General features: G+C 43.5%; 3 protein-coding genes and 1 pseudogene across 5 annotated transcripts; 1 reads left to right on the top strand and 3 right to left on the bottom strand.

Annotated features, from left to right (window-relative positions):
* Positions 1 to 1,848: 1,848 nt before the first annotated feature.
* On the bottom strand, positions 1,849 to 2,286 carry LOC133923163 (uncharacterized). The gene has a single exon (XM_062368597.1). The coding sequence runs from the start codon at positions 2,284 to 2,286 to the stop codon at positions 1,849 to 1,851; it is 438 nt and encodes a 145-aa protein (XP_062224581.1).
* Positions 2,287 to 22,608: 20,322 nt separating this feature from the next.
* LOC133920600 (galactoside 2-alpha-L-fucosyltransferase-like) lies at positions 22,609 to 26,493 on the bottom strand (annotated as a pseudogene).
* Positions 26,494 to 42,983: 16,490 nt separating this feature from the next.
* Positions 42,984 to 46,392, top strand: LOC133922288 (cytochrome c-type biogenesis CcmH-like mitochondrial protein). 2 transcript variants are annotated; one of them, XM_062367551.1, is made up of 4 exons: positions 42,984 to 43,178; positions 43,952 to 44,149; positions 45,666 to 45,797; positions 46,011 to 46,392. In XM_062367551.1, the coding sequence occupies exons 2-4, from the start codon at positions 44,009 to 44,011 to the stop codon at positions 46,194 to 46,196; spliced, it is 459 nt and encodes a 152-aa protein (XP_062223535.1). In that variant the 5' UTR covers positions 42,984 to 43,178; positions 43,952 to 44,008; the 3' UTR covers positions 46,197 to 46,392. The 2 variants fall into 2 exon arrangements, with proteins under 2 accessions (XP_062223535.1, XP_062223536.1); XM_062367552.1 differs by lacking the exon at positions 42,984 to 43,178 and adding an exon at positions 43,270 to 43,293.
* Positions 46,393 to 46,576: 184 nt separating this feature from the next.
* On the bottom strand, positions 46,577 to 54,615 carry LOC133922287 (galactoside 2-alpha-L-fucosyltransferase-like). Of its 2 annotated transcripts, none has more exons than XM_062367550.1 (2): positions 53,618 to 54,615; positions 46,577 to 48,204 (listed from the first exon to the last, which is right to left on the bottom strand). In XM_062367550.1, the coding sequence occupies exons 1-2, from the start codon at positions 53,625 to 53,627 to the stop codon at positions 46,724 to 46,726; spliced, it is 1,491 nt and encodes a 496-aa protein (XP_062223534.1). In that variant the 5' UTR covers positions 53,628 to 54,615; the 3' UTR covers positions 46,577 to 46,723. The 2 variants fall into 2 exon arrangements, with proteins under 2 accessions (XP_062223534.1, XP_062223533.1); XM_062367549.1 differs by lacking the exon at positions 53,618 to 54,615 and adding an exon at positions 49,947 to 50,219.
* Positions 54,616 to 72,089: the final 17,474 nt, after the last annotated feature.

The raw sequence follows: 72,089 nt of genomic DNA, 5'->3' as shown, positions 1-72,089 counted from the left end.
CCAAATAAGCCACCATGTTGTCGTCTAAGTACTAGTACTCTTTTTGCACTTGTTTTACGACTAGCTGTGAGTCCCATTTCATGAGAAGTTGCCTGATTTTGAGTGACACAGCTATGTAGAGTCTAATTACCAGTCATTCGTATTCTACAACATTATTGGAAGCTCTAAAACCTAATTGATTGACTTACCTGAGTTCGTCACCTGCTGGAGATATGAGTACAATGCTAGCCTCTGAACCTTGAAGCGTGAGCAATCCATCAAAGAAGAGTGTACAGTGGTCCTCGACTACATTCGATTTTGTCTCTTCAATATTTGTCCATTCGATGATGAATTCTGCCAGCACTCATGTCTTAACGCTTGTACGTGGTGCGTAGCTTATGTCAAACTCGTGGAACACGATCACCCATTGCGCGATTTGTCCGCTTGCCTCCCTATTGCATATAACATCCTTCAATGGATACATCATCACGACAGTGACCTTGTGCACTTGGACATAATATTGTAGCTTCTGGGAAGTCGTCAGGACTGCATACATCAACTTCTACACCTGCAGGTATTGTAGCTTAGCATCGTGTAGGAATTGGCTCATGTAGTAAACAAGCTTTTGGATTTTGGCCTTCTTATCGGGACATTCCTGCTCAACCACCAGAACCATGCTTACAACTTATGGGGTAGCTGCAATATACAAAAAGATCTCATCTTTTTCGTTAGGTGGGGTTAGAATTAACGAAGGTGATAAATACATTTTTAAGTTTTGGAAAGCCTTCTCTGCTTATTCCGTCCACTCGAACCAATCGTGTTTCTTTAGCAATTTGAAGAAAGGAATCCCTTGTTCGTGCATTATGGACATGAATCAACTAAGGTCCACCATGCATCCTATTAGTGTTCAAGGTGACCGCATCTGGTTAAGGGCCTCAATTTTGCCCGGATTGGCCTCATTGTCTCGACTTGAAACTAGGAAACCGAGAAGCTTGCCGGATGGAACGCTGAGCATGCACTTCTTGGGGTTGAGCATCATGCGATACTTCCTGAGGTTGTCGAATGTTTCCTTGAGATCGGCAATCAATATACTTTCGATTTTAGACTTGACTATGATATCATCGACCTAAGCTTCTACATTGCACCCGATCTAGGGTTGTAGATAGTTTTGAATACACTGTTGATAATTAGCTCCAGCGTTCTTCAAACCAAAAGGCATATTTACATAGCAAAATGCACCAAAAGGAGTAATAAAGTAGTTTTTTTTCTCATCCTTTACTCCCATGCTAATTTGGTAATACCTCGAATAGGCATCTAGAAAATATAGCAATGCACAACCCGCCATAGAGTCAGTAATCTAGTTAATGCGAGGAAGAGGGAAATGATCTTTGGGACAAGCATTGTTGAGGTTGGTAAAGTCGACACATATTCTTCACTTACTATTGGCCTTCTTGACAAGGACTAGATTCGCGAGCCATGTAGGATGACGAACCTCTCGAATGAAGCTCGTCTTTAGGAGTTTATCGACCTCCTTCTGGATGGCTTGCTTTATATCCTCCACAAATCTTCGCTGCTTCTGCACCATAGGTTTGGCATAGGGTTCCACAACTAGTCAATGCTCGATCACCTCCCTAGGGGCCCTAGGCATATCGGACGGTTGCTATGCAAGGATGTCTTGGTTTGCTAGGAGGAAATCGATGAGCTCAAGTTCCTATTTAGGGTTAAGGTTGTACCCTACCTTGACCGTCTTGGCTAGCTCAGACGGTTCGAGGGGTGCCGTCATGACACCACAATTAGTCTTGTTGTCCCTAGCGTTATCATTGGCTTCACCCTTGGTGGTGCCATCAGACTTGGAAGTACTGGCAAAGATCACGACTTGGAGTCTGTGGCACTGTCTTGGCCTTGGGTGGTGGTTTGACACCTATGACGCTTAGACTCCAAGTTTTTGGAGGTAGTCGTTGTCTGGAAGAAGTGCTCGACCATCTCTAGGCTCTGCTTGTCACACTTGATCGCCACGCATTGATCACCCTTGACGGTTATGACACCCTTAGGGCCAGGGATCTTGAGTGTTTGGTAAGCGTAGTGCACCCCGGCCATGAACTTGCCCAGCATTAGGCAACCTAGAATCACGTTGTACATCGTCTCAAAGTTTGCAACATCGAAGTTAAGCTTTTCTGTACGGAAGTTGTCTGGTGTGCCGAACGTGACCGGCAGCTCGATCCAACTAAGAGGTATGTTTGATGAATTTGGAGTTACCCCATAGAATGGCTTAGCTCCCTTCTTGAGCTCTATCCTTGAAATTCCCATCTTGTCCAACGTCTTAGCGAAAATGAGGTTAAGTGAACTACCCCCGTCGACCAATGTTCGATGGATCTTGATGTTGAGGATGGTAGGCTGAACCACGATCAGGTATCGACCAAGGTGTGGAACCACGGCTGGGTGGTTGGCTTGATCGAAGGTGATGGGGACCTTTGACCACTTGAGGTATCGAGTAGGCCCTGTCCGAGCCAAGTTGACTTCTTACTCGACTGCCTTGTACTGCCTTTTAGATTCGTACGTGGGGGATCCTCCGAAGATGTGCGCTAAGCTCTGATCGGCCCCATGGAACTCGGGCTTGTCATTATCAGTGTCAGGCTTGGTTTTTTGCTTTGGTATTCAGCAACTGTAGCCTTGAGCTTCTCGTCAAGCTTCTTTTTAGAAACCTTGCATTTGTCAAAGTCATGCTGGATGGACCGATGGATGGGACACAACTTCCCGCCACCACATCTCCGGCCCTTGTTGTCTCCAGTGTTGCGCAACTTGCTCCTCTCGACCATAGCTACTATCGTGTCTAGATCCTTGCACTTTTCACCAGACTTGCCCATCTTCCTCTCGTTCTTCGAAGACTCGGGTTTGTCCTTTCCAGATTGAGGGTTTTTGGCGTGAGCTTGAGCCTCAGCATGCTTTGCAAACTTGTTAGACAACTCGAAGAGCTCCTTGACCGTTTGGATCTTTCAGGTAGCTAGCTTCCCTACTAGATCTCTTTCCTTGATAACTCTCTTGAAGGCGATGATGACTGACCTATTAGAGATATCGGGGATCATGTTGCGCCTATCGCTAAACCTATGGATGAAGTCCCGAAGAGATTCGTCTTTGCCCTGGTTCAGCTGATGAAGATAATCTTCTATCCCCGGGCACTTGAAAGTGCCCTGGAAATTGGTGATGAACTCAACCTTCAACTCAGACCCTGATCAGATCGAATTGGGAGGAAGGTTCAATAACTAGGACCTTGCAGGTCCATTGAGGGTAGTTAGCTGGTAATTGGCCACTACCCTGTTGTCACCGCCAGCTGCTCGAATGACAGTGGTATAGATCTATGACCACTTGTTAGGGTTTAACTTCCTATCATATTTCTGGATTGGACCCACTTTGAACTTCTCAAGCCATCGTATTGACCGGACCTCATGTGCAAAGGCTTCGCAACCTTCATTGAATTCTTCAAGATGTGATGGTAGAGGACTATCACACCTGTTCCTCCGAATAGGGGAGTCACATCGATCGTATTGTCCTGGAGATTTGCAATCATTATAACAACGATCGTCTTCACGGCACTCTTCACGGTTGTTATTGATTACCTCCCATAAGTCGAGTCTATCAGGAGGGATGAGACTCCTTAGGTCTTCATGGTTTCTACGCCTATGGATGGGGCAATTGCAGTTCAACTTGTATGGTTGCGCTCGAGCTCGACCATTCGAGCTTCCTGCCTGTGACCCCTCAACTCGAGGGTGTTTGTGCCCGTGGCTCCTCAAACCTACACCCTGCGGGCCAGGACACCTAGAATCGCTTGGATTGTTTACTCTGAGCTGCATTGAGTAAAGTCTTCAGCTGGCTAACCATTGGCGTTAAGGGATTCATCAAATCCAACTCGAGTAAGGATCTTAGAATTAGATGAGCTCCCAGGACGTTGGCCTCTGGAGTACTAAAGACACCACTACCGAGGCTCGGCTGTGTCGACCAAATGTTGCCCGATGATGGCTATCTCAAGAGAGTTCGTCCCTCGATCTAGGAACTGTTGCTGGTGAGGGCATCACCTAACCATGAGGTGTCTGCTCAACAAATTATTGTCGAATATCAGGGTTCACTAGAATCTCTATGGCTCGACAATGATGAGTGGTATCAGGGGCACGCAAGGCTCCGGCTGTGGATGTTCCTGGTGGTAGTTCCACAGAGGCCCTGGTACCATGGGCAGTGGCTGCTACTGCGGGGTCCTTGGGGATTTCCCCACCATTATCCACCACAACATTTGGATCTACCGCATTCGAGTCAGTGGGTGTGGCCCTAACTCCTCCAGCCATAAACACGATTTGATCTGTTTGACTGCTCTGGCTGTCGATGGAGTTGTTGTCACCACTTTTGTGACTCTCGCCTTCGCTGTCAGTATCCATGAACTTAAGAACATTGGGCTCATGGGTATCCCAGTTGAGGTGTCCCACCCTCGCGATATGCATCCAATGAGCTGGATTCGATGATACCGGTGTGGATCAGTCCACCTTGAGCATCCCATCGGTATGCCATAGTTCTGAAGATGATCTCGGACCCGGCAGGAAGCGATGTGAAGATGGCCGACGTTGACTCAAAGTGCTTGTATAAGCCGTCGTCAGAGAATCCAACTCGGTTGTGTACTCAAGACATGATCAATCCTGAAAAGTAGATCAAGACCCCTGCTTGACATGCCAACTGTCGAAGATTTGTTCCCGATAATATGTTCGTAAATTGAACAAGGGGTATCTTCGAGATCAGGGATCAAGCATGAAACAAGGTACATAATGTAGACAGGTTCGGACCCCCCGGTTGGAGTAATAACCTACATTCTGTGTGGATTGTCTTGTATATTGGTATCTCAAGTACAAGTAATGTGACTAAACGTATTACAATAAAGTAAATTGGATCTAGACTAATCTAGAGTTGAAGTCGCCGAGTCTCTCAATTGCTAGGCCTTGGTGTCGCTTGCCTTGAGATGCATTGGATTTGCTCGGGGATCTGAGTCCCTGCCTTATATGGGGCTAAGATACTACCTTGGTTCCAGCCATAGTCGATAGGGAGTCCTTCAACTTGTCGGCCAAGGCAAAACAAATGCATTCGACCTGAATACTAGTTGTACTCGAGTCAGGTAACTATTTCAGGCATTCCTAGTATATGCCTTCTAGATTTCCGGGTGTATTAGGATCCATAGATTCGGTTACATAATATATGGAGTAGCTAAATGCGGGTGCAATGTATCTGATCCTAATACAGTGTACTCCTTATGCGTATATACCCTATAGTTATATATTCAACAAAACATGCATGAAGAAATTCCCCTCCTCTTGCGAGACGCGAGGATGGCAATCGGGTATGACAGGTACATGTAGTGATCACCCATATTTGTACCCGTAAGTTTTTTGCTCCACCCACGAGTATACCTACGAAGGGCGGGGACCAAACCCGTCACCCACGGGTATACCCATTTACTTGCCGGTGCGGGGTGGCACTGGGGCAGCGGTGGCGCAGCTCGGGGCGGGAAGAGACTGGGCAGTGGCAACAGCATTGGGTTGAACTCACAGCGATGACACGAGGTTGAGCAACAAAGGTGCTCGAACGGCAGCAGTCAGGCTGTGTTGGTGCACCTGATGGAGCGGATCAGGGCTGGGCGGCAGTGGCGACGCTCGGACGGCGGTAGACGAGCGACACCCGACAGAGTGGTTCGAGGTGGGGAGGCATAGGGCTGGGCGGCAACGAAGCTCAGACGGCAACATACCAGGACATTTTGGCACCCGTCAGTGGACGGGTGGCCTAGATCACAGACATGGGCGAGTATCATGGTGTGTTGTGTCCTCGTGTGTGAAAAGTGGCGGGGGTGAAGGGATCGGTGATGTCATAAGAGGGGAGAGGTGAATTAGAATACTTAGAACTATTTTAGCTCCAATAACAACACAAGATAAACCTATATCAATTTCTATATAAATGTGCTCTAGGTTTTTTTAGTGTGTATACTCTACCGATCAAAGCACTTGCAACCTATCTAAGAAGGTAAATTGTAAGAATGTAAATGCGGAAACATAAATAAGGTAGAGAGAGCAAACTCGTCACGAGGATTTTTTTCCCGTGGTATTGATACAAGTTAGAGCTCTACAAAGGATATACTCCCGATTGGCACCCGGTTACGGCTCTTGAGCCAGCAAGTAAAAAAGACAAGGCCTCCACCCGGATGAGCCACCAAGCCACCAAGGCAAGGTCCCACCACTGGCCTCTCTTCCGGTTCCTTGCCACCATGATCACTTCGGAGCTTGAGCCACCAAGGCAAGGGTCTCCGTGTCCCCGCACAATCGCATTGCCACCGTTTCACACCAAGTTAGAGGGTCAACAAGCTAGCCGGTGAGTCACCAAGACTCTAAGGTGCTGGTGTACCACTTGATACAAGGTTGGATCACTCTTTGATCCACTCTCTAAGTAGAAATCACCTAGTAATACTCTCTAGGCCTATAAGCACTAAACACTCTCTAATCTTGTGTTTAATCACCTTGGATAATCACTTTAAGCACTTTATTGGCTTGGATGTCTTTTCATGTGTACATGAACTTCTTTGGATTCCAGCACCTTCAAATGGCTGAGTGGGTGGGTATTTATAACCTCAAACTCGCGCACTAGCCGCTAACCCAAAGACTCTAAAAAGCTGTTAACACCAGATGACCCGATAAGAACAATAGTACCAACACCAGATCATCTGGTGAGTACACTCTCACAAACTAGCCGTTGGAACCCCACTCAAGACTCTATGAACACCGGACACACCAGTGTATACTTCAACTCCATCACCAGACTATCCGGTGAGTTATCATGAGTAATCTGAGCCTTTTCTTCTTCTCTGTAAAAATTGCTCCGGTGTATGCATCTGGTGCACATCACTTCATCACCGGACTATCTGGTGAGTTGACTTCAGCCAACTGAGCCAATGCAACCCTCTCTGGAAATAATGCTCCAATGTTACATAGCCTTCATTACCGGACCATCCGATGCCTTGAACTTCATTATACTTCTTTGCACTGTTCATTGTCCAGTGTATTATCTGGGGTTCATTCCATTCACATCGAACCATCTGATGGGTTGAACCTTCGATCTTCAGTAGCTGCATCCTTCTCTGTCAATAATGCTCTGGATCTTCGGTGCAACTCCCACTGATCACCGGACTATCCGATGAGGCTACACCATCATTATTTAGCACAACACTTTCTCTGAAAGAATTGCTCCGGTGAGCACTCTGCTTAAACACCGGACCTTGCGATGAGGTCTTCAGACCTCTCTCCCATTTGATAAATATACTTCGGTGCGTTCAAACACCCAGAGTACCGGACCATCCAGTGAGGCAAATCTTTCTAGGACTTCTCCAATTCAATCCAACTTTGTCCCGGTTACGGTGGCTTCTTCATGTATTGCATCCATGAGACCTACTAACATATACTCTTAACAAATATGTTAGTCCCATTGAGTATGTTGTCATTAATCATCAAAATCACAATCATAGTCTAATTGGGCCATTTTCGCTACAATCTCCCTGTTTTTAATGATTGATGACAACACAATCAAAGCAAGTTGCAAATAATAAATGATATCAAATATAAATATCATAAGCGAGCATAAAGTCTTACCACATTGCTTGGATGCATGTTCTTACCACTTAGTCCTCCTTTGTTGTGGCTCTGTTTTCTCTATTGCCACTATCTCCCTTGAACGACATATGCAAGAGATTATCTTTTGTTAATCTAGGTGCCTAGTATCTTTTGTTTCTCCCCTTTGTCAACTTCGATATTCCTAGATGTCTTGCTTGTTGCTACAATCTTCCCGTATTGTTCATCTTGCTTTCATCTTGTTTTGGTCATCAAACTTCTCCCCCTTTGTCAACAATCTCACAAAAATGACTATAAACATATGTTGAACTCAAGAGAAAAATATTAGAGCACATGGGAGACAGCTTCACAAATCATGACTAATAAAAGGATACCAATTGTATGGATGTCACTACAAATGAATGATTCCAATTGTAGGCTATGGAAGCACATGGATCATAATTTATGAAACTCACATAATATAGTCTAAACTTCCCATATATGTGTGCATACATATGATGAGAAATAAACATATGCACAACTAAATAATATATCAAGATAGAAAGTTTAAGCTATATTATGCATGGAGGTAACTTAAACAAATAAAAGATTTAACAATGATACCAATTGAAGCATTAAAGTATTGTATACCTCTGAAGACATGTTGATTGCTCTATTAGACTATAAAAGATGTCACTAGAAACATATGTTAGTCTCAAAATCACAACCTATAGGATATACTCCCCCTAAAATTGTGCATACAAGTGTTGAATACTTGTGAGATATATATATGCACTTGTTATTAATAACAATAGGGATTTATCCTATAGATTGGATCATGGCACATGAAAGATACCAAATGTAAAAACTAATACCATGAAATGAACCTACAACTAATAAACTATGTAGGTTTCTCATGGGTTAGAGAAAAACACAAGCAACTTACCATATGAAAACCTACACTAGGCATTTCAATAAATTGAAATAATCATATGCAATACTAGACAAGGCAAATAGGCTACAACAATTAAAAGATTTTGCATCTAGCTCCATTAGCTCTTTTACTTTTGGAAGGGGATTTGGGTATATGATGATCATGATCTTAATCAATGCACCTATCTTGTATACTTGGTTTCTTTGCATGAACCTTCACTTTATCTTGTGAGTCAAGTCTCTAAATCCTCATAGTCGCCTCAAGCTTCAAGTCTTCTTTAGAATTTAAACCGATTGGGGCTCCTTCATGTTGGTGATGACTTCCTTGGGTACCCAAATGAGTTGGTTCCACCTCCGGTCCTTTCTCCCAACCATGTGTGCAATTACCTTTCCATTGTCCTTCTTCTTGAGCTCGTAGTGGTTGCTTTTGGTTTTCATCTTGTAGTTGGTCTTGGTGTAGAGATTGGAGGTCTTGTTGGAGAGGTTCACCATCTTTTTCTTCTCCTTGGTCTTCTTCTTCACTTATTTTCATTTGAAGGACTTGTGGCCTTCTTGATGGCATTTGAAGCATGTCACGATGGACCCCTCCACAAGCTTCTTCACCATGATTGCACGATTATCTTGAGAAGGTTGTACATGATTCTTGCCCTTTAGTCTTGCCAAGTCCTTCTTGAGCTTTTCGACTTCTTGCTTGAGCTCATCATTTTCTTGAGGTCATTATATGGTTCTACAAAAACATTCTCAATGCATTTCTCTTTGCAAAGTGGTGAGCACGATATATCAATTAAATCATCACAAGAAGTAAAAGCATCTACCTTAGAATTGAAATTAAGTAGAGAGGTAGGTTGCTTCAAAGGGATCTTGGTTTGAGATTCAGTGCACTCAAATTTAGCTTTAAGCTCTTTATGCTCCTTGTTTAGCAAATTGAATTTGCACAATAATTATTCATAATTAGAAACAAAGGTAGCATGAATGTCATTAAGTGTATTGAATTAAGCTCTTTTGATTATTTCTTAAAGGTCCTTTGTTGCTCATTGATCAAATGAAGAAGTTCGTCAGAGAAAGAAGAATCATCATCGGATTCATCATCACTTACATCGCTATGCATACCTTTGGCTATAAGGCACTTGTGAGATAACTTGCGCGATGATGACTTGTGTGATAACGACCTTGATAAAGAGATTTTCTTGGATGGGGGGATGGAGAAGCTTTCATCACTTGAGCTTGACTCTTCATCAGCGCTCACCCATCTCCTTATGCCAGTAAGTGCCTTGGCTCTTACCCTTGTTTCCCTCTTCTTGGTATTGGTCTTCTTCTCCTTCTTGATGTGATCAATTGTGTTGACCAAGTCTTTAATGGAGATAGGATGACCAACCTTGGTATTGATCCTCTTCATGTTCTTCTCTAACTTTGAGAAGAGCTTAGTCATCTCAGGATCAACTTCTTCATCACTTGACGTGCTTTGATCATCCTCTTCATAGCTCTCTTTATCTTGATCATCATCATCTTCACTTCTTGCTCTTGTCTCCTCATCCTTGCCTTCATATGTTGGGATTGAGCTTGCTTACTTGTGAGAGTAAGGTTCTTGATGTCGGATGAGGAAAAAGCTTCCACCCCCATGTTCATTATCATTTCATGGGCAGTGATCTTGCCGAGCACTTGACTCGGAGTCATCTTCTTGATGTCATTGTTATCGTAGATGATGAAGACTATCAACTTGTACTTCAGAAGAAAAGCTTGATGTATTCTTCTCACCACTTGATCATCTTCAATTGGCATCGAACCTAACCCATTGATCTCATTGGCAAAAATATTCAAACGTGAATACATATCATTAGCACTTTCATGGGGTAATTGCTTGATGCCATTGAGCTTAGTAACAAGTACATGATATTTCTTATTGCGTACATTCTTTGTGGCTTCATGTATTTCAATGAGACTAATCCAAATATCATGTGCATTGGTGAGAGAATAAACACGATCAAATGTATCAACACATATAGATGATAAAGGATACTCTTGGCCAATGCATCTAATTGCCTCTCCTTGTTAGTGATGCGTTGTCTCATCCCTTCCTCAGTGACTCTCCAAACATCTAACACTCGGGCTTGCAAATAACAAGTTATTAGAATTTTCCACCGGGGGAAGATTGTGCTATCGAAAAGTGGAGCACTATAGGAATCCATCCCAACCCCGAACGTCACAACTCACTAGACGGTGAAGCCTAACCGATCACAATGAGACTAAGGCTTAAATGCCACTTGAATTGGCAAAACCTTGTGAAAGGTCTGAAGCTCTAACGCAAATTGTAGAGCTACATGTGAACCCTAGCTTTGATACCAATTGAAGGGATCGGTGACGCCCTAAGAGGGGGGTGAATTAGAACACTTAGAACTATTTTGACTCCAATAACAACACAAGATAAACCTATATCAATTTCTATCTAAATATACTCTAGGTTTTCTACTCTACTGATCAAAACACTTGCAACCTATCTAAGAAAGGTAAATTGCAAAAATGTAAATGCAAAAATGTAAATAAGGTAGAGAGAGCAAACTCGGCACAAGGATTTTTTTTTCCTATGGTATCAATGGCATGAATGCCACCCCCCAATCGGCACCTGATCACGGCTCTTGAGCTACCAAGTCACAAAGACAAGATCTCCACCCGGATGAGCCACCAAGTCACCAAGGCAAGATTTCACCACTAGCCTCTCTTCCGGTTCCTTACTGTCGTGATCACTTTGGAGCTTGAGCCACCAAGGCAAAGGTCTCCGTGTCCATGCACAATCGCCTTGCTATCATTCCATACCAAGTCAGAGGGTCAACAAGCTTGCTGGTGAGTCACCAAGACTCTAAGCTATTAGCATACCACTTGGCACAAGGTTGGATCACTCCTTGATCCACTCTCTAGGCAGCAATCATCTAGCAACACTCTCTCTAGGCCTATAAGCACTAAACACTCTCAAATCTTGTCCTTAATCGCCTTGGATAATCGCTTTAAGCACTTTGGTGGTTTGGATGTCTTCTGAGGTGTACATGAACTTCTCTGGACTCCAAAACCTTCAAATGGTTGAGTGGGTGGGTATTTATAGCCTCAAACTCGCGCACTAGCCGTTAACCTAACAGCTCTGAAAAACTGTTAACACCCGATAATCCGGTGAGAACAATAGTACCAACACGGGATCATCGGGTGAGTATACTCTCACAAACTAGCCATTCGAACCCCACTCAAGCCTTTATGAACACTGGACACAACGGTGTATACTTTATCTCCATCATCGGACTATTCAGTGAGTTATCATGAGCCATTTGAGCATTTACTTCTTTTCCGTAGTGTATGCATCCTGTGCACATCACTTCATCACTAGATTATCCGGTGAGTTGACTTCAGCCAAACGAGCCAATGCAACCCTCTCTAAAAATAATGCTCTGATGTTACACATCCTTCATCACTGGATCATCAGATGCCTTGAACTTCATTCTGCTTCTTTGCACTGTTCATTGTCCAGTGTATTGTCCGGTGTCATTCCCACCGGACCATCCGATGGGTTGAATCTTCGATCTTCAGCAGCTGCATCCTTCTCTGGTAATAATGCTCCGGTGCATTCATCATTCTCAACACTGGACCATCTGGTGGGTTGAGCATTCTCTTCTTTTCTCAGAAAATGCTCTGGTGCAACTCCCACTGATCACCGGACTATCTGGTGAGGCTACACGATCATTCTTTAGCACAACACCTTCTCTGGAAGAATTGCTCCAGTGATCACTCTGCTCAAACATCAGACCTTCCGGTGAGGTTTTCAGACCTCTCTCCCATTTGACAAATATACTTCAGTGAATTCAAACACCCAGAGCACCGAACCATCCGGTGAGGCAAATCTTCCTAGGACTTCTCCAATTCAGTCCAACTTTGTCCCGGCTGTGGTGGCTTCTTCATGTATTGCATCCATGAGACCTACTAACATATATTCTTGACAAACATGTTAGTCCTATTGACTATATTATCATTAATCATCAAAATCACCATCATGGCCTAATGGGACCATTTTCGCTACAGGGGGGTTGAGTTGGAGTGCTAGCGGGTTAGGGTAAGTTGGGTTCACCTGTCATATTGATTGACATGTATATAAGTTCCACGGGTATGGGTACGTGTTACCCATACCATACCCGTATACATGTTGGGTAGCGATTTGTGCCCACGAACATGCTCACGGGCAGCAAATAAGGAACAAATCCAACCCTATTAGGGTATTTACGGATGGGTAAGGTAAAACTGCCATCCCTAGTCGTGACTGCTCTTGCCTTGGCCTGGCTCACCATTGGTGCTGCCTCGTGCGCTGCTGATTTAGATAGCAAGCTAAGGCCCATGCCAGCGTACGTCGGTTCGGCATTGCAATCATTCATCTTACACTAGGGGGGGCTTGTTTGGAGGTTTTTCCATTTTCTCTATGTGTTCAGTTGTTCTTGCATGGGAGGGGGGGTTTTTTGAGAAAAGGGCAAAAGGTTTTTGAATGGTCACTTATTTGTTTGGCTAACATGGGAGGGCAAAAGGTTTTTGAATAGTCACATATCTACCCCGTTTAGCTAACAATTGCGCGCATGACGCCTTGGGGTTGGTTGCGCGCATGGGAGGATTCTTGTGTGGCAGATGCATATAAATTCAGGGAGAAGCATGTTTGGTTGTCCGCATGTACTGTTCTAGACTAATTCGATGGATGCAAATGTACGCCCCACAGCTTGGCCTAGCCTGCATCCGCTCATATAGCGGACCCACTTGTTAGTGTCACAAAGGCACCTTCATCTGAGTAACCAATCACAATCTTAACTATTGCATCCGCTCATGTAACCTCAGATTTGATCGACCAAACATGGCCTGATTTGTTGCCTGAATGGATGGATCCTGGCTCGGTGGATGCGTATAATTTCAGGGAGAAGTATGTTTGGTTGCACGCATGCACTGTTTTAGCCTGGTCTAATAGATGCAAATGTATGCCCGCAGCCTGTTTCGGTGTCGCTCATGTAGTCAGGTCCACTTGTCAGTGTCACAAAATCACCTTTATCTGAGCAACCAATCACAATCTCAACTCTTCAATCCACTCATATGACCTCAAATTTGATCAACCAAACAGAAACTCAGCTCAGCCCATCAAGACAGATACAACCAACTAAACACTCTTTTTTTCAACAAATATAACTCTGCTTAGCCAGCCTCTCCTTAGCCTGCATATATTGTCCATGCATGCAAGACCCATACATGCAACCAATCACACCCATAGAAACTCAGCTCAGCCTTTCCAGATAGATACAATCAACTAAGTACTCTTCTTTTCAACAATTATGACTTCGCTCAACCTACTTCCCCTCAGTCTGCATATATAGTCTATATGAGCAAGACCCATATGAGCAACCAATCACACATCTGGATATCGTAGGCTCCGACCCCCTAAATCTCAATCTCTTCAGCTTGCAAGGGAACACCTCACCTAGCCCAGCATCTATCCCACCCGCCTGTCCTTGATAGGACCACCAGAAGTAATACTCTGGTGCATGAGGAGGTGGTGCTTTCTGGTACAAACTTTGTGTTTCAGTGATTTAACAGAGGTTTTTCTTGTCCACAGAAAATTACAGGCATACATGTTTTTCAATTCTTACAAATAGTCCCTTTGGATTTCCTATATGTAGCGCGCTTAAAAAAGAGCTTACGGATGGTACACTTTGAGATCCATACTAGGTGGGAAATTAATGGTTGAGCAACACAGATTGTATGTAGGCGCGCATAGAAGGTTGGACAGGTGGATCACGTGTGTAGGATAAAGATGCCGAGAGGGGGTTGAATTGGGTTCTAAATTTTTTTCTAACCCTAAAACTATTACAAAGAAATGAAACAACCTTAACTTAGATGTGCACTAGTTTCTAAGTGAACCACAAGGAAACTCAATCAAGAACCAATTCTACTCTAGCAAGGCAACCATAATAAAAGAAATTGCAAGAATATAAATATGAAATTAAATGCTAAAAGTAAATTGCTCAAAGTAAAGAGAGAGACCGTGAGACTTGATTTTTTCTTGAGGTATCGAGAAGTTGACGCTCCCTTAGTCCTCGTTGGAGCACCCGCGCAAGGGTATAGCTCCCTCTTGACCCCGTGCAAGGGGCCAAGCGCTCTCTAGTGGTAGTCTTTCTCCACTCTGAATCGGTGAATTTCAAACCAACATATTTTCATCTTAGGGCTTCAACAATCACTTCACCATGAGGATCCTCAAGATCAAATTCGACCAAGCCATCTAGGTGATTCTAATTATCAGTAACAAGCTATGAACCTCACTTGACCTAATCTAAGCCAAAGGGATGAGTGGATGCACACTAGCTACTTTCTTAGAATAAATGATGTCCTTAATCTTGCAATTAAGGAGGTTGAAATCACTCTAGTGCTTCTTCTTCCTCCTTGACTCTCCAAGGATGTGAATGAGTTCAACCACTAGCCAAGGGAGAATTCATAGTGCTTAAGGGGGTGTATTTATAGCAAACCACAAAAAAACTAGGCGTTACCTCTCAGTTCAGAAAAATTGTATTCATCTTATGTTATAGTGATGTCCAATTTCTCCTCATCGAAACATATGGTGTGTAGAAGTCCCCGGTCTTTAGAAACTAGCGGTTACTATATGGTAACACTCACCGGTGAGGTTTGAATGCTAAAACTGAAACATCTTGTGTGTATGCCAACTTTGACCTTTACCAACAATGGCTCTGTGAGTTACTCCGATGAACCTTCCAATGGTTATTGGAAATTCCGATGTGCATTATCCAATGCACACACTGGAACATCTAATTTGTATAACTTCTACTAATCACTTAAAAATGCTCTCTGTATAAAAAAAATGATTTTGCATCTGAAGTTCAAATCTCAGTTTCAAACAGCAGATGGTTCAAAATTAAAGAAAAAGTCATTCTGGCCTGCATAACTGGCAAAACTGGTCTATGGTGAAAGGATCTAATGGCCCTAGAGGGGGGGGGGGTAAATAGGGCACTAAAAAAACTTAAACCAACTACCGCATTCTAGAACAAAGACCAACCTTAGTCTAGAATGAATAAAAGCAACTAGACGGCCTAGCAAGCTAGAATGATAAGAACAAACATGCAAGCATATAGAACATAAGAAAAGTGCGGAATTGAAACTTACATGAAGTAAATGCTAGAAGCAAAATGCAGAATGTAACAAGAGTAGGGAAAGAGGACACCGAGTTTTTCCCGAGGTTTCGAAGAGTTGGCACTCTCCACTAATCCTCGTTGGAGCATCCACACAAGGATGTCGCTCCCCCTTGAGTCACTAAGACTCAAGTGCTCACTAGTGATTGCCACTTCTCCAACTCCAAATTGGCGGGCATCAAACCAAATACACGAGCTTCCCGAGGCTCCTACAAGACCTCCAAGAGCTCACGGAGAACACCTCTAATCTCCACAACCGGCTAGGTGTTGCCGACCACCAAGAGTAATAAGTTAACTGGTTCACTTGACCCCTATCAAACCTAAAAAACAGCTAGATGCACACTCACTACTCTTGAAGCACTAATGAAGTCCTTAATCTTCAATTAAGAACTTGCAAATCACCTCAAGTGCTCTCCCTTACTTCTAAATGACACCAACTGTGTATGAATACTTATGGGTTCAAAAGAGAGACGTATGAAGTCAAATGAGGGGGTATATATAGGCTAGAGGTCCAAATCTAGCTGTTACCAAACCACTCACATTTTCTGTGAACACCAGATGGTCCGGTGCACACGCCTCTGTCATCACCGGACAATCCGGTGAGATTACTTTTCTTCACGTGTTGTCTGCCATCTGTCAGTAGCCGTTGCAAAATGGCCCGGTGTTCCTTCACATAGTATCACCAGACAATCCAGTGACATATAAATCATTTCCCCATAAATACAAAGTCACTATTAAATAGTTCGGTGACAACTTCCTTTACGTCACCGGACAATCCGGTCAGTTCAACTTAAATTTTCTTCAGAAAACCAATGCTTTTGTTAAATAGTCCGGTGTATGCGTCCTTCTGATCACGGATAATCCGGTCAATTCAACTCAGATTTTCTCTGAAAAATGACTCTTCTATTAAATGCTCCAGTGCAGAATTCCTCCAATCACCGGACAATCCGGTGAGGTCATTTGAACCCTTCACTGAGAGGAAAAATAGTCCAGTGAGTTTAAACCTTCTCACACCGGATAATCCGATGAGAACAAATTTTCTGGAACTCATCCAATTCAATCGACTTTGAGTTCTAACTTCTCAACTTCTCACCCATGAACTTCAATTAGCTACATAGTGCTAGATTTTTGCAAGTGTGCATTCAACTATGTCTAGACTCAACTAGGTCAAGCTATAACACTTAGCCCCCTTTATAGCACAGTCAAAAAGACGAAAAGAGACCTATGTCTACTCTAAGTGTCCTTCATCACCTTGTGACACTTAGAACTAGAAGATCCTTAGTCTTGATGCAAATATCCTTTTGATCAACCAATAGAATTCCATGAGGGACCAAGAAAATCCATTCAATCATTGTGAACTAAAAAAATTGATTCCCTTCAAAACAAACGCATTAGTCACAATGATACGGTTGTCATTAATCACCAAAACACTTACCACTTACCTAGGGGCCTAGATGCTACATATGGCATGTCAAAACATGCTGTAGCCCACGAAAAAAATGAACTTGGCTAATTGTGGCCTTTTTTCTCAGACTTTACTCAATGGTTAGTGGGCTAATACTGGCTCGACCTACAACTATTGAGTTGATGGGCCACGCTACTTATAAGAGTTTTGTACACTGAGATCCCTACCTCAGGGACATCCTATACACAAGGCACGCTACCCCTAGCTACAGAATAGAGCAGCCCACTGTCGGTGATACAGGAACCAGGGGTCCCCGAGTCCCGAGGCCAGATCAGCAGTTTGCCACATGGTGCCCTCCTGCGAGGATCATCTCCGCGAGGTATGAGAAGACTAAGTCCCGGGAGAGGGTGCTCGGGGCCATGAACAGTGGTCCCCGAGTACCCGAGTTCCCCGATGATCTGAGAAGACCAAGTGTCGGGAAGAGAGTGCTCGGGGCCATGAATAGTGGCCCCCGAGCACTCGAGTCCCCCGATGACCAGAAAAGCCGAGTACCAGGAAGGGTGTGCTCGGAGCTGCGAACAGTGGCCCCCGAGCACCCGAGTACCCCGAGGACCCAAGGAAGTTAGTTCCGGGAGAGAGTGCTCAGGGCCGTGAACAGCGGCCCCCGAGCACTCGGTTCCCCGAGGACCTGAACAGTCAATTCTGGGAGAGAGTGCTCGGGACCATGAACAGTGGCCCCCGAGCACTCGGTTCCTCGAGGACCAAGAAAGGGCATATCCGGGAGACAGTGCTCGGGGCAGTGAACAGTGACCCCCCGAGCACTCGGTTCCCCGACGGCCTAAGAAGTCCTTCGCCGGTGGCCCCCACAGAGGTCCAGCGATGAGGTGTCAACCAATGAAAGGCCCGATGCAGCATTTAAGAGGGCGTGTGGCCTGTCACTTCCAACTGCTCCTGCCACGCTCGGTGTCAGTCCCTGCCACGGCCTGGCAGGGAGGCGTGGGGACATTTAATGCACGGGTCCCATCCCGCGTTATCCGGTGCGCCTCAGGATAACATCATGAGGCCCAAGGCACCCCGCCTACCGCCCTGCTGTGTCAGGCGTACAAGACCGAGCGGGCACGCCGGGCCGTTTAGTGGCTGCCCGGTGGGCCCTCTCCACGGCGCCTATTGCAGAACGACACCATGACGAACGAGACCAGACGGGGGCGCGTTTTCAACCCCCCCCCCTCACTTCACGCAGCAGCCCATGATGGTTGCATTCCATTTATGGCACCTTGGAGCTCGTGCCCTCCCTTTCTGGGCATGCTACCGTTGGCGAAGTATTTAAGGAAGGGCTGGTCGACACAGAAAGAAGGACTCTGAGACAAGTAGCAGAGAGAACACTCTTGGATAGACTCTCGGACAAGGAGGAAGCCGAGGAAGAAGACAGGTCCAGTACAAGCACAGAAGCTGAGATCACCGAAGAACAAGGAGCCCGAAGCTCTAGGATAGACAAATATTCTTGTAACCAGCAACATCCCTGAGAGACATTCTCAGTGCATCTATAGCATCCACACAGGAGTAGGGTATTACGCTCAGTGCAGCCCAAACCTGTCTAAAAACCTCCAGTGCATTTACTGCATTCTGCATCCGATCATTCCATTCCACCTGCTATCGCATTTACGCCCATTTATTTCACCCGCAAAATAGATTCAGAATCATCCCACCGGCCGAATCTCAAAGGGGGTCCCTCCAGATCCCTGCTTTAGGAGTTCACCCTCCGACAGCTGGCGCGCCAGGTAGGGGGTTGCATCCCTGAATTTGTTTTGTTTTCCTGCAGAAAAAATGGCAGGTGGTCCTCGTCTCCGACGTACCGGCTCCAGCTCCAGTGAGGAAATGGAGCCCCTGGCGCAGGAGGCCCCAGTCGCTGCTGTTCCTCAGCAGCAGCCACAGTCCGCCCGCACGGCGCTCCCGTCTCATGGGGACCATGGCGCCGGGCCTAGTAGGGCCACCGCCGCCGTTGCAAGCACACCGCCTAACCCTCAGCAAGCGACAGAAACTCCTGCCGCGAGGTCCACGTCTGGACAGTGCTGGACACCGTTGCGGCACAGGCTCGCCTTCGGAGATGCCAATCCTAGGAGTGCGCTGCTTGCGGCGCAAGCTCTCCTCAGGCACCCGCCAATCCAGGCGGCGAGGGAAACCCCAGAAGGCCGCTGGCTCCAGGAGGTGGCCGCCTTGCTGGGCACGGCTCACCGCCAGGTGTTGGCCGAAAGCTCCCGGGCTACCTCCCACTGCGGCGCAACCAAGGCCGGTCCATCATCAGGTGGCGGCTGAACCGGCCGGGGGGCCTCCAAGCGGAGTGCCGCCCCCCCTGGCCACTACCGGAGCTCAGGACCTCCGCTTGCACCTTAACGAGCGGAGGGCCGTTGAAGACGCGCGTATTACCCTCAAGCGCCAACGGGAGTCCCGGCATGAGGCCGAAGCTGAGGACCAGGCCTCCTCCATGCCGACCCATGACCGCCAGGGCTCCCCGGCTCACCAGCGTTCACCGCCCAAGGGCGCTGTCAACGCAGCAGGGTACGGCACAGGATGCCGCGCCTTCACCAGCGAGCTCCGCCGGGTCAGATGGCCCACCAAGTTCCGGCCAGAACTGCTGGAGAAGTACGACAGGTCCATCGACCCCGTCGAGTTCCTCCAAATCTACACCACCGCTGTCCAAGCGGCTGGCGGTAGTGAAAAGGTGATGGCCAATTATTTCCATGCAGCCTTGAGGGGCTCTGCCCGTTCTTGGCTTATGAACTTACCCCCAGGATCCGCCGGCGAAGTATTTAAGGAAGGACTAGTCGACACAGAAAGAAGGACTCTGAGACAAGTAGCAGAGAGAACACTCTTGGATAGACTCTCGGACAAGGAGGAAGCCGAGGAAGAAGACAGGTCCAGTACAAGCACAGAAGCTGAGATCACCGAAGAACAAGGAGCCCGAAGCTCTAGGATAGATAAATATTCTTGTAACCAGTAACATCCCTGAGAGACATTCTCAGTGCATTTATAGCATCCACACAGGAGTAGGGTATTACGCTCAGTGCGGCCCAACCTGTCTAAAAACCTCCAGTGCATTTACTGCATTCTGCATCCGATCATTTCATCCCACCTGCCATCGCATTTACGCTTATTTATTTCACCCGCAAAACAGATTTAGAATCATCCCCCCGGCCGAATCTCAAAGGGGATCCCTCTGAATCCTTGCTTTAGGAGTTCACCCTCTGACACCCACCAAGGCCCACCAACCTTGGTCCGCCTAGTGCTTTGGGCCTAGCAACAAAAGGGTTACAAGAGGGTGGCCCGGTCATCGGTGGCTGCCTCGTAGATCACTAGGTAGTTTAGCTAGTTCTACTAGTTAGCTTACTAGGTTACTAGAGTAGGGTTTCTGGCGACGATGTGGTGTCCACTGACGTTTTTGGCCCTCCAAGGCAGAGCTGGTGAAGGAGACGACAGCATCACTAGCGTCTTCATCACTAGGTCGGCAGCTTAGAGGTTAGTTTACCTCCTTTTTGCGAAAGGGAGGGAGTTTCATTCATCCCCTTCTGTGGGTTTTCTTTCCTCTTTGTTAGTGGTGCTACTGATGATGGTGGATGAGTTCTCTAGGTGCTTTCACTCAAGTCCCGCTTGGTGTGGTGACACTGGTTTGCTTCCTTTGTTTCTATCGGTTGGGAGATGGCCAATTTGCTTTCATCGTTTTAGATGCATCTTGGATGGAGTGCTAGGGCGTTGGATGTTGCAGCTTTACCAAGGTTTGGAGTCCCCTATCGATGAAGCAAGAGGATTTGGTTTGGTTGCTTCTTTGCAACAGAAGGAATCCGAGAACAAAGAAGGTGAACAGAACCTTCAAGGGCTTCTTTGTAATTTTGCTTTTTGTTAAGGTCCTTTATGTAACTGGGGATGTACTGTGCTACTTTTAATATAATTCCCCTTTCGCAAAAAAGGTAAGTTTTTCTTTTTCAGTTTTTTCGTTTTGTTTTTTTTCTAAACTTTAGTGATTCATTATTTTCTGATTTCTAACTTCATGCTTCTCAACATTTTGGATTAGATTCAACATTTTGTAAAACCTACTTCAACATTTTAGAAAAACTAGTTCAATATTTTATTTAAAAAATCCAAAAAGAGAAATATTGTTATTAGATCTTATTTATATATATATAATCCTATAAAATACACGAATTATGGCAGAACTGAACGATCTCCACCATCTATTCAATTTGATCAAACGGTCATCGTGTAAAGATTTTTCCCATTTCTCCTTCCAAAAATACATTTAATATCATATTAATATTTCATATCTAGATATATAATATTTGTCTTCCATATATTCTAAAATACATTCAATCTCTTATTATTTACTTTTCATATCTAGACATCTAATATTTGATTTTTATACATTGATATATCTTAGATAGATTACACGTATATGAAACACATGTGTAGCTACTAATTATTCTAAACAACACGGTAGTTCAAATGGATTCAAAAACGTATTTACGGTTTGAGATCAAAGTGCGTTTAAAGCTTACATCTCAAATCCATTTTGCACCCACCCATCCCACCAGGCCAACCAGAGCTGGCCACATGTCCAAACATACATCATTATTGTCCACATATCTCTCACACTCGTGCAAATCTCCGCCGTTGGCTCAGTTTAAGCATAAATCTTAGAGATAATTTCCCGTGTATCACTAATATTAATGAAATTCTTAATTTGTCATAAAAAAATCATAATCCATTTCATGCTATCACTTGTTTTTTTCTTTCTCCTGTATGTCACCATGACAAGAGGGATGAAAAAACTTAATTTTTCATCTCCTATGTGCTACTGCCGTCACCACTGTTACGACGATAATGACACTTAAATTAGTAGCATAGAATGAATTATGATTTTTCTAAGTAGTAAGTCGAGAATTTCATTCGTATTCAGTGACATGGAATTATCTCTGCAGGTTAAGGCGCTACCTTGAGGCTAAACAAAAGAGGGACCTCAGCAGCCACGGTCGATCAGGCCAAGCCTGAAGCAGCCCACGGGCTTCTGTTGCCCGACCCCACTCTGCGCCTTCAATCGATCGATCCACTCAAGCGGCCATTCACGGGCGCCCACAAACCTAGCTCAGGCACCCCACTTCCTGCCGCTTGACGGGGCCGGCGCCTCGAACTCTCTCGGCGAACAACGTCGGCAGGCCGCGTCGTGGCGTCGCCCGGGCGTGGGCGGCCGGGCGAGGGATACCGCCGGCCGTGCTTGCGCCTGCCACCGTGCGTCCGCGCCAGGTGGGTTTGGTTTTTCCCGATTTGGGTGTTGTTTCCAACTGCGGATTCTTTTTCCCTCAGTATGGGGTTAGGTCTGAAGATAATCGTCGATTGGAATTTGTGATTGTAAAATTAGGTGCATAATTTCGATTTTTTTGTATGCACATTGCACATATGTGAACTTTTGATCACGAATTTTGGTTTAATGCCACATCCACGATGTCTCTGTACTGCATGGTACTAGCAGTTGGCAGCTGTGAAAACCATCTGGTGTTGATTTGTTGTTGCTTCTTAACTATGGAGCTCTCGTTGTTGAGTAGCTATTACGTGTGCCGATGAGCTAAGAAACAAGTGATCTCACTTCTGATCAGAAGAACAGAAGTAGTTCCAAATTAAGTTCAATAAACAAACAAAGTGAATACAGATCAGAATACAGTTCCAAATTAAGTTAAAACTTTATTGTATATGCTTCTACAGTTTTCCCCTGCCAACTGAAGCTATCTGGGTGTTTCTTCTACCCCTGGTTTCTTGTTTGCACGTCTCGTTGAGCCAAATTACATGTCAGTCTACTGCCATCCATATCAGGCAAATGTTACCACTGGCTGCTGCTTTCATTGACAAGCTTTATGCCCCAGCTGACGTCCAAGCAGCGCCGGATGTACGGCACCACCTTGTCCAGGTCCACGTCCCTTCTCGCCGCGCAGTCGTAGTACGACGGCGAGTGGAAGCACGGCTCGACGGAGAGTGCGCGCTGGCACGGTGGATCTGGCGCAGCCTGACCCTCTGTCCACTTGTCCCACGAGGGAACCCTCGCCATGACCCAAGGGTGCAGCCCGCCGAGCCCCTGCGCGACGTATCCGAAGGTGGAGAAGCCGCTGGTGACGAGCACGTCGCACATGCTGAGCAGGTACATCTCGCTCAGCGCCCTCATGTCGTGCGCCGGGTCGCCCGACCGCTGTCGCCCCTCGTGGCTCGGTTGATGCACCCCGCCGGTGACCCTGTCACCGTACTCGCCCAGGATCCTGTCGGAGTACCACGAGCTCAGCGACGTGACCAGGACGGCATGGGACACGTGTTGTTGGTTGCTGCGATCTCCGGAAGGAACTTCTCGTCGCGGACGCAGGAAAGGAGCTGATCCAGGATTTGCTGCGGCGGCTGCTTCTCCTGGAACACCCTTATCTGTATGCCGACGCGCCGGTCGGCACCGGCGAGGTTGGAGCGGTAGTAGCTCGTGACTGCGTGCCAGACGGCGTTGGTCGGGTGGAAGAGGTACCGGCCGAGGTAGTAGAACGTAGCGTCCTTCTCCGGGAACATGGCCTCGAGCTCGCCGAGGAACGGTGGTGTGAGGAAGAGCCCCGGCACGAGGTAGCTGTCCGTCCGCATGAGCAGCCACGGAACGCCGCGGAGGAGATTCTGTTGCGCACCGCAGTAGAAGAGCTTGTCGTGGAAGCCGTACCCGCCTGCGAGGTGGAGGTACACGTACGGCGGTGGCCGCGGGGCCGACCACGACACGTTCCCGTCTGCGGACGCGACGACGGCGCCGCTCTGCAGCATGTTCCCCAGGCTCTCCTTGGATTTCATGCCGTAGTCATCGAGGTGCCTGAGCGGGGAGCGCTGGCCAGCGGGCGGCAGAAGCCACGTCGCGCCCGGGAAGGGCTCGCAGAAGAGATCGGCTACGACCTTGCCCCCGTCGACGAGGAGGACGCGCTCGGTTAGAACGGCGTAGAGGAAGGCCGACGTGATGGCGAGTATCCGGTTGCCAAGGCCGCGGAATGTGATATTGACGAGGTAACGGCAGTTATCCTCCTCGACATCGGCAGCAGCGCCCTCGCCGGACTCGAGCCGCTGGAGCGCCTTCTTGTGCGCAGCCGTGCCGGGGCCGCACCGCTTCTGGAGCGCTTCTTGCTTCCGGAGCTTGGCGATGAGGTAGGGGGATGGCTTGTGCGACGATTTCTTGTGGTAGCCGGCGAACTCGTACCGGCTCCGGCACGACCGGTAGCTGAATTCAGCGGTGAGAAGGCCGTCGAGGAGATGCTCGGCGGTGAGGTTTGATGGAGGTATGTCTTCCGAACCTGATTGTGATCACACGTTTAGAAAAATTAGAAGTTACATACTCAGGGGCTTAACTAGCTAGAATCTTTATGATGTTTCGAACAAGTAAATTTTTCTATATTTGCGTGTTTAAAGAACTACTATATCAGTTTATTGTAAGGCTATCCATTCATAATATTTATCATTTGCGGTTTCAAGACACTCAAAAATGTACTTTGTGATTGGCTTTTGAGCTCCATCTCGTGTACTTCATCAATTTAGGAATTATGGACTTGCCAACCGAGTCCGTGAGTTGCTTGTGACATCAGTTTAGGGTTCCACTTATACAGGGATGGAGCTATGACTATTTGCAGTGAAGTTTATTCATCAACTTTTGTGGATATTAAGACATCTCATTACTGAACTCCGGACACTATCTACAATGAAATGTATTCATCAGCTTTCATCAATATTAAGATATCTCAACACTGAACTCCGAACACCAAATCACCCATGCTCATCCTCTTCCATCTTTTTATAGCAAGTGTCGTGTTCTTAGCACTGTACGTCTTTGACGTAACATTGCCGCACTGGCCGGCCGATTCGCTTGTCGCCTTCATCCAATTTTGTAGTGCCGTCTTGCCTCATCCACTAGCCTATGTCCGCTGCTAGCTACAGGTATAGAGTTGGAGGCTCAAGTGTCGCATAGAAGATATGCTTGAATCTTGAGGCTACCACAATATATAATAGGCTAAGGATCGCTGATCGAGGTGCATATGATATGTTCAGAAGAAGCACTTGAAAGTTGCACTTGTTTCGAAGTATATGTTGTAAAGCAACAGGTTCTAAAGCGTCAATATTAGACCAAACGCAAAGTAGAAGGGCCAAACGCAGAATTCTCTCCGAAAGAGTAGGAAATAGGCGTGCGCGTGTCCTCCCGGCCGCGGCTCCACCGTCGACGCGGCCGGGTGAGCTTATCAAGTACGTATGGCACCGCTCGACGGACCATGTCCCGAACGGTATCCACCCAGCTACTATTCCTACTAGGGTAATTTGTTGCATAGCTTGTAGATTTGTAGCGTAGCCCATCCATCGCAATTACACTCCCATAGCTACATATTATATCTTAAATATATAATCTCTACTATATAAATTATGAATTGATTCTTGCATCATCTCTTTTCCTACTCTCATCTCATCTAACAAAAACCCCTAAAATCTGAATAATTTACTCATTTTTAACATCCAACCTTGTCTTTCAACCTCTCCATCTTATTACCGGCTATGGATATAAGACCCATTAACCTATCTTGTTATCGGCTACGGATATATAACTCGTTTTACTAATAAAAAATAAATAAATAAATTTGAAGAAAAATTAACGGATAATCTCATCCTCTTTTTTCAGATCTCAGCTGAAATCAAACTATAACATCGTTCTTGATATATTCATTTGACGACGGTCCTATAACGCATCCACGTCTCCATATTTTGAGTTTATGTTTGATGTTACAACGTATAATATTTATATTTTTGTTGTAACGTACGGACACGTTCATATACAAAATTACACGAATGGAACATTTGGAGGAGAAAAAATATATATAGACATGGACAAGTAATTTCCAATTTCTTGGTATATTAGATTATCGGCCGGCAGCAACCGAGACTGGTATATAGTTGGCACATATAGTGTCTCGTTTTAGTAATTTCGAGGTGTCGGTATATTAGATTTGCTAGGTAGCAACGACGACGAAGTGCACTGTGTGGTTTGTACCGCGCGCGCGTGCGTACCTTGTGCGTCGTCGAAGAAGAGGGAGGCCGGCATCCCGTTGGGCGAGCCCCCGCCGGCGGAGAGCACGACGAAGGCCGCGGCTAGCGCCGCCGCCACGCAGACGGCCGGCAGGACCCTCCTCGTCGCGCACCCCCTTGATAGCCACCACCTCCTCGTCAGGGCCTCGAGCTGCAGCTCGGTCGCTACTGACTGTGAGAAGAAAGGCGTCGACGAGGGCTGCTGCTTGGCCACCGCACCCACACGGGCAGTGCCGCCGCCCTGCATGCCCATGCTTGCTCTTTTTGCTCTAGCTTGACTCGGGGAGAGAGAGAGAGAGAGAGAGAGAGAGAGAGAGAGAGAGAGAGAGAGAGAGAGAGAGAGAGAGAGAGAGAGAGAGAGAGCTTGGAAGCGTATGCGACCCGGCCACGGCTTGCCACTTGCGGCGAAGCTGCCGTGGACATATAGTCATATACACGGCCGGCGACGCGAGACATGCGCGTTGGTAGCGACGAAAAGGCCGGTAATAATTAAACCACCAAAGCCTCTACATCATAGAGATGTACGCAGGCCGCCAAGGTAACTTTGGAAGGATGTGCGGCCGGACTTACGACCTCCTCATCACTCTGACGATTCTTGTGGGCGGCTGGGTTGCCTAATTGCGTAGGTATCAGTTATTTAGACACTTATCAAAAAAAATTTCCAAACGAACACCTCGAGTCCGAATTGGATTTTGACATCCGTGTCGGATTCCCAAGTTGGATTTTGATATCTGTGCTGGCGGATTAGAGAGCACGATGAAGGCCGCGGTCAGTGTCGCCACCACGTACGCAGTGGCCGGCAGGGCCCTCCTTCCTTGTGCACCCCCTTGACGGCCACTACCTAGTGACGGACTTAGCATTTTCAAATTGAATGTACATAGCTAAAGTTTTATTCGATAACTATAAATATTAAACAATGACAAGATTCATTTTTTTAAAAAAAATAGATATCTGTACAAGCACAACTGTAGTCATTTACTCATCTGGCTGGACCGAACAGATGAATCCTTTGGCAAATGGCAATTGCCAAGCTCACCAGTGGCGGATCCAGGAATGAAGCAATGGGCACTAATTACTACGTACTAAAATTTTCATTTGTTTTTAATTTAAAGATGTGCTATCAAAATTAGAATGCCTCCGACACAAACACATAGAGATAGAAAAATAGACAAATGAAATGAAAATAATACATTTTACCTAGATAAATACCAATTAACAAAGGTAAAATCACTAACCTTGCGACATGATTCCGTGCTACATTGGCAACCTGCATATGTAAAATAGCATGTGTTTCAATTGCATTGGGTTGCAACCTCTTTTCCCTACTGCAGTGGCACACCTTGATATATTTCAATTGCATTGGGTTCATCTTGGTACTAGCACTATGAGATGATTCATCCTGGTACTAGCTCTCTGAAATAAAGTTGAGCATATTTGCAAGTTGTTACCCAAGCTATTAAAAATGCATAATTGTAAGCAGGAGAAATGAATACTGACTAGAATAGCAATTTGCAATGTAGCTCTAATATCATGGGGTCTGGTGAAGCCTAGCTTTCTCTGTGTTCAGTTTGATATTTACAGAAGTTTTCTAAGGGAAAAAGCAATGTGATGTAACACAATTAGTGTACAATTTTAAGAAAACTATGCCCATGCTTTGCTATGGCAAACCATTAGTTCAATTCCAGAAATACTAGCCAGGAGTATTGTCATATTATAAACTGAATGAGAACTATCCAATTTTTTATCATGGGAAATCATTCAGGACACTCCAAATCCTAAATATCTCATCGCTGGTAGATTCAGGACACTATCCAATTGGATGTGTAAAATACTGCACATAATAATATTTACCGGGGACGCAGATCATCTGCAGTTACTTCATAGAAGCTAACACTGGGCCCGGGTCCACATGCCGGCCTTTATGCATTACTGCAAAGGATCCCGATCATAAACCGGGCTTCAGATAAACATCATTGGAATATATAATTAGATGGGAATATGAGAAATCTGGAAAGAAATTCAGACCTGTAGTCAAAACTCAAAAGGAGCGGTAGTAGGTGAGCACATTGATGGTAGAAATTCAGACCTGCGTGCATGAAGAAGCAGTGCTGCTGGATTTGGACACCGATGGAAGAAACATACGAGTATATAAAGCCCTCGCCGATATGCTGGTGAGTTTGGAGCGCCAGATCTGTTGAGGTGGAAGCTAAGGGTGATGGATCCAATGGTAGGGGAGCAGGCCGACGAGGCGACGGGCGATGCCGCGACGGGATGAATCAGGGCGCATATATCATGCTCTTCCTGACCCTTACCTTTCCACGGTTAACATAAAGGTGTGTATCGTACCCCTCCACAGGCAACGTACGTCGTTGCACTAGTACAGTCGCAGCTATAAGACAATGGCATAACTTTCAATGCATGAGATGCATATAAATGTCATGCTTTATATATAGCCAACAACATAACTTCCAAGATATGTGTAATACTTCAAGAATTGCATGTTATAGTAAATGAACAACTTCAAATCGATAAATCTCACTTACTTCGCTTCTTAATTCAATAAATCAAGTAAACTTCGAAAAAATAAATATTACGGCAACATGCTCAAGCATAATCGAAGGAGATAATTACAACAAAGGTATATATGTCATGCTTTGCATACGAGAGAAATAAACAATTGTGAGAAACAAAACCTATCCTACTTCCTTTACCTGATCCAGGGAAAACGTTCAATCTTCAGAAGGCAAAACGTAAGTAACACACTCATATTTTATTTAATAAATTATTAGTAAGTTCTTCAATTAAAAAAATAGAGGTAACCAAACAACAAGTTAAAGAGTAGCCATCCGTTACATCCACTTGCCTTCACCGACGATGAAAGTGGGAACTAGCTGCGTCCCAAAGCGGCAACCTATGAACAAGTGTATAAATTAGCACCAAAATACTGCGACACTAAAAGCAAAAGGAGACACGCTCGTACGCTCGAAAACCTGGCAAAAACGATAACTGATGTCAGGACCATGAGCTCGGGTTCCCCTGTGCATCCTGTATTAATCCCTAGATCAAGTAGCTGATATGTACAGAATTCAACAGAATGAATTAAATACATACTTTGAATAAAATAAAGTAAAATAAATACCTAAAATGATCAAAAGATGGCCTGGTGGACAAGGATCTACAGCAGACCAACCAAGCAGAAGAGCCTACAGCATAGCGGAGCGAAACGAACGATGCAACCCAATGCCATGGGTAACTTGGGTGCGGACACGACCTTAGACTTCTTCTCTTTAACTTCAACTGGGTTGATGTTGATCTCCATCTCAACAATCTAAAAGCAACAAGACTGAGTACGGAAGGTACTCAATAAGTCCTATACTACTTCAAGGGGTTGATAAATGCATAATGAATATTTCAAGGATAAGACTTTACGGTATAGTTTTAAGCGTAAAACAGGTTTTATGCAGGTATCTAGTTATATTCTCTACTGTTAACCTTTTGAAACAAAACTATCCTGGTAACAAAGCTTTTAAAACAGTTTAAGACAAGGTAGCCTAGTAACAAAGCTTTTGAAATAGTTTAAAAAAGGTAACCTGGTAACAAAGCTTTAGAAACAGTTTTAAATCCAGAAAATAGTAACAAGTTATATCTAAGAGTTTTTCGGTTCTAGGAGGGGCTACACCGCACTCCGCGGTCCCTTTTATCATATCTGGTGTACCTCTAGTACCACACAGATCCTGACGGATTGAGCCAGTAACCTCATTACACGGATATCTAGTTCACACACTCACTCATCAAGACACACGCACCCAGAGTCTAATCAAGCGTGACCATACCATCGCATGTCCATGACTGCAGACACGGCTATTCGAATAGTTTTACACTCTGCAGATGTTGCACACTGTACCCATATGATATGCTCTGCCTCCATCGGTTGCAGGCGGAGGAGCAAATCATAGCGAGACACTCCAATCATTTTTCCTACCGGGCTTTTCTATGTGATTCATCAAGTGCTTCAGGTCTCATATAGACGGCAGACCCCCGATTTGACTGGGGTGGAAACTCCTTCGCGTAGAATCTGAAGACACTTGGCTCAATGTTGCCTCTCAGGCCTCCTAGTATGGTGCCCAACTCGGTCCGATGAAAGAAAAATCAAGTCCTGCCCATTCAGGATGTATGGTTGCACGGGGTGGCTAAGCATGACGATGCAAGATACGGTGCTTATACGGCTGGGGCAAGCATCTTCCATTGGCACTGAGTATCACCTCAAGCCCCCAACGTATGAGATAGCCTCCAACTTTCAAAGGACTAACCCTCTTGCCTCCACCAAAACAGTTTTCACCCATTTTTACACACCTCCCACCATATCCCACACGACATCAAGGGTTTCACAACCATCAAGAATTCATGGTATATGAGTTTAACATTGATAACAATAAATCGATATCTTCGAAGAGACGTATTTTAAAAGCGACATCTCCGAAGAGGTGTATTCCATCCTAAGCATGCTAGATATAAAGGCGTCGCCCGTTGTTAATATAGATAACAATAGATAAATTCTAGGGTGATATGTATTCTGGATGATGACATTTAAGGCATGACAAGTGTTGATAGGATTAACTACTATAAGCAGTTTAAAGAAAACGCGATACATAGCTCATGCTATAATAAGTCTAGTTTTAGTGGATCATGTAGATTATTTAAAAATATAGGTTCAATATGATGAAGGAAATAGGACTTGCCTTCACGAAGGTCAATTCATGATTGGTCTTGTCGTTCGAGCATCCCGGGTTCTTCATCATCGGACAAGTTATTCTTGAAGTGCGTTGATTTCATGATCCATGAGACGTTCTTTGGACAGCTCGAGGATCTGCAATTTGAAGAATTGAATAAATCAATACATATGATTTTGGCGTATCGAACCTGAAAATTAGTCATCAATGTGTATACCGCCTACCTCAGAATCTTCCGGCAGGATCGAATCCTCTGTGTTGAAGCTATGCATGAATTCCATTACATAAAAACCACATAAATTATTGCCCGGACCCTGCTTCCTACAAGGAAAGCCATGTTGGACTGTCCATTCTTTCGTGTATGGCCTGTATCTAACGCTCTTCTTGGTGTATCGCGGGTACACTCTATATGTGTGTGATTATTACCGTAAGTAGACTTATATTCAATCAAATCAAATATTACAAGAGCAGTAACGAAATGGTCGGTTTTTACCTTTGTAGCAAGTCAATGACGGGTTGGTAGGTTTCTTTTGGATTATTTTGTGAGTCGAAAATAAAGATCTTGCTAATATCTGACTGGATGACAAGAAGTATCCAGTGAAAACTATACATAGGTCACTATAGGTTAGTTGGTCCTAATTTCTTACGATGTATTGCTAAAAAGAGTAGAAACACGTACCCCCAATGGTAAGGTAAAAGTATGTATTTCTTCAATTATAGCTCCAGAAGACACTTCAATACATAGTCCTCGATTTTCTTTAGGTCGGTAGATTTCATCATTGTCGGGTTAACAAGATATGGGTCGATAAATCCCACATGCATGATGCACTCCTTCCTGCATCTTTGTACCTCTATTCTACACACGGAATAAGTTAAGAGATTCAATACAATGGTACAGAAATGTATATTATGAATTATACGTATACGACACTTATAGAATCCAACAACTCAAGATAGACACGTCGAGGGCATCATACTGGTACAGTCGATACATTTCCTCGAAGAATATAAAAATACTGTCGTCCCCGTGGAGGAGATCTTGTTCCTTGACTCTGGCCTCGAAACTTTCCCTACCCTCCTTCGACTCATTCATGTACCACGCATGAAATTTCCGAAGTTGATATGTCAGTTTAGCCCACTCGTCCGGCGCGACCAATAGTTCGCCCAGCTTAAATTGCCATCTCTTGGCTGCTTTGGGTGCCACGGACTCGTTAAAAAATTGCTCTCTTATCATATTAGCATCCTTAAGGAATCTTTCTAGTTGTTGTTCTTCCCGTACCTGATCGATAGAAGCCTGCCTCAAGGATTTCTTTCCTTTGATACGCTTGTAGTCTGATTGACGCTTAGCCACAGCAGGTTTGCTCAGCGTCAAGAGAAACTTTTTTGTTTCTTCAGTGAGTGGTTTTTTCTTCTCAGGCTCTCGCTTTTTAAAAAAATTCTCGACTTCGGCATTCACTATCGCTCTGTTTTCCTCTGCAGTTCTTTCATAAGGCAACTTCTCAGGTGCTGCCACCTTCTTAGACTGAGAGCATGTTGTCAACTTCGGAGGAGTTGGCAATTTTGGTGGCAGTGTTGCTGACTTCGGAGGAGGAGGAGTCGACTCACTTGGAGGCACTGGTGCTGACTTCGGAGGGGGAGGTGTTGGCTCCCTTGGTGGCACTGTTGCGGACTTTGGAGGGGGAGGAGTTGACTCTCTTGTTGGCGACTTGCGTGGGGGGAGGAGTCGGCTCTCTTCTCGGTGACGGTGGCAGTGGCAGCGACAGTGGAGGAGTTGGATCTCTTCCTGGTGACGGTGGCACTGGCGCCGACCATGGAGGAGTTGGATCTCTTCTGTGTGCTGGGTCTAACTCCGTATCAGACGACTCGTCTGTCTCATCTTCAAACAATATGTAGCGCTTGTGCCACAAAACGAAGCCACCCACGTTTGATCCGAGCCTCTTGGAACCCGTCTCTCTGGGGTAATCCATGTCAAGCTTACAGTACGGCTTTCGCACGGAGTCCACGTGGACCTTAGCGTATCCCCGTGGTATCGGGAGATCATTCAAGAGAGCCCCTTCGACGCATTGGTTGACCTGCCCCATAGCCACCGTGATGGTAATGTTCATAGTGGGAACGACAAGCTTGCACACCTTGCTTTCTGTGATGTCATCCACAGGGAAACGGGCTAATTCTTCTTCTCCAAACCCCGCGGACGCGCAGCTGCTCCGACGACCACCAGGGCTCACAACATTTTCTTCGTATTGCTGCTGCCTGATTCCTTGTTGAAATGATTCTTTGATTTCTCTGATTTTGGCGTCTGTCATCTGACGCTCTTGCACAAGTTCTTGTCGCACTACAGCCAGCAGGTCTTCCAACTCTTCTCTCCTTCTCTTCCGACTCCTATAACTTTCGGCAGATTCTGGGAATCCCTCTTTCCAGGGCACCACACCCTTGCCTCTGGTGCGACCTGGGTGCTCCTTGGTTCCTAGTGCCAAGGTTAACTGGTCGTTCTCCCTATCCGGCCTGAAAGAGCCTTGGGAAGACTGGGTGTGGGCATCTTCAATTCTCTGCATCACTTCCTGTTCTCTGTCACTTTTGAAGTTCAGACTGCCATCTGCCGCCAAGGTCACCCCTCTCACGTACAGATAGTGCTTCGCTCGTTCAATCCAGGGAGCCGTCTGAGGTGTGGCACCACTGCGGGTTACCTGTTCTTCCATCTCATCCCACTCATCGTATTTCCTCACGTACCCACGCAAGCCAATTCTGTGAGGGCACACGTTCTTCTGGGAGTTGGCTTTGTTGATCTCGCTTAGTCTTTGTGCTTCCTCTGAACGCTTGTGCTCTATGAAATCGTTCCAGAATGGTTGAACCATCAGATAATGGTCCCATTTTGGTGTCCGGCCCACCAAGCTATAATTTCTCCACAGCTTACCCTTGAAATTCTTGAACGCGATGGACATTGTTGATAGGGCACGACTCTTCGCTTTGGCCATGCTGCATCCTTCAGGGAACTCAAACTTTGCCAACAACTTGCCCCACATAAGATCCTTGATATTTTCGGGAACCACCCACACGTCATCCCGTCTGCCTCTCCAAGTTCTGTATGTGACTGCGACATGGTCCCTCATAAGACACCCGATTGCTGTCTTGTACGGGCCCAGAATAACTTTTGGTCTCGTGGGCTCCCCGACTGCATTGACCTCCGCGATGATGAAACGTCCCTCAGGCATCCTGCTGGGACCTCGTCCACTCCTCTCTTCTCTAGTCATCTCGTCACCACCCGGAGCATCAGCATCAGGGTCGATCTGACCCTCTGGTGCATCACCTTCGGCCGTGCCCTGCGCAGCCTCAGCGGCTGTCTCCAACTCAAACTGTTCCATGTTCAAGTACAACCTCGGGCTACCGTCCTATGTCTGGTCCGGCTCCATGTTTGCAGGCTCATCATGTACTGAGGCTGGAGCCGAACTTGAGGGACCTTGTATCAGAGAGGGGACGGGACGGGGCCGTGCACGGCGGTTGGATTTCGTACGTGTCATTCCTACATCAACATTTTAGACACAAGAAGCACTTGATTTAGAGATAATCTAAAACCGAATGCTATACTGGAACATAGAAGAAATGAGGAGAAAGGAACGTAAAATGCAAGGGCATAAGACACACAGAAATGCAAAAGTACAACATATCGATCAGGTCCATAAGTACAACATACATCAGTTTCAGTTATACAAGTGTTCATGGGCAGAGTACAGAACACATAATAATCAGGTCCACACAAGCATTATACATTCAAACTACTCGTCGCTATCATCACTCGGCAACCACCAGTACTCATCGCCCTCAATGTGGCCAACATCATCGCCCTCAACGTAGTCATAAGGAACCACGTTGTTCGGGTCCACGCTAGAATCTACATCATCGCCCTCAAGGTGGCCATCATCTTGACGGTTCAGCACCTCGACCGATTGAATGGATAACTTCTGAAGCCTGCTCACTACCTCCTCAATTTGGAGTACAAGCCGGTTCGCATCCATGGAGCACTTGCACGAACAGGGATCGAAGCTTTCGTTAGCCATCTTCCTTAGGTCTACAACTATATCATCGATCTTTTCGATGGTCCACGCCCAACCATCAGTCATTGTTCTACAACCATCCAAAATGGATAGGAAAACACATATGACATACCAAATTAAGAAGACTTTATGCTTATATCAATGAACTCCCAGTGTAGGTCTAAATACAATTCGTAACAAACATTTGAACCGAAAAGTTTGAAATCAAAATCCGGTGCTTAAACCCTTTTTGCTACTTTGTACCTTGCCCTGTCCTTGAACTTCAGGACACATTAGGGTTAGTGCTGATTATCAGGCAGGTTACTCACTACGCATAGCTTAACAGACACCAGGCTCAACTTGCAGCAATGCAGCATGCACCAAAATCCCTTCCAATGCTAAAACTAACGGGCCGAAATCTTGTATATATCTTACATTGGAACTCTTGTATATATCTTACATTAGACCACATAGAGTGTAAAGATTTTAGTACAACACTGCAGTGTTTCCATTCCCTTTTCTGAAGATATGCTCATCCCCTTCAGTTGCAGAAAACACAAATTGCTAGAAAACTGACTATAGATATATCAAGTTTGAATTCAGTGAGATACCAAGTAGAAATTCCTTAAGTGCCAAAGAACAAGAGGCAAATCCTCAAAATTCCCATGCAAAAATGCGGCTCCAAATTTTTTGAGCCAAAATTTCAGGTGGGTACATTTAGTAGACAAATTAAATCCATCAGACATGAAAATTATTTGATTACATGCCACCCAAGAATGTATAGAAAAAATACAGATATAAAAATAGAGATATAAAACATATGGATCTAACTGGGTGAAGAAATATGTGGACCCCAATAACACCGTCCAATAAAGGACAATATGAGGTAAGAAATACTACCATTACATTTTCCAAAAAAAAGAGTTATTATCTAACACAGAAGCTTGATTGTGCCTGCCAATCATATCACTAAAGTGTTGTAGAATGTCGCCACTAATCGACAGGCTAGGGCGCTAGACAACATAACAGAGCTGATTGGTGCTTCAACAGAAAATGAAACTGATTTGCATTGCTTCCTACGTCCCAATAAAAACTTGGTAATGATGAATGACTTCGTTTGATTAATGCTTTCCACTTGGTAGTGTAACATCAATATAAATGTGCATATAATACATTCAGACCTGAGACCTAAAATCCTTCATATACATGAATAAAAAGAGGGGGAAAACTAAAAGCTTTTTTTTTTGCATAGGTGTCACAGATGTACAAGAATATACAAGAGGAGAATTACCTAATACAAATATGAACTCTACGAATTAGCTGACTAATATAAATATAAACTAAATAAACCAATTCGTAGTAAACACTACGGCCATACAACCACTCATACTATGTGCTTGTCATCTCAACTTGAATTGATACTCTCTGGAGCTCAATAATTTTCAAATCAAAGGGGCAAAATATCTCCAAACAGCTAACCAACTGATTGGCATTGAGTTAAACAAGTTTACTACAAGGTTCATAATAGTGCTCCACCACAGGAGCATCCAAAAGCACTAACTTGAACGATGTTGCATTATTTCTTTTGGGATTTAACACCAACGACATATTGGCACTCATAACTCCTAGCATAGCAGTTATACAGCCACAAAGCATATATGTATATTTGAACTACACATTTTTCACATGTATTTAGGTAATCAACATGGCCAAATGTTATCATGCTGAGGTGGAATGGCGTGATAAGAAATGGGTGGGTGGGTTGCTAACCGAAACCAAAACCGAGTAGGAGAGGTGGTCCTCGGTGTCGGCGTCAAGGGCGGCGGCGGCTCCTCCTCCGTGGGGGGTGATGGCGGCGAGGGCTTGGGGACAAATCGGCGTCGGGAGGCGGCGGCAGCGTGTCGGGGCTCGAGTGACTGAAGCGAACGAGGAAGGCAGCGCTAGGGTGAATAGAGGAACGAAGATGCGGCTAGGTGTTGGAGATAAATATAGGAGACGTATTGGTGTTGGTTACTACATAGAACCGGCACTGATACTTCAACTATCAGTGTTGGTTACTACATAGAACCGGCACTGATAGAAGTTTTCCCAGCAAAATAATTCTTATAATGTGCTTTGTTTGACAAAATAAATGCTTTAATGTGCTTTGTTGCATATAAAATTAGTTTTAATTCTAGAAAATTGCAAATAAATTTTAAAAAACTTTTTAACTTGTTTTATGTTAAAAAATAATTCTAGAAAAATTCAATATGCACTTGATATAAATTAAAGCATATTATTACATCACCCATACATGTCCTTGATACAAAATAAAGCTTAACCTAAATATTATACAAATTTCACCAAATACATGAAAGCAGCTTCCACTGAACGATTAATGCTTCGTTATGGTCGTGACGTATGTAGGTAGCTTCCGCAGTGTCATCAATGAGAGGTAGTTCGACATTCTCTCCAAAAGGAGGCAGATCTTCGAATTTGTCACAGTCTTCGTCGTCAACAACATTCTCAACACCGACGATTTTTCTTTTTCCTTGAAGAACCACGTGACGCTCCTCCTTGTTAGCTGGGTCGGGTCCTTTACATAGAAGACTTGTGCAACATCGTTGACAAGCACGAATGGTTGTTCTCTGTATCCGACGAGTTTGAGGTCCACGGTAGTCATACCGTACTTGTTGACCTTGACTCCCCCTGTGAGTCTGACCCATTGGCACCGAAACAGAGGGACCATCAACTCGCCATATTCAAGTTCCCAAATCTCCTCTATGAATCCATAGTAGGTCTCCCTGTTGCCAGCGCGGTCACAGGCATCAGTACGGACACCGCTATTTTGGTTAGTGCTCTTGTTGTCTTGTGCTCGCATATAAAATGTATAGCCGTTAATCTCGTATGCTTGGAATGTGCGAATCGTAGTTGATGGGCCATTTGCCAGCAGTTCCAACAGAGCATCGTCGGTATCCTTACCCATCATGAGTTGACGTAACCAATTACCGAAATTATCTCTGTGCTCTTTTGCGATCCAGTCATCTGACTTCATTGGATTTGTGGAGTGTAGCATGCTCACATGCATTTTGACATACAGGATCACTACAACTGCCTATTGCAGAACTGCAAAATGTGCTTGAGTGAATGAAGCACGATCTTTGATATGGATTGAAGTATGACCTATCATCCCTTTCCCCTTTAGCCTCCCCTCATAGCGAAATATAGGCATACCAATCGCGTTCAGTTTCATATAGTCAATGCAAAACTCAATGACCTCCTCCGTACTCCACCCTTGGGCAATGCAACCTTCCGGACGACCTCGGTTACGAACATATTTCTTCAGAACCCCCATGAACCTTTCGAAAGGATACATCTGATGTAGAAACACTAGGCCAAGGCTCTTTATCTCACCCACAATGTGAACAATTAGATGGGGCATTATATCAAAAAATGTCGGAGGGAAAATAATCTCAAACTGACATATAGTATGGACCACGTCTTCCTGCAGCTTTGCCAGTTTGTTCGGATCAATGACCTTCTGTGAAATTGCGTTGAAGAACGAACACAGCTTAATGATTGGGTCTCGAACCTTATCCGGCAGAATACCTCAAATTGCAACTGGAAGCATCTGCGTCATCATCACGTGACAATCATGAGACTTCATGCCAACTAACTTCGTATCTTTCATGTTTACAAAGTTCCTGATATTGGAGGAGTAACCGGTCGGAACTTTGACATCACGCAAGCAACCACACAGGCGGATCTTCTCTTCCTTGCTCATAGTGTAGCAAGCTGTGGGAAGTTTCTTTTTGCTATTGTCTAATTGTATGTAGTGTAGGTCCTTCCTGAGGTTCATTTCTTCCAGGTCCAGCCGTGCATTTAGTGTATCTTTTGTTTTGCCGGGTATATCTAGTAAGGTACCAATCAAGCTATCAAACACATTCTTCTCCACGTGCATGACGTCGATTGCGTGTCGGACCATAAGATACTTCCAATAAGGCAGCAACCAAAATATTGACATCTTTTTCCACATGGGAGCATTTTGCCCAGCCTGCATTTTTGTACTGCCTGGCCCCTTTCCAAGTACAACTGTAAGTGTACTAACCATCTTAAATACCTATTTTCCACTACGAATCTTCGGAGCTTGACGAAGCTCCATTGTCCCATCAAAAGCTCTTTTATTCTTGCGGTATGGATGATCCGGACGGAGGAACCTACGGTGACCCATGAAGATCATTTTCCGGCTGTTTTTTAGCCACCGCCCCTCCGTTTCCTCCAAGCACTGAACACATCCATTGTACCCTTTTACAGTGTACCCTGATAGGTTACCAAGAGCAGGCCAATCTGAAATTGTCACGAACAGCATCGCGCGTAGGGTGAAATTCTCATGTCTGTACTCATCCTATACCCGTACGCCATCTTTCCACAGTACAAGAAGATCTTCCACCAATGGTTTGAGGTACACATCGATATCGTTGTCTGGTTGATTCAGCCCACTAATCAGCAAAGGCATCATAAGGTACTTCCGCTTCATGCACATCCAAGGTGGAAGGTTGTGGATACAGAGAGTCACAGGCCAAGTGCTATGAGTACTTCTCGTGTTGCCGAAAGGATTCATCCCATCCGTGCTCAACCCGAACCTTATATTCCTCACTTCATCTCTGAATTCCTTGTATTTCGAATCGAATCTCCTCCATTGCATGCCATCAGCATGGTGTCTAAGCATTCCATGTTTCTTGGGCTGTTCGGTGTGCCATCGCATCAGCTCGGTATTCGCTCTGTTAGCAAACAATCGCTTCAAACGGGGGACTATAGGGAAATACCAAGCCACCTTAACGGGGGGGTCTTTTCTTCTTTCTCTTCACCCCTACGTCATCGCTCTCGATATCATCAACGTTGCTCTTGTACCGTGGTGCATTGCAAACGTGACACGCTTCCAAGTCTGCATCCTCACCGCGGAACAACATGCAGTCGTTTCCACATGCATGTATTTTCTCTACTTCCAATCCCAACGGGCAGATAACCTGCTTGGCATGGTACGTGTTTTCGGGCAACACGTTCCCCTCTGGAAGCAATTCCCTCAAGAATTCTAACAATTCATTGAAACCCTTATTGGCCCAACCATTGCTAACCTTCATTTACATCAGTGTCAGCACCACATGCAACTTGCTATGCTCATCTTTACAGTTCGGGTAAACTGGTGTTTTAGAGTCCTCTATCATGCACTGGTACTTTTGATATTGTCTTTCAATGGTGAAGTCTCCCTCCCCATCGCGCAACATTTGTTCTGTGCCTTCTTCATTGTTGCTAACAAAACTGTCCCAATCATCGTTCTCGACAAAAGTATCTTCAAATGCCGACATATCGAAGTTTTCGTTAGCCGTCGGATCATTGACTCCATCTCCTTCGACTGTTGGTTGCCCTTCACGCGCAACATCTGCAAGTTCACCGTGCTCAGTCCAACGGGTGTAGCTAGCTTGAAACCCCTGCGAATCAAGTGTGCACGGATCTGCTCTATGTTTGAAAACTGCTTCTCATTTTTGCAGTCGACACACGAACAACATATATAGTGCTCGTCATGCTTCCCTTTTGGCTTCTTGTATGCCGCGGCAGCCCTCAAAAAAGTCTCGATGCCAACAATGAACTCTGGCCCTCGTTCCTTGTACATCCATGACCGGTCTATCTGCAAATCATTATAATTAAACACATTGGACTTATAATCATTAAATATTTCAAAATCTAGAACATATTCATCGAATTACCTCGCATCCTGATTGGTCCCTATTTGAGGGCCCATCTCCTTCCGGTACTTGGGCCGGGTCGGGGGACCCGCCTTCCAAAGGCTGCCGAGTCTGATTACGACCCGTGGGTGGACGTGCCATCCCTACAACACAGTATTTTATTAACTATACATGTTAAATTCACTATGTTGATTAATTAACAGAGGAAATCTACTGGATTATTATTAAAATTCATGACTTTAAAAATATACGCAATCCACGTACTAGAAAATTAGAGCTAGATTTTAGAGACATTTTGCAAATACCTCCCTAATTTTTTATTCTTTGGATGCCACTCGAATGACAGTTCTAGCTGTATTTTTGCAATTTTTGAATGGCAATAACGGTTCAACAAGTTGCAAAGTTGGAACTCGTTAAATCATCTACAATGATAAAATTGCGACCTTTCTCTAATTTATATGGATATTTGAGCTCTTGCTCATTTCAAATTTCAACACCAACTAACAACCACCTAAATTCAAACCTAGAGAAATCTAGCAACTAAAATCCAACTAAGAATCAAATTTAGATCATCTCTATACATCTAACAACGACAAAGTTGCAAACTTTATCTAAATTAGATCTCAACTACATCTCTAAATCCATAACCATGGAACAAGCACCATCCATCATCAACCCTAGAGCAATCTACCAAGTAATCTATCCAAAAATGAAATATAGATCTCACTAACATTAAAACAGTTGACTCCTCCAAATTTTGAAGGCTCCCACACAAAAAAAAAACCTTGAATCGCCAAAAAAAATGGTAATGAGGCGATGTAACACTGGGCTGCGGCGGCAGCGGCTCTGTTCTGGGTTGAGACGGGGAAGAAGATGGGCTATATATACTGTAGCAGGCTATCAGTGCCGGTTCTTAACTCCAGGCCCTCGATCGCGGGCGGGAGTTTTAGAACCGGCACTGATACCACTTTCAGTACCGGTTTCTTTGAACCGGCACTGAAGGTGGCGGCTATTTTATGGGGTTCTGTAGTAGTTTTTTCATTTTGTTTTTTTTCTTTTTCAGTTTTTTCATTTTGTTTTTTTCTAAACTTTATTAGTGATTCATTATTTCCTGATTTCTAACTTCACGCTTCTCAACATTTTGGAAGATTAGATTCACCATTTTGTAAAACCAAGTTCAACATTTTATTTAAAAAATCCAAAAAGAAAATATTCTTATTAAATCTTATTTTGTTGTATATATACTCTATCAAAATGCTCAAGTTATGGCAGAACTGAACGATCTCTACTGTCCACTTGAATTGATCAAATGATCATCATGTAAAGATTATTCTTGTTTCTCCTTCCAAAAATACATTTAATCTCACATTAATTGTCTTCTATATCTAGACGTCTAATATTTGCCTTCCATACATTCTAAATATACATTTAATCTCTTGTTATTTGCCTTTTATACTTAGACGTTCAATATTTATCTTTCATACATAGTTATATCATGAATTGATTCTACATATATAAAACATGTGTATAGTTGCTAGTTATTCTAAACAACAAGGTAGTTCAAACGGATTAAAAAACGTATATACGTTTGAGAGCAAATTGCGTTTAAAGCTTACATCTCAAATCCATTTTGCACCCACCCATCCCACCGGGCCAATCAGAGCTCGCCACATGTCCAAACATATATCATTGCTGTCCACCTCTCTCTCCCACCGGTCCAAATCTCCGACCGTCGGCTCAGTTGAAGTATAAATCTTAGAGATAATTTCTCGTGTACCACTCAAAATTAATGACATTCTCAATTTATCACTGAAAAATTATAATCCCTTTTATACATCACTTATTTTTTTTCTTTCCTTGTATGCCACCATCCTCATAACGAAGGTGATGATAAAGACATACAAGGAATGAAAAAACTTAATTTTTTATCTCCTATGTGCAACTACCGTCACCCCCATTATGACGACAATAACACTTAAGGATAAAAAAACTAAATTAATGATATAGAAGAGACCGTGATGTTTTTAATGGTAAATCGAGAATTTAGTTAATATTAAGTGACATATGGGGAATTATCTCTCCATCTTAAAGCGCACTACCTCTAGGCTAAAAAAAAGAGGGACCTCAGCAACCACGGTAGATCAGGCCCAAGCCTGAAGCAGCCCACGGGCTTCTGTTGCCCGAGCCCACTCTGCGCCTTCACTCGATCGATCCACTCAAGCGGCCACTCACGAGGCGCCCACAAACCTTTCTCAGGCACCCCACTTCCTGCCGCTTGACGGGGGCGGCGCCTCGAACTCTGTTGGCGAACAGCGTCGGCAGGCCGCGTCGTGGCGTCGCCCGGGCGTGGGCGGCCGGGCGAGGGATACCGCCGGCCGTGCTTGCGTCTGGCATAGCCGATCCGCAGAGGGCGACGGTGCCACCGTGCGTCCGCGCCAGGTGGGTTTGGTTTTTCCCGATTTGGGTGTTGTTTCCAACTGCGGATTCTTTTTCCCTCAGTATGGGGTTAGGTCTGAAGATAATCGTCGATTGGAATTTGTGATTGTAAAATTAGGTGCATAATTTCGATTTTTTTGTATGTGTGATGAATACCGAGTCTTTGATTAATTCGCAGCAAGTGTGGCAGTGCACTGCGTCGAGGTGGAGTACCCAATGCGGCGGCGGTGTTCCCCCTTGCCGTCGCCTTATGTGCTCCTCTATACAGTAGTCCAAATTCGCAGTTGGTTGTTAAAAAAACCAGCTTAAGTTTCCGAGAAATTCCACTTCAGAGTTCAAATTCCTCTGTGCATAGTTTAAAAATTTTCAATTGGGAGTTCATAATTTGAAGTTTTATGTTCGGGACCTGCAGTTTAAATGCTTAACATTTATGAACGAAAATTTGAAGCCTTTTTATGGTTGCAAGTGAAGGAAGAAAGGGGACAAGGAAGCACGCGTGCAGTTGCGGTTCTAGATTTTCTTGCAAGGACTGTGGATTAACAATTGTCTCACCAAATTGGGGTTGTATCTCGTGTTAGTATTTGTTCGGGGTGTCAGCAATAATCTGTTTTGCTTGATTAGTTATGTATAGGGTCAGCAGTGTAGCAATGATGGTTTAATATATCTTTCCTTTTGAAAGAAATACGATTAATTTCTTTTCATGCAACTCTTCGCATGTTATAGACAAATGGCACAAGATATGACTTTTCCTGTTTGCTTAAACTTTGCCCCCTCAGGTTCAGTCCCTTGCTAGTTTACTGCTGTAATACAGATCAAGTACGTTAAATTTTGCTATGGCCGCTGAGGAAGATGTCAAGCAGAGGCAGATCATTGAAACACGTGCGAGAAATATTAGCCACAATGTTCGGTGCACTGAGTGTGGTAGCCAATCTATTGAAGATTCACAAGCTGATGTTGCAATTCTGCTTAGAAAGGTACTTGCTCTTTCCTTTTACCCTTGAATAACCAAATTACCTTGCCCTTGATGGTTAAATGACTGTTAGTATCAGGGTTGTTTTAGTCATTCCATAACTGAATTTGTCAGATTTCCGGGTACTGTCCTGTGTTCCTTTCTGATGTTTCATTGCATCAACCTTTCCATTATTGATCTAATGTAACCCTTAAGATAGAAACTGGATTGAGGTAGCTATTACTGTATTACACTATCGATTAGGCAAAATATAATCTGTTTCAGTGCAACCGTTTATTTTAAATTGTCATTTTTGTTATATAATTTACTAGGTTTCAGCAGTGCCCGATATTTTTTTTTAAATTCTAAGGGAAATGAAGATCATGACAAAACCATCAGATGGCCTTTGTAGTATCCTATTTTGTCACAAGAAATGTCTCAAAGCAGTCAAATTGTGTGGCATTGTTCAAAAAATCGGTGATCGGTAGCTGCTCGGCCGGCCAGGGAGTAGGGATTAATTGGATAATCGAGGATTAACTGAATTAATCGGTCGACCATTAATTGGTAGGTATAAAATACTTGAGGAATATATATTTAATCCATACCACAGCTACTACTCAGCCCATTATCAAACTAAAGCCCACCAGCCCATTATCAAACTCGAGTCGATGATACCCTTATCATCTCGTCGCTCTCTCGACACCTTCAGTCCTCACAGCCGCCTCTCTCTCTCTCCACCTCTTCATCCGCACGTGCCGTCGAAGGACGACGCACCCTGCCTCCACCTCGCTCTCCCTCTCCGCTCGAAGCCGTTAGCGCCTTCCTCCCGCCACTGTTGGAGCGGCGCGTGGTGCCCTTCCAGATCCGGCGGCAACGAGTGGCGCCGGTGGCTTGAGGAGGGGCGGCGGCTTGAGGAGGGGTGGCGGCGGCTTGAGGAGGTGTGGCCAGGTGCTAGCGGCGGCGCCGGAGTTGAGTGGCGGCGCCGCGAGGGGCACGAGACACAGGCGCCACCGGAGCCTGGAGGCTGTGACGAGTCGTTTTGAGGGAGGAGATTAATCGGTGGTCAAGGGATTAATCGGTGGTCAACCCGATTAATTGGGTTGTTAGACCGATTAATCGGCCAGCCGATTAATGAGCCAATTTCATCTTAATCTACTCGTTGCACTATCGATTAGCGATTAATCGGCCGATTTTTTCATCACTGTTGTGTGGTGCATCTCCTTTACCTGTACTTGGAGGGGGCAACGACACTTGTTTAGGAAATGATGGGTGCTTAGATTTTGTGTCTTTTTATGAAGTTTGGAAAACTTGGTTAAGAAATCCTGTGCTAATCTTACCAGATGTTTAGTATGTGTGCTTCTTTTGCTTCCTCTGCTATCTTGTTAATATTTGGGTACACCTAGGCACATACTAACTGAAATGTATGGCTACCTGTGGAAAACCAATTTCAGTAATAGTGCAAAATTAACAGCATCATTTTTCTGTAGTTTACAGAATTGATATCTGTAAAACAGTAACTCTATTGCTATGGCTTTTTGCAGCTCATTCGTGATGAAATAAAAGCAGGAAAGAGTGATAAAGAGATCTACAAAAAACTAGAAGATGATTTTGGAGAGACGGTTCTATATGCCCCTAAATTTGATATTCAGACTGCTGGGATATGGCTGTCACCTGTAAGCTTAATTAGGATCTTATCATTTCGTTCATGCTTTCATTTGATGATATATTAAGTGCTGTCCTTGGAATTGCTACTACTTAGGGCTAATGGCTCATCTAATCCTTGGAACCCTATCTTCTTTGTAAATATGTTACATAGCATCCACTTGGTAAAATACTTATGCTACTAATCTGGCATTTGGTCACCTGATTTGGTACATTCTGTGCAGGTCATTGTGGGTGGTATAGCAGCTGGCATCTGGGCTTATCAAAAGCACAGGCAAAGGACAAACGTTCACATTATGGCTCTGAACCTAGTTCGAGGGGTTCCCTTGACTCCAAGGGAGAAGGAGACCATGCTTGACATCCTCACACCGCCACCGTCGCCAGGGAGATGGTGGTGGCTAGGCAAGTAATATTCATGTGCTTATCATGCGATAAAAACATTCCATTCCAATTGCAGGAGCATACAAATTATCAGGATGGCTAATTTCTGCCTCGGAAGTTCTGATGCACATTGCACATATGTGAACTTTTGATCACGAATTTTGGTTTAATGCCACATCCACGATGTCTCTACTGCGTGGTACTAGCAGTTGGCAGCTGTGAAAACCATCTGGTGTTGATTTGTTGTTGCTTCTTAACTATGGAGCTCTCGTTGTTGAGTAGCTATTACGTGTGCCGATGAGCTAAGAAGCAAGTGATCTCACTTCTGATCAGAAGAACAGAAGTAGTTCCAAATTAAGTTTAATAAACAAACAAAGTGAATACAGATCAGAATACAGTTCCAAATTAAGTTAAAACGCTCTATTGTATATGCCTCTACAGTTTTCCCCTGCCAACTGAAGCTATTTGGATGTTTCTTCTACCACTGGTTTCTTGTTTGCACGTCTCGTTGAGCCAAATTACATGTCAGTCTACTGCCATCCATATCAGGCAGATGTTACCACTGGCTGCTGCTTTCATTGACAAGCTTGATGCCCCAACTGACGTCCACGCAGCGCCGGATGTACGGCACCAGCTTGTCCAGGTCCACGTCCCTTCTCGCCGCGCAGTCGTAGTACGACGGCGAGTGGAAGCACGGCTCGACGGAGAGTGCGCGCTGGCATGGTGGATCTGGCGCAGCCTGATCCTCCGTCCACTTGTCCCACGAGGGAGCCCTCGCCATGACCCAAGGGTGCAGCCCGCCGAGCCCCTGCGCGACGTATCCGAAGGTGGACAGGCCGCTGGTGACGAGCACGTCGCACATACTGAGCAGGTACATCTCGCTCAGCGCCCTCATGTCGTGCGCCGGGTCGCCCGACCGCTGTCGCCCCTCGTGGCTCGGTTGATGCACCCCGCCGGTGACCCTGTCACCGTACTCGCCCCGGATCCTGTCGGAGTACCACGAGTTCAGCGACGTGACCAGGACGGCACGGGACGACGTGTCGTTGGTTGCTGCGATCTCCGGAAGGAGCTTCTCGTCGCGGACGCAGGAAAGGAGCTGGTCCAGGATTTGCTGCGGCGGCTGCTTCTCCTGGAACACCCTTATCTGTATGCCGACGCGCCGGTCGGCACCGGCGAGGTTGGAGCGGTAGTAGCTCGTGACTGCGTGCCAGACGGCGTTGGTCGGGTGGAAGAGGTACCGGCCGAGGTGGTAGAACGTGGCGTCCTTCTCCGGGAACATGGTCTCGAGATCGCCGAGGAATGACGACGTGAGGAAGAGTCCCGGCACGAGGTAGCTGTCCGTTCTCATGAGTAGCCACGGCACGCCGCGAAGGAGCCGCTGGTGCGTGCCGCAGTAGAAGAGCTTGTCGTGGTAGCCGTAGCCACCGGCGAGGTGGAGGTACACGTACGGCGGCGGCCGCGGCGACGACCACGACACGTTCCCGTCGGCAGACGCGACAACGGCGCCGCTCTGCAACATGTTTCCCAGGCTCTCCTTGGATTCCATGCCATAGTCATCGAGGTGCCTGAGCGGGGAGCGCTGGCCGGCGGGCGGCAGAAGCCATGTCGCGCCTGAGAAGGGCTCGCAGAAGAGATCGGCGACGTCCTTGCCCCCGTCGACGAGGAGGACACGCTCGGTGAGAACGGCGTAGAGGAAGGCCGACGCGATGGCGAGCATCCGGTTGCCGAGTCCGCGGAAGCTGATATTGACGAGATAGCGGCAGTTATCCTCCTCGACATCGGCAGCAGCGCCCTCGCCAGACTCGAGCCGCTGGAGCGCCTTCTTGTGCGCAGCCGTGCCGGGGCCGCACCGCTTCTGGAGCGCTTCTTGCTTCCGGAGCTTGGCGATGAGGTAGGGGGATGGCTTGTGCGACGATTTCTTGTGGTAGCCGTCGAACTCGTACCGGCTCCGGCACGACCGGTAGCTGAATTCAGCGGTGAGAAGGCCGTCGAGGAGATGCTCGGCGGTGAGGTTTGATGGAGGTATGTCTTCCGAACCTGATTGTGATCACACGTTTAGAAAAATTAGAAGTTACATACTCAGGGGCTTAACTAGCTAGAATCTTTATGATGTTTCGAACAAGTAATTTTTTCTATATTTGCGTGTTTAAAGAACTACTATATCAGTTTATTGTAAGGCTATCCATTCATAATATTTATCATTTGCTGTTTCAAGACGCTCAAAAAATGTACTTTGTGATTGGCTTTTGAGCTCCATCTCGTGTACTTCTTCAATTTAGGAATTATGGACTTGCCGACCGAGTCCGTGAGTTGCTTGTGACATCAGTGTAGGGTTCCACTTATATAGGGACGGAGCTATGACTATTTGCAGTGAAGTTTATTCATCAACTTTTGTGAATATTAAGACATCTCATTACTGAACTCCGGACACTATCTGCAATGAAATGTATTCATCAGCTTTCGTCAATATTAAGACATTTCAACACTGAAGTCCGAAGACCAAATCACCCATGCTCATCCTCTTCCATCTTTTTATAGCAAGTGTCGTGTTCTTAGCACTGTACGTCTTTGACGTAACATTGCAGCACTTGCCGGCCGATTCGCTTGTCGCCTTCATCCAATTTTGTAGTGCCGTCTTGCCTCATCCACTAGCCTATGTCCGCTGCTAGCTACAGGTATAGAGTTGGAGGCTCAAGTGTCGCATAGAAGATATGCTTGAATCTTGAGGCGATCACAATATATAATAGGCTAAGGACCGCTGATCGAGGTGCATATGATATGTTCAGAAGAAGATTCTACCTTACAATTGAAGCACTTGAAAGTTGCACTTGTTTCGAAGTATATGTTGTAAAGCAACAGGTTCTAAAGCGTCAATATTAGACCAAACGCAAAGTAGAAGGGCCAAACGCAGAATTCTCTCCGAAAGAGTAGGAAATAGGCGTGCGCGTCCTCCGGGCCGGGGCTCCACCGTCGACGTGGCCGGGTGAGCTTATCAAGTACGTATGGCACCGCTCGACGGACCATGTCCGAACAGTATCTACCCAGCTACTATTCCTACTAGGGTAATTTGTTGCATAGCTTGTAGATTTGTAGTGTAGCCCATCCATGGCAATTACACTCCCATAGCCATATATTTTATCTTAAATGTCTAATCTCTATTATATAAAATATAAGTTGGTTTCTGCGTATCTCTTCTCCTACTCTTATCTCATCTAACAAAAACTTATAAAATATGAATAATTTACTTACTTTTAACATCCAACCTTGTCCTTTATATAGGACCCATTTACCTGTCTCGTTATCAGCTACAGATGTAGAACTCGTTTTACTAATAAAAAATAAATAAATAAATTTGGAGGTAAATTAACGGATAATCTTATCCTCTTTTTTCAGATCTTAGCTGAAATCAAATTATGACATCGTTCTTGATATATTTATTTGACGACGCTCCTATAACGCATCTACATCACCATACTTTAAGTTTATGTTTGATATTACATTGTTCAATATTTATATTTTCGTTACAATATACGGACACGTTCATATACAAAATTACACGAACGGAACATTTGGAGGAGAAAAAATATATATAGACATGGACAAGCAATTTCCAATTTCTTGGTATATTAGATTATCGGCCGGCAGCAACCGAGACTGGTATATAGTTGGCACATATAGTGTCTCGTTTTAGTAATTTCGAGGTATCGGTATATTAGATTTGCTAGGTAGCAACGACGACGAAGTGCACTGTGTAGTTTGTACCCCGCGCGCGTCCGTACCTTGTGCGTCGTCGAAGAAGAGGGAGGCCGGCATCCCGTTGGGTGAGCCCCCGCCGGCGGAGAGCACGACGAAGGCCGCGGCTAGCGCCGCCGCCACGCAGACGGCCGGCAGGACCCTCCTCGTCGCGCACCCCCTTGATAGCCACAACCTCCTCGTCAGGGCCTCGAGCTGCAGCTCGGTCGTTGCTGACTGTGAGAAGACCGGCGTCGACGAGGGCTGCTGCTTGGCCGCCGCACCCATGCTCGCTCGCTTTGCTAGAGAGAGAGAGAGGGAGAGAGAGAGAGAGAGAGAGAGAGAGAGAGAGAGAGAGAGAGCGAGCTTGGAAGCGTATGCGACCCGGCCACGGCTTGCCACTTGCGGCGAAGCTGCCGTGGACATATACACGGCCGGCGACGCGAGACATGCGCGTTGGTAGCGACGAAAAGGCCGGTAATAATTAAACCACCAAAGCCTCTACATCATAGAGATGTACGCAGGCCGCCAAGGTAACTTTGGAAGGGTGTGCGGCCGGACTTACGACCTCCTCATCACTCTGACGATTCTTGTGGGCGGCTGGGTTGCCGGAATTGCCGTTATTTGGACATTAGTATCCAAGTTTTTTTTCCCAAATGGAACATCTCGAGTCCGAATTGAATTTCGATATCCGTGTCGGGTTCTAAGTTATATTTCGTGTATTTAATTTTTTTTTATCGAATCGGACATCTAAATTTAAATCGAATTTTGACACACATGTATATGTTCAGATAACACGAGTATGTATGTAGTATGGTTGAAGCTTGTTTGGTGTACTGCCACAAGCACATACAATCCGCACCATCGTTGGTGGATTTACCGTCGCCGCCACCGACTTCCGCAAACCAGGCGGTGAGCAGCGTGCTGAGCCTGATTGCACATGGTCCATGTCACAGTCCGTATGACTAATTGGACTCCCAGCCGTCTGGCGAACGACCGATTCAACCTCCAAAATGATTCTTCTGACATAGCTCTCCCTCCAATTGACCAGGGCGGATTTAAGGTTCACATCTCGAGGTAAACTCAAACCCCAATTTCGAAAGCCAAATTCCGATTTGAATGTTCGCAACAGTCTAAATTAAAAAGTTTTAGGTCCCATTGTTTTGAAGTAAAGTCCCAATTAGTAAGTTTCTGGCTTAGATTTGGAAGTTCCCAAATCAAAATTGGGAGTTGAGGCCAAGTTTTTGAAAGTTCAATCCTAGTTTGGAAACTTTGACGAAAGTTTCATATTTGATTTTGGAAGCTTGTTGTGTTCGTCTATCAAAAAAAGCAAGTAGAAGGAGAGGGGGGCGGAGTCCCTTCCGTGTGTGCAGGGCGCCAGTTCGTACGGTGCGATCACTTGTACCATTCGTTTGGCAGTTGACCACACTTGTTTGAAATTCTCTAAATGGTACGGCCTGCCTCACGGGGCCCATGTGTCGGATTTCGGGGTGTCACGTGCCGTTTGCTGTACTTGCCTAGTGGGCAGATAGCATATTGCTTTGAGAAACGTGCGCCCACAGTTTGAGAACTCTCGCATGTGAGGGACTGAGGGGATGAAGAGACAGAGAGGGCCGAATACTATACAGTACATCGCATGTGCGAGTCCGCCCTTCCTCTTCTGTGCTCCACATGGCCCTTGCCTTCCTCCTTCCCATCTTGACTTCTTCGCTGTCTGGACCTTGCTTTCCTCCTTCTCATCCAGAGGAGTCGCTGGGAGAGAGAGGAACCGCATAATATAATTTATGATGTAACATGTACATATACCATATGTAATACGTACATAATACAACTCCTTTCTTGCACCTATCTTGAGGACCAACAAGAGCCATGCTTGCACCCAAAGGCACATGTGGAATTTTGGGACTCATCTCGGAGCCTCAAAAGGCTGCATCGGAGCCTGAGATGTCTTGGATTCTCATACCAGACACCACAGGATTTTCAAGATTTTCCGAGTGTTTTTTTTTCCGAATGGCCGACAGTTATTTTCTTTCTTTAGAAATTCTCTCAAATAGCTGAGAGTTTTCTAGTCCATTAAGATTCTTTTAGTGTTATTCATTAAATGGCTGACGATGATTTTTTTATTAGAGAATATCAAAACTAGACTATAAAACCCTCATTCATTTGAGAAAATTTCTATAAGAAGAAAATAACCATTGGCCATTTATAAAAGAATACTTGAAAAATCTTGAAGATCTTGTAGTGGGAATACATTAGTACTTTACAAGTGTGTTGACTTCGAAGGTGACTTAGGATTTTGCAAATATCTAAATCACCTATTTTGAACCTTTGAAACTAAAATTTAAGAATCCCGATCAACCCTCACTTAAACCCCTCTCGTAAACATAACTCTCAAATTTTAACAAGACTAGCTAAATTGCCGTGCGTTGCAACAAAAACACAAATATTAGACGCGGTAACATTAAACATAAACTTAAGTTATGGAGATGTGGATGTGTTAAGGGAGCATCGACGAATGAATATGTCAGAAATGATCCCGTAGTTTGACTTCAGATGGAATCTGAAAAAGCGAAAGAGATTATCTGGTAATTTCTCTCATAATTTCTTTATTTATTTTTATTAGTAAAATGAGTCTTATATTCATAGCCGGTAACAAGATGGGGGTCTAAAGGATGAGATTGGATGTTAAAAGTGAATAAATTATTTTAATTTGAGGGGTTTTTAATAGATGGAAGGAGAGTAGGAGGAAAAGGTGACCGGGGAACAAACTCGTGTTTTATATAGTAGATTTAAATCTAAATTTAAAGAATAAAAGTAAACAAAAATATTTAAATCACCTTAAACTTGGTTAAGCTGATAATTCTTGGTAGCTGACTGAAACGAGCTTGAAGGCACATAATACACATGCTCATTAATTTGCATCGGGCTGGGAATCTGGGATAGCTTAGGAGCTACTACGATTCGTGTGGTGCGGGTTGCACCAATTTTGTGCGCACGAAACTTCGAGATGATAGGCGGTTGACTCGCCGTCGACATGAAAGTCAGACGGGCCTGATTTGCCAGTGAGCCATGTTGCATTTCGGCTGCAGTGCGTTGTACGTACGTAATGGGACGCAAGCGCGTTCCTCGTCGCCATAGTTGACCTTGACCAGCCGCACGGCCACACATGAATTAGTGTGGGCCCAGAGCTTCAGAGGGCTGCATTCCGTTGGGCAATCCGCCGCCGGCGGATCGGAGAGAACGACGAAGGCCGCGGTCAGTGTCGCCACCACGCAGATGGCCGGCAGGGCCCTCCTTCCTCGTGCACCCCCTTGATGGTCACTATCTAGTGACGGCTTTAGCATTTTTAAATTGGATGTGCATAGCTAAAATTTTATTTGATAACCATAACTATTAAACGATGACAAGATCCATTTAAAAAAAAATAGATATCTGCACAAGCACAAATGTAGTTATTTACTCATCTGGACTGGACCGGACAGATGAATCCTTTAGCAAATGGCAATTGTCATGCTCACAGTGGTGGATCCAGGAATGAAGCAATGGGGTACTAACTACTACGTACTAAAATTTTCATTAATTTTTAATTTAAAGATGTGCTACCAAAATTAGAATGCCTCCGACACAAACACATAGAGATAGAAAAATAGACAAATGACATGAAAATAATACATTTTACCTAGATAAATACCAATTAACAAAGGTAAAATCCACTAACCTTGCGACATGATTCCATGCTACATTGGCAACCTGCATATGTAAAATAGCATGTGTTTCAATTGCATTGGGTTGCAACCTTTTTTTCCCTACTGCAGCGGCACACCTTGATATATTTCAATTGCATTAGGTTCTTCATCTTGGTACTAGCACTATGAGATGATTCATCCTGGTACTAGCTCTCTGAAATAAAGTTGAGCATATTTGCAAGTTGTTACTCAACCTATTAAAAATGCATAATTGTAAGCAGGAGAAATGAATACCGACTAGAATAGCAATTTGCAACGTAGCTCTAATATTATGGGGTCTGGTGAAACCTAGCTTTCTCTCTGTTCAGTTTGATATTTACAGAAGTTTCCTAAGGGAAAAAAGCAATGTGATGTAACACAATTAGTGTACAATTTTAAGAAAACTATGCCCATGCTTTGCTATGGCAAACCATTAGTTCAATTTCAGAAATACTAGCCAGGAGTATTGTCATATTATAAACTGAATGAGAACTATCCAATTTTTTATCATGGGAAATCATTCAGGACACTCCAAATCCTAAATATCTCATCACGGGTAGATTTAGGACACTATCCAATTGGATGTGTAAAATACTGCACATGATAATATTTAAACCGGGGACGCGAATCCTCTGCAGTTACTGCATAGAGGCTGACACTGGGCCCAGGTCCACATGTCGGCCTCTGTCCATTACTGCAGAGGATCCCGATCATAAACCGGGCTTTAGATAACATCATTGGAATATATATTTAGATGGGAATATGAGAAATCCAGAAAAGAAATTCAGACCTGTAGTCAAAACTCAAAAGGAGCGGCAGTAGGTGAGCACATTGATGGTAGAAATTCAGACCTGCGTGCATGAAGCAGTGCTGCTGGATTTGGACACCGATGGAAGAAACACACGAGTATATAAAGCCCTCGCCGATTTGCTGGTGATGTCAGGATCATGAGCTCAGGTTTTCCTGTACCTCCTGTATCAGTCTCTGAATCAAGTAGTTGATATGCACAAAATTCAACAGAATGAATCAAATACATACTTCGAATAAAATAAAGTAAATAAATATCTGAAAGGCGCAAAAAATGGTCTGGTGGACAAGGATCCACAGCAGATCAGCCAAGCAGAAGAGGCTACAGCATGACGGAGCGAAACGAATAATGCAACCTAATGCCACATGTAACTTTGGTGCGGGCGTGACCTTAGACTTCTTCTCTTTAACTTCAACTGGGTTAAGGTTAATCTACATCTCAACAATCTGAAAGCAACAAGACTGAGTACGGAAAGTACTCAACAAATCCTATACTACTTCAAGGAGTTGATATATGCATAATGAATATTTCAAGGATAAGACTTTACGGTATAGTTTTAAGCGTAAAACAGGTTTTATGCAGGTATCCAGTTATATTCTCTACTATTAACCTTTCGAAATAAAGGTATCCTGGTAACAAAGCTTTTGAAACAGTTTAAGATAAGGTAGTGGTAACAAAGCTTTTGAAACAGTTTAAAAAAATGTAACCTGGTAACAAAGCTTTGGACAGTTTTAAATCTAGAAAACAGTAACAAGTTATATCTGAGAGTTTTTCGGTCCTAGGAGGGACTACCCCAGACTCCGTAGTCCCTTTTATCATATCTAGTGTACCTCTAGTACCACACAGATCCTGACGGATTGAGCCAGTAACCTCATCACACAGATATCTAGTCCACACACTGATTCATCAAGACACACGCACCCAGAGTCTAATCAAGCGTGACCATGCCATCGCATGTCCATGATCGCAGACACAGCTATTCGAATAGTTTTACACTCCACAGATATTGTACACTGTACCCATACGATATGCTCTGCCTCCATCCGTTGCAGGTGGAGGAGCGAATCATACCAAGGCACTCTAATCATTTTTTCTGCTGAGCTTTTCTATGTGATCCATCAAGTGCTTCAGGTCTTGTATAGAGGGTAGACCCCCGATTCGACTGGGATGGAAACTCCTTCGCGCAGAACCTGAAGACACTTGGCTCAACGTTGCCTCCTAGTATGGTGCCCAACTCGATCTGATGAAAGAAAAGTCAAGTCCTGCCCATTCAGGATGCATGGTTGCATAGGGTGGCTAAGTATGACGGCGCAAGATTCGGTGCTTATACGGCCAGGACAGGCATCTTCAATTGGCACTGAGTATCACCTCAAGCCCCCAACGTATGAGATAGCCTCCAACTTTCAGAGGACTAACCCACTTGCCCCCACCAAAACAGTTTTCACCTATTTTTACACATCTCCCACCATATCCCATACGACATCAAGGGTTTCACAACCCCCATGGAATTCACAACCATCAAGGATTCATGATATATAAGTTTAACATTGATAATAGTAAATTGATATCTTCGAAGAGACGTATTTTAAAAGCAACATCTCTGAAGAGATGTATTCCATTCTAAACATGCTAGATATCAAGGAGTCATCTATCGTTAATATAGATAACAACAGATAAATTCTAGGGTGATATGTATTCTGGATGATGATATTTAAGGCATGACAAGTGTTGATAGGATTAACTACTATAAGCAGTTTAAAGAAAACGTGATACATAGCTCATGCGACAATAAGTCCAGTTTTAGTGGATCATGTAGATTATTTGAAAACATAGGTTCAATATGATGAAGGAAATAGGACTTGCCTTCACGAAGGTCAAGTCATGATTGGTCTTCTCGTTCGAGCATCCCGGGTTCTTCATCATCGGACCTCGCCTTTAGTTCCTTCTTCGCATTCTTGCTCAAAACCTTGACTTCGAACCTACACAGATTAACGACGAAAGCACACAATGACTAATCAACGAAATTCCAAAACAAAACCAAAGGAGCACCAAAACAAAGAAGAACAAATGAGGAAAACAACGAAAGCTAACCTAGCGGGAAGACGATCGGCAACATTTAGCTATGTGAAACTAACACATAAAGTCTAACGGGGTGATCTAGTGAAGCTAGGTTAAGTTATAAGTATAGTTATTTTATTAACTCAAGAGAAAACCTAATCAAGACACGATCAACTAACTGAGCATTTATTAGCTTAACTACCGGAAGACGACAGTTATGGTTTCTATGTGTAGGTGAGTGCACGTGTACAGACATAAACGTATGTGTGATACTTACGTCTATATGTATGTGAGCATGTATACATATATATGTAAGTATATCTCTAGGTGATTAAAATTATTGTTTAAGTGTCAGATTAAACCTTCTAATCTATAGCACTATAATATAGTTATCTAGTATTTATTCTTAATTACCTAGTGTAGTTTAATTGCCATGCTAATTAAGTTATAAACTATTGCTATGGTAAAAATATTTATGTAATTAATTAACTAGGTTAAACTATTATTTAAATCTAATTAATTAATTTATTTATTATTAAAAGGATATTCAATTAAGTAATTACCAACGTTAAATTACTCTATCATATTCTAAGGACTGATATTTATTTATTTAACAGCTACACTGGTTAATCTTATTACTTATTTATACTAAGATTAAAACCATAAACTATAGCATAAAATGACAATCTATTTCTACACATGAATTAAAGGAAAACCTTTTTGTTATTCTAATTCTAGAACTATTCTTTAATTAACATAAGGATTAAACCTACACTTAAGCAAGATTAATAGATGCGACTAAGCTACAATTTAACCCTAACATAATTATGGAATTATCTAAACTCAACTTTATTTAATAAAAGACTAAATTAATTCTAGGTTAAACGCGGCAACACAAAATAAATATTGAGCGAGAAATTAAACTAACTCTGAAATTACAAGATTTGGCTGAGAGATAGATTGTGATTTTAGAGGAATATCGACGAAAGAATCAACAAAATCGGAGTTGAAACGAAGGAGTTATGATGCTCGGAAGATTTGCAGGAAAAGAAATCCGGAAAATTAGAAAAGGGCACTATGCTACGGATTTGGTCCACGGAATTGGTGAATCGGAGTGAGCTGTGAGTAGAGTCCACCGTGAACCGGATTTGTGGACCGTGGCTGCGCTGCGCTGTGAACATGGTGCGTAGGCCATGGACCGGTGGGGAGCATCAGTGGCCGGTCCATGGTGGACCGAGGCCATGGACTTGTGGGGCCCACATGTAGGAGATAAGGTAGGGGGCCTGTGGTGTTTCGATGGCTGGCTCACGGTCACAAAGACAGAGACAGAGAGAGAGAGAGAGAGAAACAGACAGACAGAGGGAGAGGGAGGCTCCGGAGTGAGGGGAGGCCGGTAGAGGAGAAGGAGGTCGGAGGGAGTGGCGACCGGGGAGAAAAGAGGTGGCCGACCGGGAGGAGGTGAAGGCTGGAGGAAGATGAGGGCTCTCTGGAGAGGGAGAGAGCAGAGGGGTCTCGACGCGAGGGAGAGGAAGCTCGGCGGCGGAGAGAAGGCCAAGGTGGCAGGGCTTCTCGACCGGGCTGGGGTGAGGAGGAGACAGCTGGCTAGCGGAAGTTCGGCGGCAGCGGGCTCCTTGGCTGAGTGCGTAAGGATGGCGGCTCAGCAGGGAAGGGGCGGCTAGCTGTGCGGTGGACGGCGCGCGAGCGCGCAACGCAGCGCACACAGCGGCTGCGCGGCGACGCGAGAGACGCGCGGGCGGAACAGCACGGGTTGGCGGTGCGATGTGGCGCGACGCTCACGGCACGGCACGACATGTGCAGTGCAGAGAGAGACGCCAAAGAGGAAGAGGGAAGGCTCATCGTGGCTGTTGGCGACAGGAAGCGGCGCAGTCGGGATGGCGCAGCGTGAGCGACGTAGAGGAGCTGTGGGAGAGAGAGAGCTCAGTGATGGGAGAGAGAGTGGGAGAAGGTAAGATCTTGGGAAAAGATCTGTGAGAGAAATTGGATGTTAGATCCAATTTGAAAGTAATTGAATTGAAATGATTTTGTAATAATTCAAATTGAATAATTTGAATTGGATCGGATATGGATGGTTCAAATTGAATGATTTGGATTTGAATTAAATTAGGATTTGAGATATTTGGGATTAAATTCAAATAGGAGTATTTGAATTTAGATCTGAATTTGGATTTGGTATTAATCCAAATAAAGTATTTGAATTTAGGATTTGAAATTGGTGATTGATTTGAAAAGAATATTTGAAGCTGGGCTTGAAATTGAGTTTGGAATTAATTCAAATAAGGATATTTGAATTAGGAATAACATTTGAACTTGAAGCCTCGGGATTTGAGAGAGGTTTGTATTCAAAAGAATTAAATTTAATTGGATTCTTGCTGAATTGAATCTAAGAATTAGATTTGAATTTAAGAGAGGTTCAAATCAAATCTCCGCTCGAAGAACCAAGAAAACAATGAACCAAAATGCATATGATCAATTTTATTGCAAAGATTAATTCAGAAATTAATTTGGTTCTCTCTGGAATACTTAGCTAAATATATTTGAATATATACATACGAGTATATATACATCAAATATATTTCTTTGATTTTATATTGGTTTAATAATTAGAAAAAAATAATTTGGGGTGAATTTTACTATTTTCTATTATGTTAAAACTCAGGGTGCTACAACTGAGATCTACAGAAAGACTTCTACCACGTAGCTTGCAAGACGCCAAGCGAGACTTCCTCTAACGAGGTCAAAGACCGAAGAAAAAAACACCTCGCGTACTAACTTTTGACAGACAACGTCACCGTTTTATCAATTACTCCTAAACCACTTATCCAAATCGAACAAGACTAGCACCATCATAAAGAAAATGACTAGACCTACAACTTTCATTTTAAGCTTGTAGTTGCATTCGACACCGATTCAATCCTAATTTTCAGAATTAAAATGCTATATGCTAGGCGGATTATTGGACACTAATCCGACGACGAAAACGTATATTCCTAACTATCCACAAGCATCTAAGCAGTAATTAGAAGTCACATTCAGGAGGTGGAACATGAATCAACAACGGATTCGGCGATTTCCCATGAAATCCCCTCTTCTTTCCTTCTTCTCTTCTCTTCTTCTCTTCTCCCCCTTCTTTTCTTCTTCTTCCTCTTCCTTTTCTTTCTTTCTTTCTTTCCTTTGGCAAGTCGGCCCTTCCCTGTTTGCTCCTGCTGGCGACCTCCACCAGGCAGCTGGGTAGCTCGGCATAGGGGCGGCCAGGACGGTGTGACAGCAGGCGGGTGCAACGAGGTGACTAGCTGGTGGTGGCGGCAGGCCGGGCTGGTAGGAGGCGGCCGACAGCGAAGGAACAACACAGGTGGTGGCTGTGCAGTGCAGCACGGGCGATGGTGCACTGCAGCAGGAGGCGGCGTGCCACGACAGCTAGTGGTGGCGGGGCAGAGGCGGCACACATCGGCCGGCGACGGTGAGGAAGAGGCGATGGGCGGTGGCTGAGGTGGCAGCTAGGGTTAGGGTGGAGATGGGTGGCGGTCGGGGGTAGTCAGGTAAGCGACTGGGTGGGTTTGGGTTGAGGACCGATCCCACCCGCCTTATCCCTATTTTTGTTTATTTTTTCTCTCAACCAACAATCTAAATTTATTGAGCTCGCTATGGCTCATCGAGTGCCTAAACGGGATGTTAGATAGCAAAACAGAATTATCTTGATCAGATCTACGCATCCGTGGTCTCCGATCATCCGACCAAGCAATGGATTAAAAGTTAAAATTTAAACTCCTCATAGGTCCCACGGTCAACTTCTGAAGTTTTAAAATTTTTGGGTATTACAACCGGTGCCGGAGACAACATCGGCAAACGATGAGAAGTGCGGCAGTTTTATTTTCTTAGTGGCGGCAATTCATGGTGCTGTTCACTACGCCTATGGAGAGGTGGGCCATCGTGGGGTTCAACCATGGGTGGGACATGTTAGAAGTTGACAGGAGGATGTGCGAACGGTGGCTAACGAGCCCGCAAGGTAAAAATCTTTAAATTACACGTACATGCTTTAGTCTTATGAGATACACATCTATTTTGCTTATTAGAATATACAAAATTGCTTGCGAGTTTAAACCAATATGCATTTTTTGAAATTTGCTTGTAGCAAAATTATTTACAAATTGTTCTTATTTTTTATTGAAAATATATAGCAGCTAGATATGATATTGTATTTAAATGGTTCAAATTTGTTCATAAAATTTATTGAACATCTGATCTGAATTGCATTATGTTGTTTCTTAAATTGCTCACAGATCCAGTCTATTTTGCTTACAATTTTTTATAAAGTTGCTTACATAACTGCATTTAAGAGGAAGACGAACAGATAATTTTTTTAATCAAATGCTTCCTCAATTTTTTGCCACATATTGAAGTAGATCGTAGATAAATATTGTAAGTCTAGATGCAAAAAATCTAAAAAAAGAAATAAAATGCTTATGTTCAGACATTTTTTACTAAAAATAAATATATATGCCGTAAGTATAGATTATACTCGTAAAGTTACTAAAAATAAATATATATGCGTAAGTGTAAATTATACTCGTAAAGTTTTTAGATGTGTCTAAAATATAACAGGCAAGGTGGGGGTGGGGTGTTGCTTTACTGCGATCGACGGTCAGAGGACTTTGCCAGGTTTTCTTCGTAGTGGGCCCAAGTTTGGCAGTATGGCCTAATTAAGAGGAATCAGATCCTCTAATATCAGAGAAATGAAGTCACCAAACATTAAAACGCTGTCGACAATGGATCGACAAGATTTGATACTACAATACTCATATTAACAGTAGGAGGGCACAATACCGTACAAAATTACTGTAGCATAAGAATACTGTTCAGGATCCGGATGCACTAATTAAGAGAGCCTTCGTGCTTAAAAAAGGAAAAAAAAAATACAAAAACCTCCTAAAAGTTATTTGAATTTTGATTTTTCTTCTAAAGTTATTTTGTTGTAAAAAACTCTCAAAGGTTTAATTTTGTTGTAAAAACACTCCAAAAATTAAAAAATTTAAAAAAATCACAAAAAATTATAAACCAACCTAGAGACAATTCTAAGACCTCTTGTGAAATTTGTTTAAAAAATAATATATTTTGCATCATATTTCATGGAGAGTAAGTTTGAAAAAAAAGAAAAACGTGCAGCTCATCTATTAATTCGAGTTAAATGCATAGTTAATTATTTACTAATCCAAAAATCATGAAAAAAAATAGTCTTCTTACATGATCCTCTATCTTCTAAAAATATATGAAATCTTGAAATAGTTATTGTAACGTGCAGAATTGAGTAAATATGTGGCAGATAGATTAATTCATAACTAATCCATAACACCCCCAAATTTAGTGAAAACCACTTTTATTAGTTTAATTAAACAATTATTTGTGTAGGAAAAATAATAGTAGATATGATAAAGTTAAAATAACATGAGTTAATAAATGAGCTGCACATTTTTTTTCAAAACTTCCTCTCCATGAAATATGATCCAAATGATATTATTTTTGAAAATAAATTCCACAGAAGGTCTTAGAATTGTCTCTAGTTTTTTTTAGAATTTTTTGTGATTTCTTTTATTTTTTTGAATTTTTGGAGGGTTTTTTGCAACAAAGTCAAACTTTTGGGTTTTTTTTGCAAAACTTTTTTTTAGGGGAAATCAAAATCAAGTGACTTTTAGGGTTTTTTTTTTGCATTTTTCACTAAAAAAAGGAGAACTTTTTTTACGTGTCAATTAGTTAATCATTTAGTTTAGTGTTGTTCCACTAGCTCAGAACGTTCTGCTAGTTCACAGTGTTCACATGTAACATTCCACTGGTTCGTGGACAGTGTTCCATATATTCAAATGTTGGTGTTCTTTTTAAAGTCCTATAGTAAATTAGTAAGAAAAAAGAAATTATGGTGAAAAGAAGGGAAAAAAGGACAGAAAAATCAAAATTAAAGTACCATAAAGAACAAAAAGGGGAGGAAATTATTCAAGGGTAAGAAGGAAATAAGTCATCAACAGTAAATAATTAAAGGGAGAAAATTAATCTAAAAAATCTAAACAAAAGAAAGAGAATAAAAACATACCTGTGAGCAGACGATACCGGAGACATGATTTTTTGTTAACGAGGTTCATCAAAAACCTACATCATCGGGGCATGACTACGGTCATTCCTTCCCACGGTTGCAACATCGGCTGCCCGGGGTCACGACACAACTGTCAGCACCCCTGCGAGCCTCTCGCTTTATCATCATGATTACAACAATGGTCTTCTTTTCATACTTATGAAAAGCCCGGGTTACATAAGTCTGAGACCAACTCAAGCTTACCACTAATACAACACAAGTCCAATATAATCTACTAGTACATATATTCCAACAAACTCCACATTAGTGAATATGATGCCACCTTGAAGCTGTCATACGCAAACCTCAATGCACTCTGGACATGGGTTGTTTACTTCGCCGCTCAATGAGAGATGACCAATAAGCCTGACTTGACTTCAGACCTGACGCCTTCAGAAGACACTGCTATCCCTACAACTTCATCTTTCATGACTCCACATGCAGCAACTCCATCCTTTATGACTCCACTTGCAACGATGCACCCTTACTTGAGTTGTAAAGGTGCGATGCCGTCCACTCTATTATCATCACAGTCTCGTCGCCCTTCATAATCTTTATGGTCTTCCCATACGACTTATCCTGCAATAACAGCCCATGACCATGTGGAGCTCCAACCAAAATTAGATTCCTCTGCAACCCCACCACACTACTTCAGAAACACCGATCACTGTCGGTTTCAAGCTGGCATCACTACCAGTTTTGGAATTGATTTTTTTATTTGCACCTAGGCCACCCCTCACGTTGCAAGTCATAAGTTTTTGTCATGCGAAATACGCGACCTCACTCCTCACGCGTAGCTTATTTACTATCCCACCTCACAATTGTAACTGATGGCTATGTGATAATTTATTCTTTTAACTCTCCTTATCAATTCTTTGAATGATTATTTGGGTATTTAGATAGCTTCAAATGAAAAAGGTTGTCAATTATAAAGTTGTAGATCTCATTGAGAGCTACAATATTCGTATGGATATATTATAAATTTTTAAATATCTCACCACAAACATGCAGACCGACACATGTTTTCTATGAGTTCATCATGAACCACCTTAAGCATTGTGTATATCATTTCACCATGTGATTATTACCATTAGAGTTCATTTTTATGTAACCTATATTTTTGTATCATTTCATATTTCATCTCAGTTGGGCCAACATAAAAGAAGAATAAGAGTTTAGATGAGTGCATTTTATATGTATGAACATTTTAATATTTTTTTAGTGTTTATGCATTGTATATATTATTATTTCATAGTGTTATTACTATTTTTACCCTAATTCATATTGTTTAGTTGACCTCGATAAGTTATGGATGTTAAAGTATTTATGAGCTAATTTGGGCACCTTAATGACTTCAAATAAAAAGTTTTCAACTACAAATTTGTAGATCTCATCGAGAGATATAATTTTTATATACAGTTCATCTCCATCCGACTTTGTATGAAAAAGTTATGAATTTTCGAAGACGTGTTATCCTCCATTATTACTGCTGGTTCAGTAAAAAATCCATTTCACTACCGGTTCATGCTAAGATCCGATAGAAATAGTATTAGTATCGGTTCTTGAAACAAACCGCTAGTGATAATTTAATTTATTTCATTGCCGGTTCTTTTCGGATGGATTTTTAGTGCTAATTTTTGACAAGAACTAGCAATGATAAGAGGGAAAAGAAGCGTGTTTATGTTGTAGCGCCATATGCTTAATACCCCGAAGCATCCCCTCAACTCTGTCTTGCATCTTGATCTTGAAGTCGTCCACTACAATAGCACGGTAATACATGTCATCTCCCAAATAGGCTATGCCAAAATCATCAGGCTTGTACGAAAAGAACCACTCCTTTTGTGCGTCGCATGAAAAGAGCGTGTTGAATCCAACATCCACGCTTCAGTTGATTGCTTGCTATTTCATATCGAGAGGAAAATCATCGTCGCAGTCTGAGTCACTCTTATAGATTGCAGCATTAGCACCTGTCTTCTTTGTTTCTGGACAGTTCTTCTTCCTCACATGTCCCGCTTAGTACCACACCTTCTTCTTGCTCTTGGTTTCCACCTTCCCCTGCTATGCTCACCTCCGACCAGAAAACCTTCAGCTTGAGGTGCATCCACTGCATTGTTCTTCCTCTGTTCCCAAGCTAAGAACGCTGCAGTAATATCCTCAATTTTGACATATTACTTGCCATTCGTCAGAGTAGTGACCATGTGTTCATAGGACGGTGGCAGAGAATTATTTCCTTGTGTTTATCATTAATGTTCACACCCAGTTGTCCCATATCTGTGACCATTTGATTGCATATAGAAGAGTTTTACAAACAAGTAACCCTGGGAAGCTACAAATAGGTTAAAACTAGAAAAACATAAAAACAAGCGAGAGAGATTAATCTCCCAAATAGAGCGACACAAGGTGTCATGCTCTAGCTAAAAACCAAGCCCTTGCCTCCTTCTTGAACTAGTTTAGTAGCGAGATTGTTGAGAGCTCAGTGTTGAAAAATTCACGCATTCCGCTGTTTCCAAAACTCCCACACCACCACCACCACCAGCAGCGATCGACTGTCTCTTGCTCTTGGCTAATGATTTGATTGAAGTTGAGCTAACGAAATCCTATAGGTGAAACACTCAGATGTTCGCATGGAGATTAATGTCCTGCAACCAGACAGAGTGGGAATCACATTCAAAGGTCTCGACTAAAGGTTTCTTTTATAGTCTAGAAAGAAAAGTAGCAAAGCCGAAGGGAATCGGTGACACCAAGCCCAATCGCTCCGCTAGCTTGATTGATAAGATAGCATAAGTTCTAGTTATTTCATGTAAAGCAAACCCCAAGTTTGTCAATGAAGTGCGATCAGATAGGAAATCCTCACTTTTCCAAGACAGAAGAATGTATTGTTGTGGAGAGCCTCCCCGAGACCCCGACCATCCTATTCTTCTTTTTTGAGATGAGGTAAATGCTGGAGGCAATGTCCTTCGGTTGGCGCCCTTCAATCCAGACAATACCGCCTTTGCCCCATCACCGAGAATAATTGTGGTGGCCGCTACAAAAAGCAACTTGTCTGTTTCATGGCGTGACATCCCATGGCTAACCCATGGCTAATTTGATGATTTCCACTCATGCCATAACCACTGCAGCCGCAGTGCTCTCACAAACTTTTTCATGTTAAAAATGCCCGAACCGCCTTGGTCTATCGGTCTACAGTTACGAGGTCAATTTACCTTACACTTGCCACCCATCAGGCTGTTGTCCCCTCCATAGAGGAATTGTTTCATGTTGCGGTCGAGAGTCTCTAGAAACTCCTTTGAAACTTTGAGAGTTGCACAGAAGTAGACTGGCTGAGAAGAGAGGAGTGAATTGATGAGGGTGGCTCGACTTGACTTACCTAGGTCCTTTCTCTGCGTGTAGTTAAATGGCATGCTGCTTTGTGTGCGAGAGGCTGGAAATCAACTCTCGGGAGTTTGCGGGACCGGCTCGATGCCGGGCGGCCGTGCCCGCTCGACGCCGTCTGGGCAAAGTACGACATGCTCCAGCCGGCCGCCGGCATCGAGACCTCGTGATGACATGACGTTCGATCGAGCGCTCTTTTTTTTTTTTTTGGTCGGCTTAATTAGAAGCATGTGCTCTTCGTTAATTCTTTCGTTGATCTAGATATTGATAGATCATCAGAGTGTTCATGTGAACTGTACATAGTACTTACTTGAGTAACATCGACTGATTAGTCTTTTTGATCTTCAGCAAATTTTGTGCCTTTTTCAGCTTACGTATGGGTCAGAACATTTTTCAATTTTCTATAAAAGTAGAACAATTTGTAAACATTGTAACTTCGATTTTCATCTAAAAATGTATCCATGTGGCGAACTCTAGATTTCAGACACAAGACCGAGCGAATTAATTAACACGCAATGCTGCTAAATTAGTATTGGCTTTTCTTTCACGGAGCATTTCTCGAAATTCAGTTATCCGTTTCGCTTTATTACACTTGATTAGAAATTCAGAAGCATCTTTAGCGTAGTTGTCACCTTACAGGTTGCCCAATTGTTGTTACCTGCAAATGTCTCATAAATCATTGAGCTGCTTGATCATATTCCCCATTTGAAATTAGCCCGAATCACTAAACTAACAAAAATACTCGTACACTCTTTGGCAATAGCTTTTCTCTCTTAAAAAAAGGGATATGGAAGTAAACTTTTCTTGCTTCTCTTAAAAAACGGCGCCAAAAGGAGAAAGTTGCTCGAGTTAATCAGGATCAAGGGCACTTTGGGCCCCGCACCTCGGCGTCGCGTAGAGTTGGTAAGAATCCTACGAGCGCATGCAGCGCGCCACGGCCACTTGCGGGATTTCCTCTTCTCTCGTGAGCGTTTCCCCCTCTCGACTTCGGCGGCGGTCTCCGAAACTTGCGAGCCCGAAGTCCTCAACTTGGAGTGGCACTTGCCAGCGGCGTAATCTGTACTCCTCCGTTTCAAACTATATGATGTATTAGGATTCAAATAAGTCAAACTTTGTAAATTTTAATCAATAATTAGTCTAATTATACGTATATTTAGTGTATAAAAGATGTATCAATATATTGATTTAGTAGCAATTGATAATATTGTGAGAGAAGTTAATGATTAAAATATATTTTGAAAGACTTTCGGAAATCCTGATACGCCCTATAAAAAATGGAGGGGTATTTTGTAGATTCGAACTTGTGATGCATTGGACTTTGTCCGTATAGCTGTAAACTTGTCATCACAAGTTGATTTCAGATTTTCAGTAATGTGATAGGCGGCAGTCATCCATATATAGTGTGTTTCATTTGAGGGATCAATCCATTCTAGATAGGATGGTCCATCATAAGTTCATTCTATGAATTTTGATAGGATGATACTATCCCTCGTGTTTTCACTGATTAAATGTTTATGAGAATTGAGGTGATGATAGATTAACCCATCCTACTCCTCGAACTAAATAAGTGAGTTAAATTCAAAGTTATGATCGGATGATCTATCACTAACTCATTTCTCAAACCAAACAACCTAATACTGTTCTTCAAAGAGATCGAGGATCGGATTAGCACTGCTCGGACAACACATTCGCTAGCACTAGAAGAACTCTAGTATCTGAAGCATAACCAACCAAGCATAAAGCAACTCACACGTCCAATCACTATCAGATCAGACCAGACCTGGCCAATTAGGCCTGATGGGCAGGCCCGACACGAGCCCAATTAAGATATAGCTCTACTAAGTAAACGGTCCTACCGTGCAAGCCCACATCTCGGAGGCGCAACCCACAGTATGATCCTTGAGCAACCGTGCTGGTCCGGGTCCGTTGCGGCACGATCGGCACGGTGGGCTAGCGCGGCCGTCGTGAAAAAGTCATATGAAAATAGAAAAAATAAAAAATAATAGCTAAAAAATTTTAAAAATAAAAAACTATGGAAAATAGATAAACATGAGCTTTATTGATTGGTTGCATCGTTTAAAACCTTTCTACTAAAAAAAATAGTACAACCTATACTCTGAAAATTACACAGTTTCATTAGGAACTCCAAATTTTTTCTTGCAACATGTAATGTGCTTCCTCAAATATCTTGTTCCACTTGTAGATCTTGCACATAATTCATTGCTGTATATATTAAACTTAGCAAATATTGCATGTTCCCTGCCTATTTCTCTTTAGATCCTTTTAAAATGTTGCCATATTGATGACCATGCCCACGAGTCATCGATGTCTTGATTCATGAATGAAAATATGAAATTGATTTGTTAAAATGGCTAGTAAGTAGCAAAAGAGATATAGCAAGATAGAGAATTAGAGATGTATGATTGTGAGTGGTTTTGTGGTGCTGCCCTGGTGGGATGGGTTACTGGGATGGTGTCCATTTATAAGTCAAGTGGGTATCGGATCGTTTTCGAAAAAAATCAATAAAAATCATAAAAAATTGACACATAATTAATTTAAAAAAGAGCTTTATTAATAGATTGTCTTATTGAAAACCTTTCTAGCAAAGGAAAGAAGAATACAACCTAGCCCAAAAAATTGTAAATTACATGTTCTCAATAATATCTAGATACAAATTTTTTAAGAGTGAATTGCATAAAACTATAAGTATTATGCCATTTGTAATACAAAACTACAAGTATTATGTCTAATAACACAAAACTACAGGTATTGTGCACCAATTTCACATAAAACCCGATTTTAATTCAATTCATTCAAAAAAAATAGTCTAATGTTTCTCCAAAAATCTTAGAACTTTTTGTACGTGTTCTATAATCTATGTGCAACCTATTTTAATTAGATTCATTCAAAAAGATTGTGTAGAATTTAAACTAAAATTCTTCAAAAAGCTATTTTATAACTCCTAACAATTGTTAGGGTCTCAAATAAAATCCTAAAAATATGAAAAAATTCACTAATATTTTTCTTATATGATACATTAATTTCTCAAATTATTTCTAGTGCAAGCAAGAGGCACAAATACCTCAACAGGAAGCCAGCTCATGTTGCCGGGAGGTCGGATAGAACTTCGTCCACATCCGCATTGACGCCTGTGACCGTTCCGAAGCACTCCCGGATTTGAGTCAAGTTTGAGACGTCTTCTTTGCTCCGATTGATGAATACCGCATGCCATCTGCATACATAGAAGTCCACAGGTGTGTCGCCTCTCCCCTGAGCCGAGATAGAAGGCTTCTTGCTTTGTAAAGCGTCTTTGCTATACACGGTTGTTCTCCTAATATAACTTTGAGGAATATGCAACACAAAATCCCTATAATGATCTTAAGTTTAAATATCGATATTTCTGAGAGATAGTTAGTCTAACAAGCTTGCACTATGATCTAACTTTGCAATAACATAATATTTTGGTTGTAATATAGGGGATTAAATACTTTTAAATAGAAAACCCTAAATAATAAATTGACTATTAAATGCAAGAAGTAAATAGTGCTGGAATTAATAATGATAGCAACCATGATTAAAAGTAGGATAGAGGACACGCTAGAATCATGTAGCTAGTTGGTTATGCAGATCGAAAAATGATGTACATAGTAGAGAATAAATAAGATAACGATCAATGATAGGAGTTAGATAAGATTGTAACTTGGGTTGCACACTCTAATCTTCTCATGTCCGCCAATATCTTATGTGGGTCATTGGACAAGAATGATTAGCATTCAGTGCACATGACCTCGTCACCATACATTTCTATTAAGGGATGAATCCTAGAATAACGCCTTGCGTGTTGTGGTTGTACCGTTGATCCCTAGTGAACTTCACTGTAGCTAGGTATAGTCCCTGTCACAGAGCCCCAATCTACAACTTATTCATCCACATAGTCGTGCCTCCCTATGTGAACCCGATCCTCTATTTGTGTCGAAACAAACCTAAAAAAGGTGAGAGAGAAACAAAATAATTTACATAGGAAAAAACTACGTTAAGATTACTTCTGATTTACACTAATGGTGTGCTATATAGCGCCCCTATCCCTAAGGGAACTACTCGCTCATCGCCATGGAAATAAAAGAAATAATATAAGCAAGGAAGATCATCATCAAATAAATGAAGAATGCAATTGAAGCCAAAGATGAATAACTTTCTTCATGCGATTAATGTTTATACTAATAAATGATGTAGGATACCTATTACAATGGATCTAATGGATGAACAATGGTGGAAATGGTGGTGGCTAGGTCTCTCTCCTTCTCTTGGTAGTCGTCTCTATCTCTTGATTGCATCCTTTTGATGTAGATCGATGGCATCTTTAAATAACCATTGGAATAAGGTTTTGTACCACCTTTGGAAGTCATTCGCCACTGCCACTATGACTTCTCTTAGGCCGCGCCATTACTTTCATGCGCATAAGATTATTGCTCCTTCTACTTTCCTGTTGGGAGATGTTTTGCGTAATCATGATGCGGGAGAATTGCTAAGTGACTAGTATAACTTGGGGAGTTCAAAATCAGCTTTGTTCCCAAAAAGCCATGAAATCCCAGGCGCTTATTGGCTTCTTTGTCAAGTGACTGGCCCCAGACTAGAGAGTAAGCAGGGGTAAAGAGGTCCAAGAATTTTGGACCATGTATTTTGAAGGTTTGCTTATGTTCTTAGGGCTCAGGGGCTAGAATTATGTTAACTTCATTGACAAAGGAAACTTTGCGGTATGCCCTTCAAATAAATTTTGCCAAAATGAACAATGCAACGAAATATGAAGGATTGCTAGCTGGTCTTCAGATTGCAACTTGCTTGGAATTAGAGGATTATTTGTGAAAGGCAATTCACAGCTTGTCTTGAATTGTTCAAGAAGGAATATAAACGCTCTGACCGGACCATTTTGGGTTTCGAAATGGTATTTTCCAAGCATCGTCCACATTGGTATCTAAAGCGTCATGATAACAAAACTCTCCTAAAAAATCGTATAGAGTAAATATGATGTGACTGGATGATAGAAAATCTACTAGAAATAGGTACTCGATCCTTATCTTCTAGAATAGGTCCTGATAAGGCTCATTGTTGTCTTCGAAGTCTTCTTTGTACGATGAGGTCCTCGACTAGGGAGATTTCTTAGCAGAAAAATTACCTCTAGTCGAGTTGATTCTCGGGATGCTCTAAGATTTGCTCAAGATGGCCTCCAGCTTGGCGGTATTATTCTGAGCAAAGTTTGGGGGCAAGCTGACAAAGAATAAATAATAAATAATTTGGATATTACTAGATACGGTATATTCTAAGAATAGAATCTCTATCGTACATGTGTCTAGTTTCCATGTAATGGGTTTCTAGAAGCCATCATGGTAAGTATACGGTCTTATCCTTCAAGTGTAAAATCTATCTTTATACGGAAAGAATCTCCAATGAGGAAATAAATACCCTAGATATCCCGAAAGATACAAGTTATGTCAACCGACTATATACGCTAGGGTAGGGGCACGACCAAGACAGATAAGATTCCAAACCTTCAAACCCAGGAAAAGAACTTGACATGTTTGAAGAACTCGCTGAATAGCTTAATGTTTAGATCTAGACATCTTACATTGTAATCACTCTTTCTTGAGTTAATACAATGCTAAAAGCTACACACATGATAGAAGATTATTATCCTCCGGGAGGTCCATATGTCTCTACATTGTGTGTTCTTTTTTTTTTTTATCTACATTTGACAGCTACCGGCCAAGTATCCCTACCCAATACAAGTATTGCATTATCAATTTACTAAACCTCGCCCGGAGAGCTATGGAACGAGAGAAATGCTAGAATTTTCAAACATAAGGAACAATCTGCGACGACACTGCTTGCCATGATCAAAGATGAGCTAAGGGTTTGGATTACTTATGGGTGAAAAATTTAGGGCAACTTATCCTGTGAGAGTAGAATTTTGTTTGCGTTTTTTTCCTCCTTCGTTTGGTCTTAGCTTTGGCCATTGTAACCCTACCTGTCTGGGCTCTTTGCCTTAATTAATACTGATGATGAATAATGGATAGTTACCATATCTAGGTAC

The sequence above is a fragment of the Phragmites australis genome, chromosome 6 (assembly GCF_958298935.1).
Source record: "Phragmites australis chromosome 6, lpPhrAust1.1, whole genome shotgun sequence".
NCBI classification, from domain to species: domain Eukaryota; kingdom Viridiplantae; phylum Streptophyta; class Magnoliopsida; order Poales; family Poaceae; genus Phragmites; species Phragmites australis.
This window is presented reverse-complemented; position numbering and strand designations above follow the sequence as displayed.

Bases quoted from the DNA above. Each gene is read 5' to 3' on its own strand.
- LOC133923163 (XM_062368597.1), bottom strand. From the start codon at position 2,286: ATGGGAATTTCAAGGATAGAGCTCAAGAAGGGAGCTAAGCCATTCTAT.
- LOC133922288 (XM_062367551.1), top strand. From the start codon at position 44,009: ATGGCCGCTGAGGAAGATGTCAAGCAGAGGCAGATCATTGAAACACGT. The intron at 44,150-45,665 runs GTACTTGCTCTT...GGCTTTTTGCAG, and splicing joins TTGCAATTCTGCTTAGAAAG to CTCATTCGTGATGAAATAAA. The intron at 45,798-46,010 runs GTAAGCTTAATT...CATTCTGTGCAG, and splicing joins CTGGGATATGGCTGTCACCT to GTCATTGTGGGTGGTATAGC.
- LOC133922287 (XM_062367549.1), bottom strand. From the start codon at position 50,187: ATGGGTGCGGCGGCCAAGCAGCAGCCCTCGTCGACGCCGGTCTTCTCA. The intron at 48,205-49,946 runs GTACGGACGCGC...GATCACAATCAG, and splicing joins CTTCTTCGACGACGCACAAG to GTTCGGAAGACATACCTCCA.